This window comes from Impatiens glandulifera, chromosome 3 (genome assembly GCF_907164915.1).
Source record: "Impatiens glandulifera chromosome 3, dImpGla2.1, whole genome shotgun sequence".
Lineage (NCBI taxonomy): Eukaryota > Viridiplantae > Streptophyta > Magnoliopsida > Ericales > Balsaminaceae > Impatiens > Impatiens glandulifera.
This window is the reverse complement of record NC_061864.1, coordinates 29,192,160-29,264,248: the sequence shown is the minus strand read 5'-3', so window position 1 is coordinate 29,264,248 and position 72,089 is coordinate 29,192,160. Positions and strand designations below refer to the sequence as shown.

The window sequence follows — 72,089 nt, the reverse complement described above, 5'->3', positions numbered from 1 at the left end:
TTTTCTATATTTTAAAATAAAACATCTTATTATTTTATCATTTATAAAAGTGTTAACATGTTAAAACGATACGATAATATATAATATATATATATATATATATATATATATTAGTAAGTTAATTTTTGAACGATATTTTTTGTTTCTTGAATTTATAAGTTAAAATTTTTAACCGATATTTTATTTTACTTTTTTAATTTAAAAAGTAATTAACTTATTTACTGAATCGATATTTGTTTTTTTTAATATAAAAGGTAACACGTTGAATCTATATTTTTTTTATTAATAAGATTAAACTAAGACAAAAATTTTAACACTTAAGTTATCTTAATAAGTTATATCAAATTAATATATATTTAAATTATTTTTATTATTTTTTTTTCAAACATAAAAATTGAAATTAAATTACAATTATATAATTTTTCTAGACATAAAAATTGAATTATAATTTAATACCAATTTTATAGAATTAAAATTAAAATTTAATGTTAATTCCAATTCTAATTCTATCAAGTTTTATTAGTTATAGAGTTTACATAAATCAATTTGTATGACTCAACTCAAAATTTGAACAAACCTTGGTTGAGAATAAATTTTAATTTTTTTGGTATGAAAAATCATCTTTTAAGACTAAATATCAATCTCTCAATGTTCATTGTAGAAAGAGCCTTAAAACTATCTAAAATGCATGCCCTACATTTGTATTTTTAATTTAAAATGACTTCTTCCCGTTGGAACATGTAGGGTGCTCATTTCCAAAATTTTTATTTTTATTTTTTTATGGTAAAAATTTAACATTATTTCTTGATCTTTTAAATTTTTTAATATATTTATTTTATTGTCTGTTTATCTAATTATTAAAAATGGTAAAACATACTTTTATTCACTCATTTTATTCAAAATTTTCTCGTTATCTATTTAAGCCCCTAAAATTTTCAAGTCCATCCCAACTCTAAATCTATATCCGTCACTATTCTTCCCCTACATTTGTTCAAATTTTAGTGTACTACAGTCAAACCCAAGTGTCATTCCAGTCATTTGGTTGAAAGTTTTTTTTAATATCATAATTTTCATAACCTAAAATAGTTTTATATACTAAAAACCTTATAGTATATATAAGATTATGATGGTGAATAATCATACTAATTCCTTAAAAAGAATGTATATGTTAATAATTAATAATTTTAAAAATAAAATAGGATATCCTCCATTATTGTAACCCGCGTTTTCTATGGATATAACTAAAATATAAGCTAGGAAAGATCCAAAAGTAGTAAATGGTCTTTCATTAAAATCAATGCAAGTCAATGAATCCATATGCTTAGTTTTGGATTTATTTCTACAAGTCAGCAATAGTTGTTCACAATTGAGTAGCTAGACTGCCAGCTATAGCACAAATAATAATCCACCTTTAATTTTATATGAAAAGAATATTAGATAAAATATTTATTGTTCCCATTTTTACTAGAAGTATCTTCAATTGAATGATTGTGTGTTAGATTTTTAAAATTTAAATAAAAATTATAATTTTATAAACAATGCCATTATTTACATTTTTAAATAAAATAATTAAAAAAAAGAATCGTCAACAGCAGGGTTCGAACCTGCGCGGGTGAAACCCAACAGATTTCAAGTCTGTCTCCTTAACCACTCGGACATATTGACATTTGAATTTTTTTAGAGGTATTATTTTATCAATTTAATTGATATCATGAACTATATATTTTTTTTTTTGAGAACGCTGGGTTCCGCTACTCCTATGGAGTGCGACTAATCCCCGCGGGTTAAGTACATAGCCCGCAAACATACTTAACCAATTAACCAGGCGCAAAACTTGCCGCCTGACGGGCTCGAACCCAGAACCTCATGGAGGCCTTAGGGATATCCACCTTTTGTTGCCACTAAGCTAGAAGAGGGAATAAGTTTAGGGTTTAGGGTTAGTTACGAAAGAAACAAAATTGTTTAAATGAATAATAATAATAATGTTTTTTCATATAAAATAAATATGAAAGTTCCTTAATTTTTCTATTGTTAACTGAAGTAGCAAAGATAAATATATATTACAATTCCAAATTGAAAGCTACAACTATTAAACGACTTGCTACAGTTTTGGAATTCTAGGCCAAATTAATAGGTTTGGAATTTGTTCAATTAATTGAGATTTGACTTTATTTATTTTTATTAAGAAGATTTGACTTTTATTGACTTATTATATATTGTATTCCCTTTTTCTTGCTCTCCCATTTTTCTTGTACTCTATTGACGCAATTAACGTTCACGCAATGAAATAAAATATGTTTAATTGAATTATTATAATCTATATGTGCTTGAAAATTAAAATAATAATTAGTTGATGAAAAAAAGGTTATACTCACTACAACTTTTTCATAGCCATTCCATCATGTCTTAATATTTGTATATAGTTGCCAATGTCAATCATGCACCTTCTACTTTGTCATTTCTAAGGAGTTTTTCTTTATCATTTAATGACATAATTTCTAGCCCATTGAATCATGGTCACCTCATGCTTTTCATATTAGATCACTTCAAATGAAGGGGGTTAGTAGTGTTAATGTGGTGACATTCTATTTGTCTCATTTGATCAAATGAATAATATTTAGTCAAACCATCATGCACCCACTTGCTGCAACATTCTAAGAATTAATGTCTATTTTAAAATTGTGTGGTTAGGTTTGGACTTGGGATGCAATTGCTTAATGCTATTAGCAAGAGGCCAAAGTTGTTGAGTTTGTATGCAAGCTAGTAAGAGACAAGAAATTAGGAAGCAGGTTGGACTTGAATGAGATGATTGGGTGTATTTAGGTTTAGAATTATGAGATCTTTGACAATAGTTAATAAATTAATTAGTATTGGATCTAATAAAAAAAGCAAAACATTGGTGGTATAATTTTGTATTTTGATATTGACAATGTGGAATGTCAAATAATCAAAAGGATTTTAGTTAATAAAAGTTTAAATGTGTTATGTTGTATTTGTTTCTTGTATTTTATATAAATGTATTGTCACAAAGTTTGGGAATTGGATGGTTTCGATACAAGTATTTGAAAGAAAGTGATGAAAAAATGAATACATATGAATCAAGAAATACGATATAATAAATCGTACTAATCTGCTTATTATTTCATGCATAGGAATGTCGATGAGAAAAAAAAACATAATCAATTAGGCTAACATTTCATATGAGAGTTATCCTAATACTTTTTTTTTTAAAATAGTCTCAGTTTGAAAACTCCATCCAAAACCTTAGATACATGATTAGTTTTATAGTTTACAACTAAGCTAATGAGCATATAGAAAATTATCTGAATTAACTATTGAGGTTAACTTTTAAGAGAATTCCCAAGAGTTGGAGGTGTCTTTTCTCCCTTATAGGGCGGAGCCAGGATTTGAAACCTACCCGGACTAATTTTTTATTAAAAAATCTATCCGGGCTAGTTTTATAGTTTGCTGTCACCAATGTTTTTTAGCGACCGAAAATAACCAATAACGACAGTAATTTACCGTCGTTATTGATAAAATACATATAGACTGTTTAAGGCTACCCGGGCTACGGCCCGGGCCGGCTTGTACTTGGCTCCACCCCTGCTCCCTTATCAATAACTCTTTAATTCAATGGTTGTGGATTGAACTATAGAGTTAGAAAGTATATTTTCTTTGGGTGTTTTTTTTTACAATTTCTCACATTTTTATCATACTCTTTAATGTCAAAGTCAACATTAATCGTTAACATATATTTATCTTGCATTTTCATTTTGTCCCACATCAATTTAATGTGATTGTAAAATTAATCTTAACCATATATGAAGGGATGTAATAGTTATTTTTTCAAACATACAATATATATATATATATATATATATATATATATATATATATATATATATATATATATATATATATATATATATATATATATATATATATATATATATATATATATATATATATATATATATATATATATATATATATATATCAAATTAATTAATTTTTTTTTTTTTTTTTTTTTGTATATTTCTTATTTTAATATTATTGGTAAGAATTCATTATTTATGAATTTATCATGGTATCAGAGCCAAGTTAAAATTTTGGCTCTCTATATTGTTCGCTAACTCTCCAAATTGCTTGTTGTTTCTCTGTTCGTGGTCTTATAATTCTGGTTATCTTTACCGCTTTCGCATATGAATGGTTATATTTGCCCTAAATTTTGGATTTTGTTTGTTGAGATTAGTGTTATTTTTTGCTTGCCTTGATCGTTTATTAGTTAGGATTTGAGATCATTACTTGTTATTTTGGATTATTATGTTCAAATTGTTTACAATGACCGGAAGTGTTGATTCATTGCAATCTATTGGTGTCCGTTAGATGGAAAAAATTATCTGTATTGGAGTTATGGGATAACTAATTTTTTGAAAGGCAGAGGAGTTTGGGAATATGTTTCTAGATTAACCAAATGTACTTGGTGTTGAAATTTTTGATGAATTATTTCATACTTGGAGACAAATAATTCAAATATTATCACTTGGATCAACAACTCTGTTGAACAAAGAATTGGTGTTCAATTGGAAAATTTTAAAATTGTAAAAGAAATTTGAGATTATTTGTCAAGATTATTTGTGCAAAATAATTTTGTTGTCAAGTATCAACTACAATTTGAAATTCGTGCATTAATGCAAAATGACTTAAGTATTTTAGGATTTTTTTCTGTGCAATGACTACTCTTTGGGATCGGTTAGCATTGACAAAATCTATTGAATTGCAAGCATGTGATGCGTATATTAAATGTAGAGATGATGATCGCTTTGTTCAACTACTTATGGGTCTTCATCTAGAATTTGAAAATTGTCGTTCAAGCCTTTTACACCGAAAACCTTTATAATTTGTTGAAGATCTAGTAAATGAATTCACGGATGAAGAAACTTGTTTGAAGACTCTAAAAGGGGTGCACAAATTTTAATTATTATTGCAGCCTCTCCATCTACACCGATTATAGCAGCCCATGCACACCAATATAAAATTTTTGTCACAGGTAATTGTAATTATTATAAGAAACTGGCCGGGCACTAGAAAAATCAATGCCCTGAGCTTCAGAAAGAATCGGATAGGAAGTTTCTAAGGCACGAACAAAAGTCTCCGCAACAATATCAAGGTGAGTAACCAAAATCGTATTTTGGGGGCAGTCTCATAATCCTTATCCATTTACTCAGGAAACTTTAGTGCTCTCCTTTAATGACTCAGCTTCAATTTTAGAGTCTTCTGTGAATACTAATACTAATTCTATTGCCGAAAAATTTCAGAAGTTCCCCGCCTTCTAGCATTTCATAGGACCCTCATAATTATGCTCTTTCTGCTCCTTCCAGCTCACCTCCGTCTATTGGATCATGTATCCTTTCATCTTCCTGGATTTTAGACTCTAGAACTGGTAATCACATGTCTCATGATTCTTCTTCCTTTACATATGTGTCTCTTGACCCTTTAGCTATTTCTGTTATGACGGTTGATGGTATACAAATGTCATTGAAATGAATTGATTCTATTCAAACACCCTCTTAATCTTTATCTGATATTTATTTCATCCCTAAATTACATACACTGGTAAAAAGGGGGTTAAAACCGAGAGTATAAACTCTCGGTAATGACCCTATATCTTTCGGTATAGACTTCATACCAGAAGTTTGGGTGACTCTCGTCATTTCTCGGAATTGACACTTTCGGTAAATATAATTGGGCGTTTATTGAGAGATTTTGTAGAGTTTTCGGTTTAGATTTCTGAGAGAAAAACCGAAAGTTAATTGGAAAGCTTTTGGGTTTTTCTTCATAGAGAAAAACCGAGAGATTTACATATAACTCTCGGTTTTTCCCTCTTAAGAAAAACTGAAAGTTTTTCCAATTAACTTTCGGTTTTCCTTTTCAAAAAAACCCGAGAGGTATATGGAAATCTCTCGGTTTTTTCTTTCAAGGAAAACCGAAAGCTTTCCAATTAACTCTCGGTTTTTTCTTTCAAGAAAAACTGAAAGCATTCCATATAACTCTCGGTTTTTCCTTTTCAAATAAACTCGAGAGGTATATGAAAAACTTTCGGTTTTTTCATTTAAAGAAAAACTGAAAGCTTTCCAATTAACTTTCGGTTTTTCCCTTTTAAAAAAACGAAAGCTTTCCATATAACTCTTGGCGTTTCCTTTTCAAATAAACCCGAGAGATATATGTAAAACTCTCGGTTTTTCCATTTCAAGAAAAAACGAAAGCTTTCCATTTAACTTTCGGTATTTCCCTACAAAATTTATAAATTAGACCGATTGTTTTTTGCGCAACCAAAACCTGTTCAGCCAAACCAATATATCAATTCATAAAGCAAATGACATTCATAAAAAAATGACCCAAAATTCTCAACAAAACCAATCGTCCAAACAACTTGTTATAATTCTAATTAAAACGTACTCAATTAATTTATAAACTTGTTCTAAGTCGAAACAAGCAATCTAAACGTACTAGAATTAGCTGGTGGGGAGGGGGTGGTTGATATTGCCTCATAAACATTTCAAAACTCTCCATTCTTGTATTCATTTCTATCTTTTCCATCTCCATTCTTGTCATCAATTCTAGCTTTTCCGCTTGTATTTCATTAATCGTTCGAGTTCTTTCTTCATCCCTTTTTTTCCAATTCCTCCACTTTCATCGCCAATCTTTGATTCTCCTCAAACAATCGATCAGTGGATCGTTGTGAACTGTTGTCACTTTGACGATCCTCACGAAAGTGTGTGGGTCGGATGCCTGATCCCATACCGATCACTCCCCCATGCTTTTGGCGTCCGAACACCCTCTCCGTCAACTCAAAGTCAGATATTTCTAGTTCGTTACTTCTTACTTTCTCCATCTCAACCTGCATATTTAAAATAAATTTTCATTTATATAATAAATAAACTAGCTATATGTAATTTATTTAAATTCAATTAACTTACAATTTTCTCTTGCACTCGTTCGTCCGGGATGGGGGTTGGGTTTTCTTTCGTACGTAGGTTTTGGGGTACGGGTCCTCTTGAATACTTCAACTACAGAAGGGGTCTGTCCCATTTCAAACGCATGTTGAAATAAATGATTTATAAAATTAATAACAATCTTTATATTAAGTTATTAGAAATAATGTACATACCAACTCTTCATCCACTTGAGAAAACGGTCTACTTCTAGTATGATGTGAGAATTTTAGCTTATTTATGTTAACAACATTGGTACGACTATTGTGCTTTATTTGAAATAAAAAATGAAGTTAGAATAATTAATATCATATTTTATTTGAATTATGAAACCGTACCTTAAATTTTTCCGTGAAGTAATGGTTTCGACACACGAACTCCCAATCATCTCGATCGTAGTCTCGTGGAGGATTGGCCAGTACCGCCGCCTCGTCTCCTTGATGAATGCGGATATAATCACTGTTCAAATTCGAGCGTCATCTATCCTATATCTGTTTGGCGTGTGCCAATCCAGACCTTCGATATTGATCAAAAGAACCATCAGTACACTCGAACGGATCCTAGAAAATAAATCATTCAAATGTTATAAAAAAGTATTAAATGATTAATGTAAAATTACCGTCATAGAAATCCAAAGTGAATCCAATTGGTCAGCACTTAATGCCTTCCACTTCAACAGACGGTGTGAGACGGTTGAAGGGTCCCGCACAACCGACCCCAAATGTCTAGATCACATTGTTCTTCCATCACCGACACCACCGGGCCTCCCATCTACCGCTCTAAAAGTCAGAGCAATCTTTTTCCCCGGTGGCCTCCTAGATAGCGCGATATTCTTGTTCTTCCCCCATCTCTTGCGGACGGAAGATTTTTCAAAATTATCAAATTAATAATTAGATGTAAATCAATACAAAACAAGAACTAAGTGTAAACATGTAATTACCTGTCGATGATGGGTCGGGAGTGGAACCGTGCTCCTCCTCGTCATCCTCCTCGTCATCCTCCTCGTCATCCCCCATTGAGGCAAACGTACTCTCAACAAACTCTTCAGCCTCAGCATCAATATTCTCGTCATGTGTATCTGCTGGGGGACCAGTAGCTAACGGGTCCACAGCTAATGGTGTATGATCTCTAGAAGACTCTTCTCGGAGCCTTAGGTTTTCTGATTGTACAAGTAGGTTTTGGTATGACCTAGATAGTTTGCTGGGTGTTTTCCTCATACTCTTCCAAGTTTCTTTACGACTTTGAGACATTCTTAGTGAATATCATTAATAAATGGGAGAATAATTGAAATAAAGTAGTAATAAGAATGAATATAAAGTAAAAAAAACATAAATCTACCTAATTAATCTCAACTATATATTGGTAAACCGCGAATTTATTTTTGTCATGATCTTGCAACTAGGTTGGGCTGACATATCATGAGCGTAGAATACTTGTTTTTCTTGACTCTCCAATATATACGGGTCCTGACTTTGGGTTTTTAAAATTCGGTTTACATTTATACTTACGAAGCCATATTTATCCACTTTCACTCCTAGTTCCCCCGAGTGTGTATCAAATCACTTACACTTGAATAAGACAACCCGTTTGTGAGAAAAGTATTGTACTTCGATTATATCCGTTAAAATTTCGTAGTATGACATAGTATCTGACCCGTTGTACCCTTCAACAACCACCCCACTATTTTGAGTGGTCAAACCTTCGTCGTATTTTTCTGTACAGAATTTGTATCCGTTTACTTTACACCAAACATACATACATGAGTACATACTTGGACCTTTGCCTAAGATCTTGAGGTCTCTTGATATGTCATTATTTTCTACTAATTGAGCGACCTATATATATACATTCCCGAAATTTAGTCGTTAAAATAAATTTAAAGTTATTAGATATGGTTTTGAATATACTCACACTATGCTTGAAATAGATGTCATACATTTCTCCACGGGACTCATTGTTATTACAATACTGCATTTAATAACTGTAAATAGATCGAATATTAAATAGCATACTCTTTAATGTTAATTAATAAGACGTACTATAACAGCAAAATATTGAATCTTACATGTAAAAAAGTTCTTCTTCGTGACAATTTTTGAAAATGTATGAATGAGTTGTTACTCGATCGCAATAATCCAAGTTGTATATTTTTCCGTTGAATAGGTCTTCCAACGATGAAAATATTGAAATGCCCGAGATTTTAGTTTGTGCATTTTTAGGGGTGCAAACGAACCGAATCGAACCGAATAATACAAAAAAAATGATATTCGAGCTCGAGCTCGAAAATTATGAATGGTATTCGAATTCGATTCGAAGTTTGAAAATTCAATAAAATTTGGCTCGAGCTCGATTCGAAATAAAGTTCGAACTCGAGTTCGATTCGAATTGTTCGAACCTTGATTCGAACAATTTCGAATCATAGCTCGAAATAATTCAAATTCGAGTTCGATTCGAAATATGTGAACATATTAATTCGAGTTCGATTCGAAATATGTGAACATATTCAAATTCGAGTTCGATTCGATTCGAAAAAAATAAAAATAAAAAATATATAAATATTAAATGAAAGTTCGCGAGCGGCTCGTGAATAATCGAACAAAATAATTTGGGTTCGAGTTCGGCTCGAAACATTATCGAACATATTCGAATTCGGCTCGAATTCGATAGATTCGAACTCGAATCAAATATATATAGAGCCGGCTCGAAAAGCTCGTGAGACAGCTCGGTTCGTTTGCACCTCTATGCATTTTCTTGGTCTTTTTCCTCCATATACCTAGCACATAAACTAATACTCTCATTTACAATATAGCTCTCGCTTATTGAGGCTTTGGGGTGTTTTTTATTCCGCAAATATCTTTTCATTATACCCATGTAATGTTCAAATGGATACATCCATCAATACTGGACAGGTCCCCAAAGCAAAGCCTCAAATGACAAGTGAACCAGGAGATGCATCAAGATATCGAAGATTGACGGTGGAAAAATCATTTCAAATTTGCAAAGTGTCAATATAATATCAGTGTACAATTGTTCGAGGTCCGTTGTAATCAACTCTTTGAAGCACAACAACCGAAAGAACTGAGACAAATTTACTAAAGCATCATACACATTATCTGGAAATAATCCACGGGTTGCTAAAGGAATAAGATATTCCAATAAAATGTGGCAATCATGACTCTTTAATCCCGTAATCTTTTTATCTTCCAAATTTACACAACCCCCGATATTTGAGAAAAAAACCATCAGGCAACTTAAGATCTTTTAAGAATTTACAAAGACATTTTTTTATGATCAGAGGTCAAAGTGAAAGGCGCTTCTGGATAATGAACCACTCCTTCATCATTTATAGGATGTAACCATTGTTTTATGCCTAATATTTATAAGTATTTGCGGACTTTAGGATCATCCTTAGTCTTCTCTTTCACATTTATTATTGTTCCCAACACGCTATCACAAATATTTTTCTCAATATGCATCACATCCAAATTATGTCTCAATAATAGTGATTTCCAATAAGGCATATAGAAGAAAATGCTAAGTTTGTTTCAATTGTCTCCCCGCGTTTCATGATATATCTTGGTTTTCTTGCTCAGATCCGTAGTAATAATTGTGTCTTCTAGGTCTCGTGCTTTCTCATAACTTTTTTGCCCCGTTAACAATTTAGAGGGCTCTCTATAATTTGTTCGACCATCAAACGACTATTTATCCCTTCTGTATTTGTATTTATCCCTTCTGTATTTGTGCTTTGGTGGAAGGAAGTGTCTATGACCCATGTAACATTGTTTGGAACCATTAACTAATCGAAGAGATACTGTGTCGTTGTTAAAATAAGGATACACAAATTTCCCTTTTCGTATTCCAGCCTGACAAATCCGCGTACGCAGGAAAGTCGTTAATGATCCACATTAACGCTGCTCGCATGTTAAAGTATTGCGAGGTGTGTGCATCAAACGCTCGCACACCAGTTTTCCACAATTCAGTCAACTCGTCGATTAATGACTGGATAAATATGTCAATTGCATCTCCCAGACTCTTTGGACCTGGAATTAACATAGATAGAATGAAATTGCTAGAATCAATGCAAGTAGTGAGTGATACATTATAAGGAACGAGAATAACCGACCAAACACTGTATGACTTTTTCCCATTTGCAAATGGTTGAAACCCATCGCTTAATCAACCCAGTCTCACGTTTCAAGAGTCCGACACGAAATATTTATAATTTTCATCAAACGTTTTCCAAGTTAATGAATCAGTCGGATGTCTCAACGTATCACTATCAACTCCTTCTTCCTTATGTCATCTCATCATCGATGCCATTTTTGAGGACATGTATAGTCTTTGTAGTCTTGGTGTTAGGGGAAATATCTTATCACCTTAGTTGGAATGAATTTCCCATTTTGCTTCTTTCGAACTGTCCCACTTGTTTGGTCAACTTTCCATCTTGAAAGGCCGCAAACTCTACAAGACTCTACATTTTTGTCGTCTTTCCAAAATAACATACAATTGTTCTTACATGCGTTTATCTTCTCATACTTAAGCCGTATATTTATAATGAATTTTTTTGATTCGTAGTAGGAGTTTGGAAATTGAGCGTCCATCGGTAATATGTCATCTTTAAGTAGACGCAACAACATATCGAACGAAGCATTTGTCCATTGACCGACATTCTTTATGTGAAGAAGTTTCAGTAGTGCTGATGATTTCGTTATTCGAGCACCTTCATACAATTGTCGTTTGGAATCATCAAGTAATTTATAAAATCTCTGCGCATCTTCGACTGGTTCATGGTTGTTCGGGCCATCATTAACGTTGGAGAACATATCTTTTATAAAATCGTGCATATAACGTTCCTCATTGACCTCTTCATTAACTGTATTATTCATCTCCGTTCTAGGATCGTTGAATTCCGGCACGACATCCTCTGATTGACCATCATCATCATCATCCAAGTCATCGACATCATCATCATTATTTACCACGTTAGTAGTAACTCTCTTTTCTCCATGACAATACCAGAACTCATAATGAATATTTATTACATAAATGATGAGGTGAGTCTTCACATCGTTTATTTCCATAAACGTCGTGTTCAAGCATTTCACGCAAAGACATTTCACTGTTTGTCGGCTTGTACTACTAACTGCAAACTCGAGGAATTTGTCAACACCTTTCTCGTAATCTGGATGATCTTGACGTAAGCTCATCCAAGTTTTATTGGGAACTTCCATCTTTCTAATAAGATGGAAAACAACAAGCATTATTATTTATTTAACTTTATCTAAATTAGGCTAAATTACATTTCTCTTATCTTCATAATTTATGATCTAAAAGGAATACATTATTCAAACTTATGTACTTGAACAATCCAATTCTAACCTAAAATCAAATCTAATCCAACATTATTTCAATCATACATAATTCAAACAATTCAATTTATACCTATAATCTAATTCATTCAAACATAATTCAATTCTAACATAAAATCAAATCTAATCCAATATTATTTCAATCATACATAATTCAAACAATTCAATTTATACCTAAAATCCAATTCATTCAAACATAATTCAATTCTAACCTAAAATCTAATATAATCCAACATTATTTCAATCATACATAATTCAAACAATTCAATTCAAACCTAAAATCCAATTCATTCAAACAATTCAATTTATACATATAATCCAATTTTAACCTAAAATCTAATATAATCCAACATTATTTCAATCATACATAATTCAAACAATCCAAATCATACCTAAAATCCAATTCATTCAAACATAATTCAATTCTAACCTAAAATCCTATTCATTCAAACATAATCCAATTCTAGTAATCTAATTCATTCATACAAAATTCAAATCTAACCTAAAATCTAATTCATTCATACAAAATCCAAATCTAACCTAAAATCCAACCTAATTCAACATAATACTAACCCAAAATTAATTAACTGATATTATTAATAATATAATTCTAATAATATAAAAAACCTAAAAAAATTACCTTTTTTAGCTGTTGTATGCGGCGACGGTGGAGGAGGCGCAGCGAGAAGCTGCGGCTGCAGGTGGAGGAGGCGCGATGATCTTCACTAGACGGAGGGGCACTTCAGGTGGAGGAGCGATGGCGAAACAGATCTGGATCTTCAACAGAGGAACGACGACATCTTCGTCTGAAAAGGAGGAGCGACAACGTCTTGAACGGAGGACCGATGGCGTCTTGAATGGAGGACCGACGACGTCGTTTTGAATCGTTGAAAGAAGAAGAGAAGAACGGGCTGGAGGCGGCGCGGGCGGAAGGGGAGAGAAGAAATCGGGGAAAGAAGAAGAGAAGAAGGGGAAAAGAAATCGCGCTTTTTTATTTTAATAAGTCATTACTGAAAGTTATATGAAAACTTTCGGTTTTGACTTGATTAATTCCAAGAGTTTTCACATAACTCTCAGTTTTTGATCATTTCTTTAATTCCAAGACATTTATACATATCTCTCGGTTTTGATTATTTTAGATTCCGAGAGATTTGTCTAAATCTCTCGGTTTTAGATAAATTTCACATAGAGAAAACTGAGAGATTTATGTATATCTCTCGGTTTTGAATATTATTATCGAAAGTTATACCATTAACTTTCGGTATTATCACTTCATATTTGTTAAATTAATTAGTTTCTCAATTTCTAATAACCTTTAACAATATTAATTTAACACATTTGATATCCTTAAAATATTACACAATCCATATGATTAAACATTACACACATTCATAGGATAACCAAACATAAACATACAAATACACTTCTTTATATAATCAAAAACAATCATATACATTTTCACATTAAACACAATCTGAATTTTTAAAACCTTAAACACACTTAATTAGCTTAGTTAGGAGTTTAGATTAGAAAGTGAAATGACAATTAAATTAACAAATTATGTAGTGTCAATACCGAAAGTTATACCATTAACTTTCAGTTTTGATGATTATTTTCGAAAGTTATACCATTAACTTTCAGTAATTATACCATTTACTTTCGGTATTACCACTTCATTATTTGTTAAATTAATTGGTTTCTCAATTTCTAATAACCTTTAACAACATTAATTTAACACATTTGATATCTTTAAAATATTTACACAATCCCAATAAATCATTACAATCAAACTTTACACATAACCTTATTATCATCAAACACAAACATACATATACACTTCTTTATATTATAAAACACAATCATATACATTTATAATATTAAACACAATATTCATTCTTACAAAATAACACACTTGATGTGATTAAATAGTTTAGACCAAAAATTGCAAAAAATCAAATAAAATAGTGAATGAATACCGAAAGTTAATTATATAACTTTCAATACTTACATTCAAAACCGAGAGAATATCAAATATCTCTCGGTCCCGACCTTAATAATAATGTTTTTAAGGAAGAGTCAAAAGCGAAAGTTTATTAGAAAACTTTCGCAATTACCCCTTCCCAACACTTAGAATTTTTTCAGGTTTTTTTAAGGAATGGTCAAAAGCGAAAGTTTATTAGAAAACTTTCGCAATTACCCTTTCCCAACACTTAGAATTTTTTCAAATTTTTTTAAAGAATGGTCTAAAGCGAAAGTTTATTGGAAAACTTTCGCAATTACCCTTCCCAACACTTAAAATATTTTCAGATTTTTTAAGAAAGGGTGAAAAGCGAAAGTTTATTGGAAAACTTTCGCGATTACCCTTCCCAACACTTAGAATTGTTTTCAGATTTTTTTTAAGGAAGGGTCAAAAGCGAAAATTTATTAGAAAACTTTTGCAATTACCCTTCCCAAAACTTAGAATTTTTTCAAATTTTTTTAAGGAAGGGTCAAAAGTAGGGGTGTTCAATATTTGGTCTGAACCGAATATCCGACCGAATTCGAATTCACCGAATTCGAATTTCATTTTCGGTTTTCGAATCGAATTTCAAACAAATTCGAATTCAAATACAATTTTCGAATTGGTTTTCGAGTTTGAGTTTCAACTCGAAAACCAAACCGAAAACCGAATTCATTTTTTATTATTTATTCTTCCAAACTTAGCTTAAGAATAAGTTCAAATAATCAAATTAGAATATTTTGAACTCAAGATTTAATAATATTAAAAAAATAACAAAATTGCCAATGGTTTAGTGGTAGAATAGCACCTTGCCATGGTATAGACCCGGGTTCAATTCCCGGATGGTACAATTTATTTTGAGTTATGCTAGTTTCAAAAAATAAAAATAAAAAGAATTCGGTTTGAATTCGAAATTCGAAGCGAATATCAAATTCGGTTCGGTTTAATTAATATTTATCGAATTTGGTTCGATTTTTCGAATTGGCTAAAAAAATAAAAATTCGAATAAACCGAATTGAGGAACTCGAATAATCCGAAAACCGAACCGATGAATCAAAAACGAAAGTTTATTGGAAAACTTTCGTAATTACCCTTCCCAACATTTAGAATTTTTTCAAATTCTTTTAACGAAGAGTCAAAAGCAAAAGTTTATTGGAAAACTTTCGCAATTACCCTTTTTCCAACACTTTGAATTTTTTCAGATTTTTTTAAGGAAGGGTCAAAAGCGAATGTTTATTGGAAAACTTTCGCAATTATCTTCCCAACACTTAGAATTTTTTCATATTTTTTTAAGGAATGGTCAAAAACGAAAGTTTATTGGAAAACTTTTGCAATTATCCTTCCCAACACTTAGAATTTTTTCAGATTTTTTTAAGGAAGGGTCAAAAGTGAAAGTTTATTGGAAAACTTTCGCAATTACCCCTTCCCCAACACTTAGAATTTTTCAGGTTTTTTTAAAGAAGGGTCAAAAGCGAAAGTTTATTGTAAAACTTTTGTAATTACCCCTTCCCAACACTTAGAAATTTTTCAGATTTTTTTAAGGAAGGGTCAAAAGCGAAATTTTATTGGAGAACTTTCGCAATTATCCCTTCGTCAAAAGTGAGAGTTTTCAAATAAACTTTCGCAATTACCAATTCTGGAAAGTTAAAACCGAGTGTTCTTTAAATAACCTTCGCAATTACCCTATTTTCGTCATTTTTTTTACAATGATCTAATCGAAAATGTTCAATGAAATTCTCAAATAAAGGAAACATATCAATAGACAAACATTCATAAAAGACATTAATAAACCAAAACATAATTATAATTCTTAAAACATAAACAAAAGTCAAAACGTAAACATGTTATCAGTCGAACGAAAACGATTACAAATAATTATTCAAAGACTTAAATCTACTTAGTAGATGAGGGGAGGAGGGGGTGGTTGATTCTGCCTCCTGAAGAAATCAATTTGTTGTTCAAGATTCTCTAACTTTTTGCCATTTGCTCCCTGTCCGCTTTAATTTTAGTAAGCAATTTAGCTCTTTCCGCATCCCTCAATTGAATTTGCTCCAATCCTGACGCTATGTCTCTCGCATCCTCCTCCCGTTTAACATTCGCAGTAGTCATTGGGTCTGCCGCGACAGACCCTGGGTCAGAACTTGATTGTGCTAGTAAGTACTAGAATGACGGTGGGAGTTTCTCTGGTGTTTTCCGAAGACACATCCAAGTACTCATCCTGAAACCATTTTGTTAATAAATTTATTTAAAATCTTATAAATTATAAATTTGTAAGATCAAAAGTTTATTTGAATAACATTAACCCTACACAGTCATCAAGATCTCCAGTTTCAACTTAGAAAATTAATTAAATGAATAAATAATATATACAAATATACTAACCATAGAAATTATATTTCAATCATTTTTCATATCAACATATGAAGTATACTAAGCCATAAACACTAATTAATTGAAAAAACAAGCATAGCACATTATTTTTAATCCAAAAAATTACAAATCCATTAAGATAACTCACATATGAAAAATAATCTTTTGAATTCTCATGTTCAAATCCTATTAAAAATACTCGAGTTGAAGTGAAAACAATGACTGTAAAAGTCAGGATAACTTCCTAAATTAAAACAAATACAAATATTTAAAATGAGACAAATAAATATAAGGGACTATGCAAACAAACTCTCAGATTCTCCAAAATGTCAATAATATACCCAAATGAGTTGCAAGGTGACCCAAATCAAACCTAAAAAAAATAAAAATGGAGTTCAAGACATCCGAGTTTGCACTTTTTGTTCAGCTCAAGCCAAATACTCCACGTAAAACCAAATAGCTCAAAAAACCTCAGGATCTATTTTTTAATAACGACAGATTTGCGAATCCATTTAACCAAAACCACCATGTAAAAAAATCAACCTATGGACATTAAGCTAACAAACTTAAAAGGTATGCAGTTTCCAATATTTAGCTAATCCATAATTATAAAATAACTAAAGGTGTAAATCCAGAAAACAATCTCTACTGAAAAAAAAGAAAAAAAAACATCTAACCTTGAATTGGCGGCGGCGAAGGCGAGATGGTGTTTCCGTCGAGGGTGTCGGTGCGGGCGGAAGGAGAAGAGAAGGAGAATAGAGGAAGAAGAGAAGAAGAAGAGGTGGAGGCGGCGTTGAAGAAAAATCAGGGAGAGAGAGAGAGGAAAAGAGAAACGGCAGAAAGAAGAAGAAAAGAAGTAGGGTTTTTAATTTCAAAAGCTCATTACCAAAAGTTATATGAAAACTTTCGGTTTTGATCATACACCGAAAGTTTTCATATAACTTTTGGTTTTGAATCTGAGTCAAAACCGAAAATTTATAAAAAAAACCTTCGGATTTAATCATTCACAACACTTAGAATTATTTTAAAAGTTTTGGAATGAGTCAAAACCGAAGGTTTATTGGAAAACCTTCGCAATTAATCATTCCCAAATTTAAATTTATATTTCATTTTTTTGGGGATGAGTCAAAACCGAAGGTTTATTGGAAAACCTTCACAATTATTAATTTCATGAAAGGTAAACCCGACGGTTCTTTGAATAACCTTCGCAATTACCCCATTTCTAACACTTAGAATTATTTTGGTTTTTTGGGAAGGGTAAAACCGAAAGTTTATTGTAAACCTTTCGGTAACAAGTTTTAAAACCAAAGGTTTTACACGACTTTCGGAATCTATTTTTAATAATGAAAGTTTTATTCCTCTCTGGATCATTTCCAAAGGTTTTATAAAACCTTCGGTAAATTCCATCGGTAAAGATAATTTTTTTACTAGTGATATGAACCTTGTTTATGTTTGTCAATTATGTGACTCTAGGTGTTTTGTTGGTTTTTTCTTCCAAAATTTTGTTATGTGTATGATCTAAAATCCGAAAGAATGACTGGAATAAGAATAGAAAAGATAAAGGTTTTTATGTTTTGAATGAACTGTATCTTCTCACTCACATAGCAGATATGCCTATTAATTTGTCTTCTTTTTATTTGACACATTCTTCTTAAAAAACTATTTGTGGCATTCTAGACTTGGTTATTTATTAGGTTATGGATTATGTTTTATGTGTATTTCTGATGTATTTGGTGATTTACCACCTGATGATATTTATGATTCCAGTGGTTGTAAACTAGGAAATTTTATGTTTTACCCTTTAATTTAAGTACTTCCACTTCTTTAGTATTTTTGATTTAGTTCATTCTGATGTTTGGGGACCAACACCTATTTATACTAAGGGATACTCTAGATATTATATTTTATTTATTGATGATCACACTTATTATTTTTGGATTTATTAAATGAAACGTCATTATGATCTCATTCATATTTATGTTGAGTTTAAGACCTACGTAAAAACTTAACCTTATGCCACTATCAAGTGTTTTCGAGCTAATTTGGGAGAGAGTGTACTGGTGGAGATATTATTGGTTTTTTCAAAGTTGATGGTACAATACATCAGTCCTCTTGTACTGATACCCCACAACATAATGGAGTAGTTGAGAGAAATCATATGCATATTGTTGAGACCGCTAGATCTATGCTTTTATCCGTTAGTATTTCTAATGAATTTTGGGGAGAATTTGTCATTACATCTGTTTTTTTTTATTAATATGATCTCTACCTCTCTAATTTTAAGATTTATCCATATGCTAGATTATTTGGTCACACCCTATTATATTCTCATTTAAGGTTTTTGGCTATACATGTTTTGTTCTTCGTCCACATGCAAAATGTTATAAGTTATCATCTCATGTGGTCATTTGTGTTTTTCTTGGATATGTCATTGTGCAGATAAAGGATATCGTTGTTATGATCCAGCTTCTGGAAATTGTATGTTTCTGAACATATTTCTTTCTTCACTATCCCACTTACCTCCCATGACATGTTGAAATCTGACCTCATTCAAATTGATCATTTTACTACTAATTATCCATCTGAAAATGATAACCCTCATGAAACTATATAGAATGTTCAGTTTTATCCTTCTTGTAGAACAAATGATGCTGAGATCCATCCTCTTTCTACGACTACTTCAGAACCTTCTATAATTGCAGATCCAAATTTACCTCAATATCCTACACGCACTCATCGATCTACTCAGATATCTGATTTTGATTATTTTTGTTATATTTCACTTCCTTTATAATTTCCATCAATTATCTTTATGAGCCCACCGCTTACTCTGAAGCATCTTATGATCCTCTTTGGCAAGAGGCTATGAATAAGGAATTGCCTGTATTGGACAAAATTGGTACTTGAGATTTGGTTTCTCCACCGGTTAGTAAGAAAATTATTGGTTCCTTATGGGTATATAAGATTAAAACCAAGTTAGATGGCTCTATTGAGCGATATAAAGCTCGTTTGGTTGCATAAGGCTATGCTCAAGAGTATGACATGGATTATGAGGAGACTTTTGCAACTGTTGCAAAAATGACATATGTTCGAGTTCTTATTGCAGTAGTTTTTGTTCGTCGTTGATGTATTTTACAAATGGACATTAATAATACTTTTTTGAATAGGTATCTTTAAGAGAAAGTCTAATGGTTCCTCCACCTGGTGTTTCTCATCGGCTAGGACAAGTGTGTAGGCTTAAGAAGGCCTTGTATGGTCTTAAACAAGTCCCGAGAGCTTGGATCGACAAGTTCTCCTTTATAGTATCTTCACTTGATTTTATTTCTAGCTCTCATGATTTGGCATTATTTGTTAAATCGTCTCATGTATGTCATATTTTGCTCTTGTTGTATGTTAATGATATAATTATTATAGAAGATGATACTGACGATATCTCAGATCTAAAAGCTACTTTGTCTCATCGTTTTGAGATTAAGAATTTAGGTAATCTATGTTACTTTCTAGGTATTGAGGTAGCTTATTCTGAAAAGAATATATTCTCTCTTAGTCTAAGTACACTTCAGATATTCTTGAGCGGTCTCGTATTGTTGATTGTCCTCTTGAGGTCAATATTCGTTATAACCCTACTAATGGGGATCCTCTTGCTGATCAAATTATATATCGATCAATCGTGGGTAGTCTAGTGTACTTCACTCTCACTATTACTCGACTTAATTTTCATATGTCGTTCATATTGTCAGTCAGTTCGTTTGCTCATCTATATTTGTTCATTGGGATGCAATTATGCATATTCTGCGTTATCTTCGAGGAACGCTATATTAGAGTCTCTTGTTTCCATCGACCTCATCTTTATAGATTTGCACTTTTTCTAATGCCGATTGTGCAACTGACCAAACTGATCGAAAATCGACTACTAGTTATTATATATTTTTTAGGTAATTCATTTATTTCATAGAAAAGTAAGAAACAAGATGTTGTTTCTCGCTCTTCAACTAAGGTAGAGTATCGCGCTATGACTTCTACTAAATGTGAGATTATATGGTACGTTGGTTATTGACTGATATGGGCGTCTCTCTTAGTGGTTCGACACCGATGTACTGCGATAATAAGAGTGTCATTCTGACTGCGCACAACACAGTCTTTCATGAACATACAAGCATATTAAGATCGTTTGTCACCTTACTCGGCACCATTTCGAGCGAGGAACCATATCCTTACCTTTTGTCTCATCTTCGATGTAGTTTGCATATTTTCTCACAAAGGCACACACCATCAAGCGTCACTGATTCTTTCTTGACAAACTCTCAATGTTTCTCACTACACCATCACGAGTTTGAGAGAGGTTGCTAACGTATATTTATATTGAATTTGCATTTTGTCCCACATTAGTTTGATGTGTATTATAAAATTAATCTTAGCTCTATATAATGGGATGTAATAGCTCATTTTCCAAACATATAATATATCACATTAAACTTTCTCTTTTGATATATTTCTATACTTTTAATATTATTTGTAAGAATTATATTAAGAGAGAGAGATGGTACCCTAATTAGATATTTATGATGGGGGACATGCATGTCATCTTCAGGGTACAAAACATACTACCTTTGATGCACGAATATCTTGAGTTAAAACTATTACAATCCCAAACTAAGGTTATAATGGTAAAAGTGGAGGTAGTTTTCAATCAATATGGTGACAGGGTGCAACTCGTGGGCTTGACTCAAGAGGAGGTGCCTTGTGTAATGGAGGTGGTGATCAAAATCCCGAGTCGAAATGTTGCTTTTGAGCCATCCTTTGAGCAAGTGGTTCCGGATTCCGAATATGATGGCCCTCTAGGTGCTTCTAAGAGTTCGATGAAAGAATGTAGTATTGGTTGTATATATAGAGAATGTTGAATTCTACTAACGAGGAATATGTTAAAGAAACTTTGTAACTATACAGATATGGACAAGACAATGCTTAACAAGATTGAGAAAGTCAATGAAACTTTTTAAAGGAATAATTAGAAAATGAATGCAAGAAGGAAACGAAAGAAACACAATTTTTATAGTGATGTGAACTATGATCTAGTAATGATGAAAAAAATATGTTAACAAAAACCTACATATTTTATAGTGGTTAACAAGATTTCAAGTGGATCATGTAAAATGCAATACGAGTTATTGTTGGTCAACCACCACCTCCGCAACAAATTGTTGCCACACAATCTAATAAAACCTATGGATTCGTTTTTTTGGGATATTTGATTTGGTTGAAGATTTTTTTATCTCTTAAAGTTGGTTGAATAATGAGTTGTGGCTTGGAGAACTCAAGTTGGTTGAAACATGACTTCAAATAGATAATTTTTAAAAGTAAAACAATAGCGATGTTGTCGTTCATCCTCAAGCTCGAAGATCATCCAACTTCTTGAAAAGCTGTGAGACTTGTTGTTAGAACAGAACATTGACTAAATTAGTATTTTAAAAGTATTCTTCAAAACATAATTAGTTAATTGTGGCTAAAATAAGATCATATTGAAAAAAACTAAGCAAAGTGTTTTGTTTTATTCGTGGGGATGTGGGGAGAACATTGTATTATTACAAATTTATTTTGCATGTTAACCTACTTTCCTTTCACTTGTGTGGTCTATCTTTGTTAACCGGGATGAGTTGCTATCATCTATAGCTGCCTCTCTGGAAGGGTTGTTAGAATTCAAAATACATTAATTGTTATAAATTGATAATGAATGTGTTACGGGCTGCTCATAAAAAACCTCGGTCCTAAAATATTTTATGCATCCGTCTCTCGGCCCAAGTGTCCGTATGGGCCAGCTTTATGTTTCCGTTTATTAATTCATCTTTTATCTTCTCTTTTATTTATTTAAAACCGAATTCTGTTATTTTGTAAGTTGTTATAACAAATTTGTAACCGACTCTTGGGTACTTCAACCTCTTTAAATGGTGATGCCCACCCCACTTTTTGGGGCTATGAATTGATATTTTGGGAACTTGGTGTTTAAGTTATCTCTCGGCCCTCCTCCCCTTCTTGGACCGCTAGGTGTAAACTAGTGGTATTTCTCCCCTCCCCTTCCGCTCTTCTCTCCCTAACCTTGAATTCACCTCTAATTCTATGTCCGCTGCGCTAGAGTGTTGAATTCCATCATCAAGAACCCGTTTCTTGAATTAAAGAACTTGAAAGGCTCGGCCATAATTAAAAATCCTAACATCTTGGTATCAGAGCTGGCCGATTCTCGACATGGTAGAAACTCGCCAGCAATCGGAAATGGATGCGCTTAAGGCCCTGATTGAAAACTTGTCCCAGCAAACAGCAGCAATGCAAGCTGCCATAGACCGTAGATTTGATGTTGCTGAAGAAAGAATGGCGGCCCTTGAAAGCGGGGCATCTGGAAACGTGCAAGAACCCCGCTACAGACCCTATGATGATAATTCTTGCCACGGTCCTTCACCATTTAGGCCCCCGCACCCTGGCCAGAACCGCGATCAACACTATGCTCCTCCTACTCGGCTAACCAAGGTCGATTTTCCTCGGTTTGATGGGTCGGATGTCGAGGGCTGGCTAATTTCTGCGGAGCAATTTTTCAGAGTGGACAAAACTAAGGATGCCACTAAATTAGAAATTGCCCCCATTCATTTTTCTAGCGAAGCAAGAATGTGGTACGGGTCATATCTTCAAAACCGAAATCATATGGAGGCCCTATCTTGGGCCGTGTTCAAGAGAGACCTTATGACTCAATTCGGGCCATCTATACATGATACACCAATGAGACAGCTAATGAATTTAAAACAGGTTGGGTCGGTTCAAGAATATATATAACCTCCGGTACATGTCGATCTCTCAAAAGTTATTACATATGCCAAGGGACTACGTCATTGATTGTTATTTGTCCGGTTTAAGGGAAGAGATTGCGAACTGCATCAGGTTGCGATTTCCAGATTCTTTAAACGAAGCAATGGCCATGGCTAAAGTCCAAGAAGCAACATATCGGTCCTTAATGAGCAGTGGTAACTTGTACAGCGCTGAAGCATCATTGCTGCCCACGCCATCCAATATCAACTCAGTCGGGCCGAGCACCAATACTGAACTCAAGAATTCATCATATGGGTCCTCTTCAAATGCAAACCAGGGCCATGTTAAGCAATTAGACTCAGCCTCAATGGATGAAAAGCGAAGGAAAGGTCTATGCTATTCTTGCAATGAAAAATGGCAACCAAACCATAGGTGTAAATCCAAGTTATTCATGGTTTCGGCCAATCAAGAAGATCAAGAACCTGACCAAGAACCTGTTTTGGATGATTTACCTTCATTGCTCGGCTCAAGGTATGAACCAGCCATATCCTTACATGCCCTGACCGGGTCTAAAGCCTTCCAAATGCTCCAGATTCTTGGCAAAATTGGGAACCTGCCGGTGGTGATCTTGATCGATACAGGCAGCACCCATAATTTTATCAATAGCAGGATTTTGGAGAAAATAGACCACAAAAGCATAGCAACCCAGGTACAATCGGTTAGAGTGGTTGATGGATCTAATGTTTTATGTTCTAGTATTTGCAAGGACTTGAAGTGGTCGATGGAAGGCAATGAATACCAAACAGAAATGAAGGTAATTTCCATGGACGGATATGATATTGTATTGGGAATTGAATGACTGATTACTCTAGGCCCGTCTTCTTGGGACTTTGAAAAGTTGACCCTATCCTATGATAAGCAAGACAGAACCACGGTCCTTAAAGGGATTCCTCGGTCGCAGGCCAGTTTGATGCATGGAAACCAGTTGGAAAAGACCTTAGATGAATATATTGTTGCTGCCAAAATGCAAGTAAAGAGTAAGGCCGAAGGCCAAACTGTTTCACTAGCTGCAATGACCTTGGAAGATATTCCTAACGATCTAATTAGAAACTATGGCTCATTCGATGCTGCTGTTATGCTGGTTCGGGAGAAAGACTTGGCCTGGATTTTTGAGCCAAGTATGGAGTTTAATCGAAGTTGGAAGAAATTATTTTTGCACCAGGCGCTGGGGACATTGCAGCAACCAAGGCCAGCTCTAAACACTGAAAAATTCGACCTTGGGTGCACAGAAATTCCAGAAAGGGGCGGAGTGGCAAGCGACCCGGCAACGCAAAGGACCGCAAGGACCCGGCCAGTTCCACTACTGAAGCGATTCTGCCGAAAGTTTTTTGTGAAAATACGGTCTTTTGCTGCGACCTTTGCTGAATGTGCCGAAGCCCGACCGAAGCAATAGTTTTGAAGTTGAAGATGCATATTAGAGGCTGACCAGTCTGCGTTCTTTTCGTCGAGGGCGACGAACTTCGAAGGGGGGGATAATGTTACGGGCTGCTCATAAAAAACCTCGGTCCTAAAATATTTTATGCATCCGTCTCTCGGCCCAAATGTCCGTATGGGCCAGCTTTATGTTTCCGTTTATTAATTCATCTTTTATCTTCTCTTTTATTTCTTTAAAACCGAATTCTGTTATTTTGTAAGTTGTTATAACAAATTTGTAACCGACTCTTGGGTACTTCAGCCTCTTTAAATGGTGATGCCCACCCCACTTTTGGGGGCTATGAATTGATATTTTGGGAACTTGGTGTTTAAGTTATCTCTCGGCCCTCCTCCCCTTCTTGGACCGCTAGATGTAAACTAGTGGTATTTTTCCCCTCCCCTTCGGCTCTTCTCTCCCTAACCTCGAATTCACCTCTAATTCTATGTCCGCTGCGCTAGAGTGTTGAATTCCATCATCAAGAACTCGTTTCTTGAATTAAAGAACTTGAAAGGCTCGGCCATAATTAAAAATCCTAACAGAATGTTACAATTGTTAAATTCAATCTACCTACTAATCTTACTTGACTTAGTTAGATGATCGGTTTATCTTGTGAGTTATGAGAGTAATAAGGCGAAGCCTATTTGATCAACTTGATTTGGAATATCCTCATCTATGTGACTTGAGATATCTTTAATAAATAAGACAAGAAAACATTATAATGTTATACTATCAATTGTTGTCAAAAGAAAAGATTAATTCATTTAGAGAATAGAGCACTAGCTAGTATCAAAAGAAATATTGGGTTGTGTGTACTCATCTTCAACTTAGTTGGTCTCATTCATTTTTTTAGAGGGTCTATACAATAGAGAAAGAAAGACTTTTAAGCAAAATAACAAAAGTTCACAAGAAGAAAAAAAACTAAAAGAAACAACAATACAAAAAGTAAATAAAAACCAAGATAATGAACACGGAGATTCTGCATACATACAATGAGTTCCTCGATCAACTCAACATGACTTTTGGATCGAACCTTCGTTGGCGTCATGATAATAACATTGTGATAATCTGCATCTAACAACTATGATTATTAATTAAACCTTCTATAGTTTCTATCTAATCAAATAATTCACCGGAAGATAACCAAAATGAAAGAAAAAGTGCTTAATACATTTTCATTCATGGCCAAGATAGCATCTTAAGCCTTTCTATACATTTTTATAAACTTGCCAAATCTCAATTCACAAATTAGCTAAAATAATATTGAATGTCAAGTAACTATGGTAAAAAAGAAAGACACAAATATCTACAAAATACAAAATTTAAATTCTTGGTAGTGCACATCTACATCTAGATGTAGTGGTCACACATTGCAACATGTGGAGAAAGAACAGTAGTGACTTACTGTGGAACTTATATATGGTCCAGGGAGTCTAGGAAAGTGTACATCGCTTCATAATTATATTGATGATGATAACTAGAAACCCTAGCTGTTGGTGCAACATTATTATTATTATTATCCACATTGGTTGTTTCCAATAAATTTCCAACTATGCATGAAAGCTAAGTGAAAAATAAAGTACATGTAAGATATCTTTACTCAACTTGTCATTTTATTGGATAAGAGGAAGGTCTAAATCACAAATAAAACACAATTATTATAGGATAAATGTCAGATTTAAGATTTGTTGACGTTTGTGTCGATTTAGAGCCCTCCTCAATTTTTGTCATAAGAACTCTCGATATTTCAATACCTTATTATATTTAGTACTTCCTCCCAATTACATTTATTTTTGTACCGTGATCTAGATGTTAACGTCAAATAACTATTATTCAATAAAATATAACATCTTATATGCAAATTAGATATTGGATTTCTACCCTATTTAGTAGACTGTTGTGGAATTAGTATGACCCATTATCTTTTAAATGTCAAACCTAATCTTCTTCCATATACTTGGATGCTTTCCATTTTGTTCCTTTTATTTCACCAATAACTCATCTTCTTTCTTTTTAAATGATAAAACATGCTATATAAATAACAAAATTTATGTGAAAATTGCATGAATATATCCATAACAAATACACTTTAAACATGATCCCAAAAAATGGATTAGGGAAAAACAAAGAACAAATAATTGAGGAGGCTGCATATATCCACATATATTCATGTTTGGTTTTCTCCCTTCATGATTTCTTGAATATAGACTCCACTTGTTTTAACTTTTGTGTTTAAAGATCTTATTTGCAACTAACTGTTATTATGTATTTTATTAATAACAAAAATTATTATGGTTTGATTTTTACAGTTTATACACCGAAAAAACACAATAAAAAAAATATTGAAATCGATTTGAGAAAATCTCAACATACCAGTTAGAAAATTCAGTTAAGTTGTTTTATTCTTTGCCAAAACTTATTGCTAAATAAAAAAAAAATCTTCATAAATCAAATACTACCCATGTTTTAAAAAACAAATAATAATTATCTTATATTACAATTTAATGATTAGAAAACTTAAATATTACAAGAATGTTTGATCTATCAACTATATATAAATTAACAAAATTAAATATTTTTAAAATCTTAAACAATGATAATTTGGTTCGACCATAATTAAATTTAATTTTGCGAATTCAAAAACAATTATTATCCAATATGATTAAACCACTTCATTTCATTTTACATGGTTGGATCAATTTTGGCTATACCCATAAATCTACTTTTATGTTAATCTAAAAATAACATTTAAACATAAAATAGAATCATAATAAATCTTTATATAGTAAATAATAACTTAAATATGTAGAAAGAAAAATTTCATCAAATAAAGTGATGAGTGTTAAGGCCCACACTGGTTCTCTAGCCCCTCTCCATCCATCCCCATCTCTTCTTTTTCTTCCTTCCATACTTGTCCATCAAAAAGGGCAGCTGATTGAAACGTGGTACAGAGAATATTATAATTAGTCTAGTTGAAAACAAATTAAAGAAATCTTCCTTTTATCATAGGTTATAAAAAGATCATCACGGATGGAACTCTAGTCTTAATTACATAATTATATAGTCTCCAAATTCCAATTATTGCTAAACCCTTTTCCAAACTATTTAAATTAAACTTCCAAACTTTCTCAACCATACCATGGAATCAACTTATCACGCAAAACCCAGAACCCGTTCATCTTCAAAGTGATCTTCGCCACCAATCCTCAAATGGGTTTCCTCAAAATCCTATTCTTTCTTGTTCTTCTTCTTTCTGTTTCATCAGCAGCCGATGATGTTTCCTCGGATTCGGATTCAAACTTGCTGTTAAGTATAAAATCACATCTCAATGATCCTGCCGGAGCTCTACAGAACTGGTCACCAGCCACCGCCATTTGTAAATGGAATGGCATAACATGTTCTTCAGATGGAACCCATGTAGTAGGAATAAACCTTTCGGGTTTCGGCCTTATGGGTTCAATTTCGCCACGATTCTCGGAGCTGGAACTGCTTCAAGTTCTTGATTTATCGCAGAATTCTCTCATCGGCTCCATTCCATCAGAGCTCGGCCAGCTTCAGAATCTAACGCAGCTACTACTTTATTCGAACGATTTATCGGGTTTTATTCCAACAGAGATCTGTCAATTGAAGAACTTGCAAGTTCTTAGAATTGGAGATAATAACATGTTGACAGGCAAAATCCCGCTGGAAATTGGTAACTTGACTGAATTGACAGTTTTGGGTTTAGCTTACTGTCAGTTTAATGGAACAGTTCCGACCGAAATAGGCCGATTGAAGAACCTCCGGTCTCTAGATTTGCAGATGAATAGGTTCGATGGGCGGTTACCAGATTCGATAGGAGACTGCTTAGAGCTGAGGAATCTCGCTGCTTCAAACAATATGTTTGATGGAACGATTCCTTCTTCCATGGGCAATCTTCAATCTTTAAGAATCTTGAATTTAGTTAACAACAGTCTGTCCGGTTCAATACCAGTCGAGCTGAGTCGACTAGCAAACTTGGAGTATCTCAACATGTTCGGAAATCAAATCGATGGGGAAATCCCGCCGGAGCTCGGCCGGTTAAGCCAGCTCAAGACGTTGGATTTATCTGGTAATAAACTCTCCGGAGCGGTTAATTTTGGCGGGTATTGGTTTAAGAATCTCGAGATTCTCGACCTGTCGGATAATTCTCTGACGGGTTCCTTTCCTGATGGAATCTGCATGACGAATAAGAACTTGAGCTGCGTTTATCTGTCGCAGAATAAGCTTTCGGGTGGTTTTCCATTGGAAATTCTGAATTGTTCGTCGCTCAGGGAATTAGATCTTTCAGACAACGAATTCGAAGGAGAATTGCCGCGAAACATAGGCCGGTTAGTGAATCTAACCGATCTTTTACTCAATAACAACAGTTTCACGGGTTCTATTCCAACAGAAATTGGAAATTTGACCGGTTTGGTCACCTTGTTTCTCTTCGGTAACAAGATCAATGGCCAAATCCCAATTGAAATCGGGAAATTGGAGAAACTGAGAGTTATTTATCTCTACGACAACCAGATGGAGGGTGTGATACCCAACGAGCTAACGAACTGCACCGGCTTGACTGAGATTGATTTCTTTGGAAACCGATTTTCGGGTTCTATTCCGAATACAATTGGGAGGCTAAAAAATCTTTCTTTTCTTCAGCTCAGGCAGAATGAGTTGTCGGGTGTAATCCCCAACAGTTTGGGTAATTGTCGGTTTCTTGAGAAACTTGTATTGGCTGATAACAAGCTGACCGGAACTCTACCTCCAACGTTTCGATTTCTTTCAGAATTAACCCTCATTACTCTTTACAACAACTCATTCGAAGGCCCTATTCATGAATCCATCTTTCTTCTAAAGAAACTTAGAATTGTCAATTTTTCGCATAACAGATTCACCGGAAGCATCCTTCCTCTGTTGGGTTCTACCGATCTGACTGTTTTCGACTTGACAAACAATAGCTTTTCCGGCCCAATTCCTTCCACAATCTTCCTCTCCACAAACATGACCCGTCTCCGGTTATCCTGTAACCGTCTCTCTGGTTCAATCCCTCCTGGGATAAACAAACTGACTCGACTCAATTTTCTCGACTTATCATTCAATGATCTCGTTGGAGAGATTCCTGAGGTTTCAAATTCGAAAGGGTTAGCTCATTTGCTTCTCAATAATAACAAACTGTCAAGGATAATTCCTTCTTGGTTAGGTTCATTACAGGAACTAGGTGAGCTAGACATTTCATCGAACACCTTAACTGCGTCAATACCAGTAGAACTCGGGAATTGTTCGAGATTACTGAAACTCTCGCTTCATTTAAACAATCTTTCTGGTGAAATCCCACAGGAAATTGGAAACCTCGAATCACTGAATGTTCTAAACCTGCAAAGCAACAGTTTATCTGGAACTATTCCATCAACAATCCAGAAATGCAAGAAGCTTTACGAATTAAGATTATCGGAGAATCAATTGACCGGAGTTATTCCACCGGAGATGGGAACTCTCACGGAATTGCAAGTAATATTAGACCTAAGCAAGAACAAGTTAAGAGGAGAAATACCAGCATCATTAGGAAATCTCATGAAATTAGAGAGATTAAATCTTTCTCAAAATGATTTCCACGGAGATGTCCCATCTTCACTTGGGAAATTAACAAGTCTCCACATGCTTAACCTATCAAATAATCATCTTTCCGGCCAAATTCCCAACACTTTCTCAAAATTCCCACTAACTTCATTCATGGACAATGATCAACTCTGCGGCCCACCATTACAATCCTGTATAGAGACGAACAGGACAGAGAAAACGACACTTTCAAACAATGCCGTCGCGGGAATCATAGTGGCGATCGTTTTCACTTCGACGATAATTTGTTTGGTAATGATCTATATTATGCTGAGGATGTGGTGTAATTGGAGAAAGGTATCGATTTCGAGCTCTGAAAATGGCGGTGGGATTGAGAACAGGGTGGTGGGAGAGAAGGAGAAATGGGTTTATGGAGAAAACGGGATTACGAACAGCAATTTTGACTATTTGAAGGTGAATTCCATGGCGTTGATTCCTTCTCAAGATGAGAAACAACGAAGGTCTGCAAATTCTTGTATTTTCAAACTCAAAATGGAATCAGATTCTATGGATCATTCATTTTGAGATTTTTCTCCTATTCTGCAATACAAATTTCCATTTTTTTTTTCCATTTTCTTCCATAGTTGTTCTTTTTAATATTTTAAACAATTAAACTAAAAATAGTTATAAATACAATTTCTAAATTTAAATAACTAAACTACAAGTTTATGGATAAACTAAAATTAATTTAATTTTGATATAGTGTTAACATGGGTCAAAATGGGAAATTTGATCAAATGTACCTAAAATGCCTTAAATACTAAAAGTGCAGCGCTAAAAAAAAAAACGCTGGCGACACATTTTACTCTTTTGGACGATTTTGCCTATGTCGCGCGCATTAAAATTAATGCGCTGCCACTTTCCGCATTTAAGGCCTTTTAAGGGCCCTTTCATCAAATTTCCCGTCAAAATAGCATTATTTTAGCAAGCATGGAACTTGTTAGCTGATATCTGATATGTAAAGATATAAATAAAATTGACCATTACATTTAAACTAAATTAAACTAGTACAAATCGAATTTGAAATTAATTGAACCGAAGACCAAACCGCTCAATTGAACTCGAAATTTTGTTTGATTGGATTATTAGAAAATATGAGTTATGAATTCAAAATTCTGTTTGAAAAAAAAAAAGAAATATTTAAGATTATTTGAGTTAATATATTTTTTTTAAATTTATATTTTATAAATTATTATAAAAGTATTTTATAATTTCAATTAATAAATTAAATAATTTAACAGTTTGAAATAACTAATGTAAGGCCCGGAAAAGATTAAATCTAAAATAAGGTGTGATACTAGTTTCCTTAATTCAAATGTAAATAATAAATATTGTGATAAATGTTTTTTTTAAAAATAATCAAATAAGGATCAATCAAACTCTAACTAAACATGGGATAAGGAATAAGATAACCCCTTCTTATATTACAAGATACAAATAAGCTTATATATTTCAATAATTTATTCTAATCATTTCAACTATTATATGGTTTCAAAATTAAATTGATATAATTTTGATTTTATGAAAATATTTAACTAGGCAAAATTATTTAACAATTGATGGCTTCTATAAATTTAAAATTATTTAAAATTTGCAAAATTTTGATGTTTAGTACTCATTTATGTATAGGATGATAACCCAATACTTACGAGTAGAAATGACAATAGTGTAGTTCGGAAAGAATGATGCATTTATTATTCATACCTTTTTTTTTGGGACTTTATTTAACACTATCACATTCCGTTCGGTTTCGAAAAATTCCTGCGGGACACGTTTATAAAATATTTTTTAAAAAATAAAAAATTAAACAATAAAATTATATAAACGAATTTTTTAAAATTTTATATTATTATAAAAAAAATAAATTACAACTCTTATAAAATATAATGAATAAATAAATATATTTATAATTTTATAGATTTAATTGTATTTATAGTGTTCGAGACAGAATCGGTGTGATATCAGAGCGAGGTAAATATATATACAAATATCATCCTTGCCCCTATCCCGTTCGATTTCGAGGAACAACCGTCCCAAAGGTAATTATTCTGTTCGGTTGGACAATTTCATCCTTACTCATAAATAAACTAGTAGCCGGGATGACATATATTTATTAATTAAAGATATTTTTTCTTTTTCTTTTATGACATGTTTGAAGTTGAGAGTTACTTGATTAACTTTAATAATTTCTCTTCTTTAAGGTCTCACATTAATTTACTTTGAGATCTTATTGTATTTGTGTATGTTATAACTCTTAAAATAAAATGGAGGTTCTTATCTTAAATAAGCTCAAATAAAAATAAAATTAGTGTTCTAATAGTTGTTGCATCAATCCTTCTCCACTGCTTATTTGAGTTTGTATTTTAAAACTTTTTTGCATTCATTCTCAATATATGAAAAAATAATCTTGCTTATCATTTCATTCTTCGATCACAATTGTTCGTCTAATGCCCCTGAGAAGGATCGACGATTTGCAAAGTCATTCCTTGTACTTTAGAATTTGTTCAAATTATTTGAGATTAAAATAAGAATAATTCACTTTTAAATTATTGTATTAAATGAAATAAACTATTATAACTATTAAATTATTAAATTATGCTGGAACTTATTATAATTTATATATGTTTGACAATTAAAGAATAATAAGTTGAGGGAAAAAGGTTATACTCATTACACTTTTTCCATAGCCATTCCATCATGTCTTAATATTGTATATTATATAGTTGCCAATTATATATTATATATATATATATCAATCATGCACCTTCTACTTTGTCATTTCTTAGGGTTTTTTCTTCATAGTTTAATGACATTTTTAGACCTTTGAATCATGGTCACCTCCTTCTTTTCATATTAGAATTTCAATTGAAGGGTCAAGGGGTTAGTAGTATTAATATGGTGACATTCTATTTGTCTCATTTGATCAAGTGAATAATATTTAGTCAAACCATCATGCACCCACTTGCTACAACATTCTAATTAGAATTAATGTCTATTTTAAATTGTGGGGATGCAATTTCTTAATGATATTTGCAAGAAGCCAAAGTTGTTGGGTTATATATTCTTTGACAATAAATAAATAAATAATAAGTATTTGATTTAAATTCTATGAGATCAACCCTCCCAACTGCTTCTCACTCAATTACAAAATAAGAATATAATTTTGGCAATATTTGAACCTCTACCCCAATTAAAGATAACTCAATTAAAATTTTTGAATTTTGATGTTATGATATTCCCTTTGTATGTATTTTATATGTATGAAGTCACATAAATAATTTTTTTTAAATGTATTATTAATTGACATACATTTAGTGCACAATAACATAAAACACAATTCTACATTGATATTATTTAAAATAAAATAAAATAAAAGTCAAAATAGTTAATATAATACAATGACAAAATGAAAAAAATAAACCATAAAAAAGCGTTACATAACCTAAAATAACAATTAATTAACATAGGTAGATGTTGAATTTATGTACAACAATTAAAAACTAAATTACATGAACATATTTAAATGTATATCATTCTCCTTCATTTACACCATATTGATTCAAACTATAGTGTATGCTCTACCTCCAACGTATATAATTATCTTATATAGCATCATTGTTCCCCATATAAATTAAGACTTTTGTCTAAAAAGTTTAAATCTGGTCACATCTTCAAAGTGAAATTTGATTCTTTATAAAACAAAATTGAATGAAAATAAGTATTCGTATTTTCAAGGTTTCGACTTTCGCGGTATCCACAATTACTACATTTTATATAAAACTTAGTTGGGAATCAAGTTTAGATATGTCGAGAGAAATAATACCGACATTCAGCCTCGGGGTCGAGAATGAGGAGTGAATGAAACCTTTTTTCCCATATACGAAACTCAATTTCATATTTTTCTTTTTGATTTAGAATATGAAAATGAGTATATATATATATATATATATATATATATATATATATATATATATATATATATATATATATATATATATATGATGTGATCTAGACAGTTTTAGTTTTAGAGTCGTTACATTTTGGTTCAACATTAATTTTCTTTATATAAGAGTAGGTGGATGCAAATTTGATTAGAAATAAATTCATTGATTTACTAGCTAGAGGAATAGAATAGTGATAATTGAAATGTAAATTTTTGTATTTAAATAATTAATTTAATTAAATATTTAAAATTTAGAATAATATTAGATAAAGATTACTAAAAACTAAATATAAAATATAAATATACTCAAATATTTACCGTGCAAATTTATGAAAATCTCAAAATTTTACCGTAACTTCTTACTCTAAGCCAAGTATAAATAAGTTTTTCTTAATCTGAATAATTTAAATGAATATAGGTTGTATATACTCATATTTTATTTATGTTCAAGATAGTGATTTTTCCTCTCTATACATCTTCAATCTTCAATTCATAAACTAGCTTAATTCCCTAGATTATTTAAGCGATAAAAATTGATATTTAATTTAAACACTTTAAATTGAGTGAAAATCATGACTTTCGAGATAACACTAACTTTCGACATTCATAAACAAAATTTAATCACTAGTTTAATAACATTGAAGGTCAAGAGACCTAGCTAATGTTAATGTTAAAAATACACATACACAAATATCTACAAATTAAAATAAACAATTTGAATTATTGATAGTGCACATCTAATCTATGAATATAGTGGTCACAAATTGAAACATGTGGAGAGAGGGAGAGGAACATAACTTATGGTCCATGGTGTCTAGAAAAGTTTACAAATTATATTGGTTAAATATTTTTATGGTAGGAAACCCTAGTTATTGGGTGCATCATTGTTATTATTATATATCAACATTGGTTTTTTTTTCTTACCTTTTTTCTTGCTAAGATATCCACGTTGGTTTTCTCCAATGAATTAGTGAAAAATAAAGTACACAATATCCTTACTCAACTTGATCACTTCTTTCCTTGTTGTAGACCACTTTCATTCTATAGGATAAGGACAAGGTCTAAAATACAAATAAGCATATAACTTTAATCAAATATTTAAATTAACACCTAATATTTAGTCATTACAAAGATAATTTTTTATTCTTCCCTACATGAGTTTTGGATTAAAAGACTTACAACCAGGTCGGCCGAGGATTGGATTGCAATAGTTCAGTTTCCAAAAAAAACATACAAATGAATGACTTATATATTCTCAAACTTGATGCATAAGATCAGCAACTTTAAAAACTAAAATTTTAAAATTAAATGAAAAATATATGCTAACCAAACCATTTAAATTTGGTGGTCCCTAAAATTATAAATAAACTTTATTTTATTTTTAAATTCAATTTTTTAAGGAAATAATAAATTATATATTTAATATAAAATTGAAAAAAATAATACTAATACTATAATATATAATTAATTAAACTATTATATTTAAAACTTTGGAGGCCACATATGCAACTGCATATCTTTCCTTACTACATGCCGACCTGCATGTATTAATAATAATAATAATAATGTTTAATTTCAAAGTGTTCAAATGGTAAGATTGAAAGTTGTGGTCAATTTGGATATATATGTGAGAGTAAATAGATATTTGGGTCGGATTGTAGGTTGATCCACCTATAAACTTAAAACAGTTAAAAATAAAAATAGAAATGTTATATGTATATTTCGAACTTACAACCTAACAAAAACAAGTACATTCATTAAACTAATTAGACAAATAAGACTTTATATTTTAAATTTAACACCATATTTGATAAACGTGGGATATTCTTAATAATATAAGTTTAACTTTTTAACTAACTAATCAATATATATAATAATGTTTAATTTCAAAGTATCTAGATTGTCGGGATCGAGAGTTGTGGTTAATTTGGATATATATGTTAGAGTAAATGGATACTTGAGTTAGATTATGGGTTGACCCACTCATAAACTTAAAACTGTTAAAAATAAAATTAAAAATATTATATGTATGTTTCGAACTTTCAACCTAACAAAACAAGTACAACCATTTAACCAAATAGACTAATAATACTCAACACCAAATTTGATGAACGTGAGACATTCTTAACAATAAAAGTTCAACTTTTTAACTAACTAATATATATATATAATAATAATGCTTAATTTCAAAGTGTCCGGATTGTCGGGTCGAGAGTTGTGGTTAATTTGGATATAAATGTGAGAGTAAATGAATACTTGGGTCGGATTGTGGGTTGACCTGCCCATAAACTTATAACTATTAAAAATAAAAATATTATATGTATGTTTCAAACTTGCAACCTAGAAAAAACAAGTGCAACCATTTAACCAATATATAAAAATAATAATGCTTAATTTTAAAGTATCAAGATTGACGGGTCGAGAGCTATGGTTAATTTGGATATATATGTGAGAGTAAATGGATAATTGGGTAGGACTGTGGATTGACTCGCCGATAAACTAAAAATTTTATATGTAAGTTTCAAACTTACCACATAACAAAATAAGTATAACCATTTAACCAACTAGGTTAATAACATTTTATATTTTAAATTCAATTCCAAATTTGATGAACGTAGGATATTCTTAACCATATAAGTTCAATTTTTAACTAACTACTATATATATATAATAATAATAATTCTTAATTTCAAAGTATTTGAATTGTCGGACTAAGAGTTGTGATTAATTTGAAATATATATGAGAGTAAATGGATATTTAAGTCGAATCGTGGGTTGAGCCGTCCTTAAACTTAAAACAGTTAATATATATATATATATATATATATATATAATAATGCTTAATTTCAAAGTATTCGGATTGCCAAGTTGAAAGTTGTGGTTAGTTTGAATATATATTTGAAAATAAATGAATACTTGAGTCGGATTGTGGGTTGACCCGCCCATAAAATTAAAACGGTTAAAAATAATTAAAAATGTTATATGTATATTTCAAACTTGCAACTTAACAAAAGAAGTACAACCCTTTAACCAAATGTGATTGAAGTGTGGTTTGCTGAGGGATAATAGAGCAGTAATAATTGAAAGTTGTTAAAAATATGAATCAAATATTTGATTGACCAGAGTGTGAAGTCACGATACTAAATGTCAGTTGAGATTAGTGGTTTGTTTTCTTAGAGATACGAGACGTGTTAAAGTGTGATTGTGATATGATTTGTTGAGAGAAAAGAGGTTGGTAACAAAGGATCGTGATGTCACGAGATTAGAGGTCGATTGAGATTGGTGCTTAGTTTGCTGAAAAATACGAGGCGTCTGAAACCGTGATTGAGATTGGTGCTTGATTTTCCGAAAAATATATATAAAAGAGAGTTTAGTTAATTAGGAAAAAAATTAACATAATTCTTTAATTTTTATTTTAATAATAAATGTAAATTAATAAAATTTAAAATTTATTTAAAATAATATTATAAAATCAACATTAATATATATATATATATATATATATATATATATTTATATTTATTGAAAAGAGAAAGAGAATTTAGTTAATTATTACAGAAATTAATACATATCTTTATTTTTTATTTTAATAATAAATCTAAACAAATAAAATTAATAATTCAAATTTTATTTAAAACAATTAAAAAATCAAATATAATAATAATTCATTCATATATTAAAATATATAAGTTTTTATTAAATATTTAAAAAATACAAATATTATATATATATATATATATATATATAAATAATTTGAGTTCGATTTGGATGGATGTTTAAAATATGCGATGAAATTGGTGGGTGAGTAAATGACTTTCATGAATGCTATATGTATGTTTCGAATAGGTAACCTAGCAAAAATAAGTACAACCATTTAATCAACTAGGTTAATAAGACTTTATATTTTAAATTCAACACCAAGTTTGATGAACGTGAGACATTTTTAACAATATAAGTTTAATTTTTTAACTAACTAATCTATATATAATAATGCTTAATTTCAAAGTGTCTGGATTATCGGGTCGAGAGTTGTGGTTAATTTGGATATATATGTAAGAGTAAATAAATATTTGGGTCGGATTCTAGGTTGACCCATCCATTTACTTAAAACGGGTAATATATATATATATATATATATATATATATATATATATAAACTGGTAATATATATATATATATATATATATATATATATATGTGAATAAATGGATATTTAGGTCGAAGTTGTGGGTTGACCCGCTCATAAATTGATATTGGTGCTTAAACTATGCGAGAAAATTAGTTGTTTGACCGAAGTGAAAGATAAGGTCACGAGATGAGAAGTTCGATTTGAATTGGTAGATAAATGTGGAATCAGATGGTTGGTCATTTTGAGTGCTTTAAGGTCACGAGATGAGAGGTCGATTGAGCGTTAAAGTGAGGATAAAAAATAGATTGGTAATGTTTGAGATTTTTTATTTAACCAAAGTGAACGTGTATGTTCACGAGATGAGATGTTCATCGAGAAAAAAATATGTTATGAGATATGTAAGAAGATGAGTTATTTTACTAAAGTTAATAAAATGTGGAATGGGAGTATTTTATTTTTTATTTTAATATTGTAAGCACGGAAATTAGACATACCCTAATTTATAAATAATATTATTAATTTATAGTAACATTAAAATAATATTTTGAATTTTTAAACTTAAAATAACCCAAAAAGATATTAAAAACTAAATTAGGATTAATTATTGTGATAATTAAACCCTAATTAAAAAATTAAATAAAATATCTAAAATTAATTTAAGATTAAAATATTATATTTATTTTACCCAAATTAAACCCAAAAAGGGGTTGAAATTATTTAATTATGATTTTAAACATAAATTATGTATAATTTATGTCTTAAAACAATTAAATAAATATCTCAAAATATCAAAAAATAAAAATAATGAAAATAATTTTTATTATGTTTCCAAAAATATTCTTTTATGAAATTTTTGATGAACAAAAATGAAAATATGGTTAAAAATTCGATTTAAAATAATCATTTTATAAAAATTAAACACTAATGATTTGGTGTGGCTGAAACCTGGAGAATTAATTGCAGTAGGAGCCACGTCCATCAGATGAACGCCATGTCTTTATCCAATGCACCAGAATCATCCGTGTAGTCGGTTGTAACCAAGCGAACGCGCGCCCGGGGCCTTAGGAGATCAACTAACGAGTGTTAACCCCATTAGCCGAAAACGCCAAGACGCGACAAAAAGTGAAGGAACGCCTAAATGCCGCATTTCGGTCCTTCTTCTTCGCCAAGGGGATCCCCGTAAACGCGATCAATGTCGGCGTTTCTTCCAGAAACCTTATCTCCGCCTACAACTCTAAATTTCAACCACGAGCACATCTCTACCTATCCATCCTTTCCCATAAGTCTAGAAGTCAAATCCTATACTAACCTAGGTTGCTAAGGACAAAAGAGAAACGGGGAAGAAGAGCTTCGATAGCCAAATCGAAGTTGAATTTGACCTCAATTAACCGACCTTGTTGTGTATAAATACTCTCTAAGTGTTAAGCTTTCAATCCATCAAACAATCATCAAACATTACATCCTAAATCGAAGAATCACAAAGAACTTTGGTGACTGAATTTTGTAAAATCTTCTTTAGTGAGCTAAACTTCAATTCAGGGATCGGAAAAGCTTTCTACACATTATTGGAGTGTTCTTCAATCATTGGTAAGCTTCCATATCCACTATAATTCAATTTATGATTTGAAATTGGAGTTTTCCAAGTTTGATCCGGTAGATCATTTCCAGGGTTCAGTTTTGTGTTTCCTTTGTTTGAAATCACTCTCTAGATGATTTATAAGCTTTCTCTCGAAAGAGATTTGATCAATTCAACCTAAATCTAAAATATCAAAATTTGATTTGAAAATATAGAAAAATTGAATTTTGTGTTCTTGAGCTTTTATGCTTGAATTTTGATTCAAATAGTTACTAAACATGTTTGTAAACATGTTAGGATAATTTCCAAATGATAATATCAACATCCCGATCATGTTTGATCAAACTGAAATTAAAAAAAATGATTTGAATTTAGATTTTAAAAATGGTTACAGAGCTTGATTGATGTTCTTGTTTTGGCTGTGTTCGACTATAAACATTATTTAAAAACTGCTAGAACAAGAATTAGGTCATGAGATGGCCTAAATCAAAAGTTCATAATGTTTGCCTTAAAAATGATATTGAAAATTCAATTGTTATTGACTTTTTTTTTTGAGAACGCAATTGTTATTGACTTTGATTGATCATGTTTAGGGTCAGTTAGGGGTTATGATCCCTGCATTCATATGAGTTGGAGTTGTTTGCAACTTATAGTTCATGATTTTATGATATGTATCAAAAGATACAAACTTGCAATTCTTCATACCAAATGAAGAACACTCGGTCCCCGACGACCGAGTCTTGCAGGATCGGGACCGAGAAGTAGACCGATAATCCTCGGTCTTGACAAAGACCGAGGACCGAGAAAATTGACCTAGGGCCGATGTTCTTGAGTCAAGACTGAGACCAAGGACCGATGTTCTTGAGCTAGGATCGAGGAACTTGACCGAGAGTTTTAACTTAGAACTAAGAGGTTTGACATAGGACCAAGACTCCTAGGTCCCACAACCGAGAAAGCTAAACCTGGACCGAGCCTCCTAGACATAGGACCGAGCAATCCGAATTCAGGACCGAGCCCTCCGGTCCCTTGACTGAGTGACTCGAGCCTTGATCCAGACCACCCAGGTCTACACCGAGCCCGTTCGAGCCCACATCGAGTAATACCGAACCCAAGTCCTAGGACTCCGGTTCAAAGGCATGTTTGGTTCCACTTTTCAAAATCTAAAATTATTTTTGTAATTTTTGAATCCCAATCCATTTTTAAATAATCCTGAAAGGTTAGAAAATGAATTTTAAATATTTTCAAGATATTTTCTAAACAAATATTTTGACTAACCCCGTTTGGAATTTATTTTTAAATTCTAATACTTTCTCTAATATTTTTTAGGGTTTTACTTAGTCTTATATCAATGCAATAGAAGGTACACCCTTTTAAATAATTATGTATAATTATTTACGTAATCTAAACTTCTCATTGTTTAGGACCCCGGACTACTAATTAAATTAAATAAATGTTATAAATAAAACTTTTAATAGCCATAATTTAAAAAAAAAATATTCCTTTGACAGACGCGAAGGACATAGTGCGAAAGCCCTATCCCTAGCGTAACTAAAAAAATGAACCCTTTATTGAAACTTTGGTATAAAGTACTTTTATACACATACATTTTACTGATTTTTCTAAAATCATTTGGCGACTCTATTTAAAAAAATAATCTTTTAAATTAATTATGTTTGATAAATTTAAACCGAGCTTTAATCAAATTATTATTTGATCCCCAGATTATTAAAATTTGAATAAAATTAATTATTTTTATATGATTAATTTCAAAAGCAGTCATGCATTGTCAAAATCTTTAAAAAAATACCTGACACACAAACTAAGGTTGAAACACATCGAACCTCGAGCCTCCTTGTGATATTCCCCGTATTACCACATGTCATCGAGACACGTGTTAAACTACGAGGGGAACCGATTCTGGGGTTACAAATATATTATTCGTGATTTATTAAAAATTTTAAATATTGAATACATATATTTTTTTTTGTTAATTTTTTTATATTTTTATCTGTGTGTATAGGACGAAAATTTTTATAGTTTTCAAGCTCAAATTAAAACATAACCTAGCTAATCTTTTTAAACTGTTAATATATGTTAAAATATGGATTACAATTATTATTTGCATTGTGGAGATTGAACCCAATGCAAGATATGCATTGTTTATCATACTAGCTCAATATTAGATCACTAATGCAAGATTATTTTTATTTTTAAAAAGATTGACATATATAAAATTTTAATAGGTAATAATTATTTTGTTAGCCTTAAGCCGATGCTTTATAGATCCGTCATTGGTTGAAGTATTTCAATTAGACCATGACAACAGCAAACAACAAATCGTATGTATATATCATTTTTTTAAATGGAATTTTTTATTTGTTTCCTTAGTAACATTATTAATTTCCATTATTTTTTGTGGAGAAAACAAATTAAATACAAACCCATTTAGGCAATATCGTAAATTGAATGAAGATAGACGCGATCATCAATCCCAACATTTAAACATTAAAGACATAATAATAATAATAAAAAAATAAAAAGAAGAATGTCAAGTTTGTAAAGAATTTAACTCAAACATTAATCTACATGGTCTTGATCTGATCTTATTTTAAGACTTTTGGTTTGCAAATCATAATTGACATCCCTCCCCGTCATCTATTATATTTTTCTTAAGTTGAGATTTTAATTTTCTAGTTGGTTTTGGTCAAGCAAGTCAATGATCTTTAGTATTTTTTCGACCATCTTCGATTATCAGTCATCTTTGAAACTTTGTCGGTGTTGTCTTATCCATAAATACATGATATAACATCTTCAACTGGGACGAGGGACAACAATCCCCGATTTCGCAACCATTTGATGGAGGTTTGACAAGATTTGATATATTTTTGAACTAGAGATTAGAGATAGCAATGGGTGGAGAATGCGTTTACCATTCACGTCCCGTTTTATTTTGGAGATTTTTTAATACCATCCCGTCCCGTTCGGTTTCGGGGAATCCCCGCATACACCGTTTATAAAATACTTTTTAAAAAACAAAAAATTATAAAATAAAATTATATAAAATAATTTTTTAATATAATATATATTGTAATATATTAAAATTTTATATTATTATAAAAAAATAAACTTAAAACTTAGAATATAATGAATAAATAAATATATTTGTGATTTTATATATTTAATTGTGTTTATAGTGTTCGGTTAGAATATGGGTAAGATCGAAACGGATCAGGACGATGACACAAATATCATCCCCGTCCTAACCTTGTTTGATTTCGGGAAAAAACCATCTCAAACGGGACAATTCGATTCGATTACCGCATATCAGTTTCAAATTGTAATCCTTACTGGCATCATCAAAACCTTTGTTATCATCATAAAATGTCTCTAAAATTTACATCAAACACATTATTTTACTAATAAGTTTATTTGTTTCATAATGATATTGTAATCTCAACTATAGAATTAATAATACTTTTATTATTTCTAATAAAAATATATCTGTCTCACAAAATAAATTGATTTAAACTAATTATTTTTTTAAAATAAGTCAATTATAATAAAATACAATTATTATTATAAAAAATGTATTAGCTAGATACAAGACCATTAACAAAAGATATTGGATTTCTGCCGTATCAGTAGACTATTGTGGAAACCCATCTCTCTTAAATGTCAAACATAATCTTTTGTAACCATACATTTGGATCCATTGCATTTGGTTCCTTTTATGTCACTCCAACTCTTTTTTTTTAACCAAAAAGCATGTTATATAAGTTTGTTTGATAAGTTCAAATTATTCATTATTATATTATTTTTAAGTATTAAATATATCTCTAATATTTTTTAATAACATAAATTTCACTTTTCAATAAAAAAATATTAATCATTTGATTTAGACCTTTGTGGATAAAACAAGCAAAACAATTTCTTTTGAAAATTACAAGGAGTGTCATGTACACTTAAAAATAGTCATAGTTGCGTCTTCTAAATCATCTTTCTCACGTCTATCTAGTTAGGACAAGAATCACGAAGGTTTGGATTTTCGATACCCATATGCTTTTAAGAACCATTTTCATGATTGGTGTGGTCGGATTTTGTTACGAATCTTTATGCTCTTATGATTAGGAGTGAGTACATGATTGATGGTTCCCTACAAAATTCATTTGCCTTGTGGAATTTAGCGTATGTAGTATTGGTATCATTATGTAAAAAGTTACGAGAAACATTCTTATTTTACTAGGTGATGGTTCATCGATCCATTTAAAGAAGGATGCATGGTGGGTGTGGGGATGAGTACTTCTTTGTTGTTTACCGTGGAAGATAATACATCAATCCGTTTTTGGGAGGCATAGTGTGGGAATGAGTGCTTTGCGATTTTATTTCACGTGCTTACCTCTACTGCTATATGTAGAGATATACAATCAATGAGATGTAAGAACTCTCGTGATTTTTTATCGTATCGGATATAGAAGTAGGCTATCGCTCAAAGAAAGTTTTCTCACAATAGAGTGTTAGATGGTTAATGTTATTCTTATTAGCCAACAAATGAGCGTCTTAGTTGAATCATGATGCATTGAGACGGAGGAATGTTGATAAGTTTTATGTGAGTCATTGCTATTTTCTTTTTGATAAATATTTTAATGGATGATTTGATAGTTAAAATTATATTGATATGATAAAATAAAATTTTATAAAATTAAATGGTTACATAAAATTAAATAAGATCAAATGAGCACGGAGAGATCATGTCTAAAAAAGAAGCTAGATTATAACCTTGTAACCATACAACCCAATCATTTTAGTTTTTATTTAACCTGTTTATATTAAATGATATTTAATTCTTACATTAATAATTCCATAATAAAAATTAATCAAGTTTTTTAAAATTAAATAAATAAAATAAGCCAAATTTAAGAACTAAATGTCACAAAAATGGTTTAATCAAAATTTTAAACCTATACCCTCATATTAGCATTAGTGGGCATTTAGATTTTGAAGTACTGTCGTGATTGGGACAACTCATTTCTAAAAAATAGTAACAATATAAATTAAAAGAATGTAGAATTTTTTACTTATCAGTTTTTATAATAGTCTATTATTTAATTATTCAATCTTAAAACATGAATTGTTTATGTTATATATAATTTTAAAATTTTCTCTAAACATTAATCTTAAATAATTTTTAAAATAATAAATAAGAAAATTAGTTTTAAAACAAGAGTCCAATAATTATTGCCTTCTAATCCTTTAATATTTAAAATTCTTAACAATTATTTATTAATTTAAGTATTTGTATTTCTTCATTGTCCTTATCACTCTTATTAATTTTTAATTTATATTAGGTCAGATCCATACAGTATATCTCGGAAAATTTTTATCTCGAAAAAACTCGAGATTTAAAAAATTTTAACTTCGGTTTGCGTGTCGAGATATTTTTAAATAAAATATTATTTTAAAAAATTTATAGAAATATGTCTCAATGTTTTTTTGAAATTAATTACAACAATAATTAATTTTTGATAAAATTCAGATAATCTTTTAAATTTAAAATAATTAAATTATTATTGAATTAAATAAATCTATATTTTAAATTAATTAAAAATAATTAACTTAAAAGATTGTTTGTTTGATAAAAGAGTTGTCAATTATTTTTAATATAAAATCAATAAAATTATATGTTTATAAATGTATATTTGATTAGAGTTTCTTTTAGGTTCGGTGTTCTATGATACTCAAGAAGAATTTTCGCGTTATATCTTGCGTACTTGTTAAAGAACGGTCTCTATTTTATAAAGTATTGACTTTTGAAAAAAAATGGTTTTATTATGTTTTTTTTAACAAATTATTCTTTATTTTCTAGACCCACATGTTTTTTTTTTTGCTTTTAAGACTGTAGCATAATATTTAAACACTCATACATGAGATTGATGTCGACGATTGATAAGGAAAATACCTGAAAAAACTAATTTAAGGCATTAAGATTTTAAAATAAATCCCAAACAAGTCCTTTATCAAAAAAAAATGTATGAAATATTTCTAAAAAAAATTTTAAAATTGTTTTCTAATTTTTTATATTTTTAAAAAATAGTTTGGGGTTCCAAAATAAAAAAATATATATATTTTGATGTTTCAGAATTCTAATCAAACGGGCTTTAGGATCGGTCCTTTCGATTTAGGGTGTTGTTTCCCTTAGTGCCAGGCTAAAACCCTCAATCCTAGGTCGAAATCTCTCGGTTGAGGTGCGGTAGCTCTCGGTCGGGTGTAGGAGGCTCCCGGTCGAGGTGTAGGAGCTATAAGTCAGACGTGGGAGGCTCTTAGTCGGGTGTGGGAGGCTCTCAGTTGAGGTGCGTGAGCTTTCAGCCCCAGTATAGTCCTGGGCTAAGTTTTCTAGGTCGGGCGTAAGGGTGAGTTTGATTTTCTCGGTCATGGGCTAACCCTGGGCTAAGTTTCATCGATCGGAAATCGAACCCAGATCAACCTTTGGTCGGTCACCAAAAACATCAAACTATAGGTTCGATGATTTCGATTGGGGCTTTGATCTATTGATCCAAGGGCATGGGGAGCATTGTATAATCTCTAGAATCATTTATAACATCATCCCGATCAATTGTTCCATTTAACTCAAATAATTTTGATGGAAAAACGTGTTTATGAGTTTTAAGATTTGATGAAGTATAAGGAGCTTGTCAATAGTTTCCTTATGCTTCATATGGTTGAATGAAATCAAAACATGAATACCGTCTGTTCGTTTTAATCATGTCAAGAACTGAAATTTTCATTAAAAAAAAATAGTTTTTGATCAAACATGATCGGGATGACCTGAAATTGGTTTGAATATGTTCCTAACATCCTTAGAAACGTATTAAAAGGGTTTATGGGTTGTTGTTTTTGAGTAATAACTTAAGAACATAAACTCAATTTTGGAAAATGTCAAAATCAAATTTGGAAATTTCTGATTTAGGTAGATTGGTTATGTTTTGTTTCGATAAAATGTTTACAAATAATTTTAGGATCATTTTCCAATCAAGAAATCAAACAACTAAATAGTATATGAAACTGGTCGAACTAAAATGTAAAAATTTCAATTTAAACTTTATGAATGGAAGTTTACTTGAGTTGGAGAACACTCATGAACTTCGAATTAGTCTTTCAAGAGCTGAACTGAATTCGTTTAGAAGCTTTCTAAATCTCTGGATCCGAACTTTACAACCTTACACATAATTTCCAAAATTTCAAAAAACTCTTGAAGATCTTTAATGCCAAATTTCTTTTGGGCGTGATTCAGGCCTTGGGATTAGATTCTTTGCATTTATTGTGTCTAGAAGGAGGTTATTTATAGCCTCCCAATGTTGGTTGATTGATCAAGTGGCTTCAACTTAGTTAAAAGTCCATCAATGGTCTTTTGTTTAATCTTCGACTAGTTGCTCGTATAGACAATGATGTTGCCTTGGGTTGTAGGTGAAATGATCACTAGAGTAGGCTGATCATTTCTCCTTTTGAGCAGAGTCAAATGGTGGAGAAACGACAAAGTTCCATCTTTGAAAAATCAAAGATAAAACTTTTTTATCCAGTTTGTCGTCACGAGGAAGAAGACAATTACGAATAAAATGATTTCAGAGTTCTGTCTCTCCAATAGTTGGAGACAACTATATATAGATAAGAAACCTTAAACCCTAATGCGGGCCTTAATGTACATGGACCTTAATATATACTTAACACATACTAAGCATCCTAAAATATAAATACTATACAATATTGACCCATTATTCATAACACTCCCCCTCAAGTTGGAGCAAATATATTTATCATGTCTAACTTGCTTATAATGTGAACAAAATCTCTACTATTAAGATCCTTAGTTAAGACATCGGCAAGTTGATCGCCAGTCTTTACATAAGGGGTACAAAGGAGACCGCTAGAAATCTTTTCCTTGATGAAGTACCGATGAATCTCAATATGCTTGGTTCGATCATGTTGAACCGAATCTTGAGCAATAAAGATAGAAGCCTTATTATCACAAAATAGCTTCATAGGACTAATTAGTATAAAACCAAGTTCTACAAGAAGAGACCGAGTCCACAAGAGCTCACTAACGCGGAAAGTCATAGCTCTATACTCCGCCTCAACACTAGACCTTACTACCACCATTTGTTTCTTGTTGCGCCAAGTTACCATGTAACATAGGCACAATAGCCTGAAGTGGAACATCTATCATCCAAGGATCCAACCCAATCTAAATCGGTATATTCTTGAACATCTAGGTGACTGTGAGGTTTAAACAACAAGCCATTACCCGGTGTTGCCTTCAAGTATCTCAGAATGAGATGGAATGCATCCATATGAGTCTCACAAGGATCATGCATGTATTGACTCACAACACCAACACCTTATGCAATGTCGGGCCTAGTATGAGAAAGGTATATAAATCTCCCAACTAACTGTTGATATCTCTCCTTATCTACCTTAGTACCAACACCTCTGGAAAGCTTATGATTAACTTCAAAAGTGAGTCCGCAGGTTTGTATCACAGCATCCAAATATCAGATAGGAGATTAAGGACATACTTCCGTTGGGAGAGAAAGATCCCACAAGATATCTGGCTATCTCAATCCCAAGAAAGTATTGTAACGAACCCAAGTCTTTAACTTTAAACTCAGTCGCCAACTGTTGCTTGATTGAGTTAATCTCATCTTCATCATCACTCGTCACAATGATGTCATCGACATACATAATCAATACTGTAATCTTGCCTCCTTTTCTCTTAACAAACATTGTATGGTCTGAGTTGGTCTACTTGAACCCAAATTTTATTATAGCATTTTGAAATCTCTCAATCCATGATCTAGGAGATTGTTTTAGCCCATACAAAGTTTTCTTGAGATTATAAACTTCCCCTTCTATAATGTGAGATGAGAAGCCATGAGTAACATCCATATAAACTTCTTCCTCTATGTTGCCATGCAAAAATGCATTCTTCACATCAAGCTTCTAAAGATTCCATCCTAGATTGGCATCACAAGAAATTAGGATTCGAATGGAGTTCATCTTGGCGACGAGAGCAAACGTTTTGTGATGGTCAATCACAAGTGTTTGTGTGTACCCCTTCACAACTAGTCTTGCCTTGTACTTTTCAATTGTTCCACCTGGATTGTATTATACTGTGAACACCCATTTGCATCCAACTATTTTCTTGGCAAAAGGAGGAGTCACAAGATCCCATGTACCGCTCTTCTTAAGAGAATTCATATCTTTACCCATAACACTTGTCTACTTTAGTTCAAGTGTAGCATACTGCCAACACTGAGGAATAGGAAGATAAGACAAAGTGGAAACAAATGCACAGTAGGAAGGAGATAAAGAATCATAAGAAACGAAGTTAGAAATAGGATGTTAAGTACATTTTCTAGAACCCTTTCTAGTAACTATGGAAAGATCAATGTTAGAAAGTGAAGGATTATCGTTTGTATAGGAGGAAGAAGCAATCGTGAGACTAACTTTTGGATCAGACAATTAAGGGGGGTAATATAGCATCTCCATGTTATCTAGGTGAGTATGTCAACAAATTCGGTCCATCAAGTCTATCGAGTGTCAAACCTGATTCTCCACTAAAAGTTGCTTCCCTCTTCTCTTGTCTTGGAAAAGGAAGAGGGTCTGACTCTTTATAATCCCCCTGAGTGACAAAGATGGGAATCGAAGAAGGCTCCATGCTTATTTCTTCTTTTTCTAAACTCTCCCCTAAAGGGATAAATATGATTTGAAGGTGTAATAAGGAGTCGACTCCCAAAAAGTGATGTCATGACTAACAAACACCCGTTTTGTGGGAGGATGATAACATTTGCACCCTTTTTGAGTTGGAGAATAACTGATAAAGAAATATTTGAGAGCTCGGAGATCTAACATTCCACACGATGTAGGAGAGTTATGAACAAAGTAGACACATCCAAATACACTAAGTGGGAAAGAATGTTTTAAGGTACTTGGGAGAAATGATATTGGAGTCTTGAACTTGAGAATAGTAGAGGGGAAGATGGTTAATTAAGTATGATGTAGTCAAAACTGCATCTCCCCATAGAAAACTAGGATCATGCATAATAAACATAACAAACCTAGCAATCTCTAAAAGATGACCATTCTTTATCTCTCTAAAAGTTTTGACACATGTAATAAGATCCATAATTTCATGAGAGGATAAGTAAGACTTAAAACCCCTTTTAGTATACTTTGTACCATTGTCGGTCCATATGATCTGTAACAACTTGGAATTGTGTATGAATCTTAGCATGAAATAATTTAAAGAATTTAAATACTTTATTTTTGTGATGAAGTAAGTAAATCCAAGTGAGGCGAGTACATTAATCAATAAATGTAACAAACCATATATAACTGGAACGACCAGTAACCCGAGATGGCCCCAAACATCAGAATGTATAACAAAAAATGGAGTCACACTCCTCTAATTACTAATAAGATAACTAGAACTGTTATGTTTTGCAAGTTCACATGGTTCACTAGTTAACGGAACAACAAATTCCATGAATGGAAAGACTCTAACGAGGAGCTAGTTGATACTTGGTGGACCATCGGTGAAAAAGTAGGCACATTCTTTAATACATAAAAGTAATTGCAGACTTTACTCCCACCAATCGTCTAACTGGTTGCCATGTCCTGAAAAACACAGTGAGAAGGGAAGAATGTTACCGAACAATTGAAAGACTCTATAATACGTTTAACAGATAACAAATTTGAAGTGACTAATGAAACATGTAAGATAGAGTTCAAAGGTAATTTGAAAGAAAGCTGAATAGACCTTTTTATTAGAATAGGTACAAAGGATCCATCTACAATCTGAACAATATTTTGTTGAGACAAATTAGAGCTAAACAAGCTAGAAGAATTTTTTATATAATTAGAGGCTCTTGAATTATTGACCCAAGAGTTAGAAGAAGATTATGTGAATGTAAAGGCAGAAGCCATACCGGAATGGGAAAAATGAGAGGATGTGAAAGGAGTAGAAGAGTTGGTTAGAAAGCTGCGAAGAGCACTCGTCCTAGAAGCCATCAAAGAAGCCTCTACTACAGGTGAAGGAGCATCCATACCAGAAGTCTGTGTCTCCATTGATAGGTGAGCACTATATTGACGATGTTCTCCAAAGTCATGACTTTGGCCGCGACTACGACCACAACCAAGGCCATGCAGGTGAGGGTGTAGGAGGAAGAACCTATCACGAGTATGCCATGTCTTCTAGTAGTGACCACACATAAATGGACTCTTATCAATCAAGGAAAGTGATATTGATGGGGAGGTAGCATGAACAAGGGTAACAACAAGATAGAGTATTACGATTGAAAAGTCATACTATGTCGTCTAGTCTCCTCCCCTAAATACGAGCATGGAAGTCGGAACATTAGGGAGTGGAACTTTCCCGATCAAGTCTTCCTTAATAAGATTATAGTAGCTATCTAGGTCAACTAAGAAGTCAATTAAATGGTCTTCTTCTATAATCCTTTAATAGGCCTCTACATCTTTTGTACATTCTTCTCTAAAGATGCGATAATGATCTAGCTCCATTCATAACCCTATCAACTCATAATAGTACTCCGATAGTGTCTTGTTACCCTATACTGTCTCTTGAACTCTCTTTTGAATCTCATAAACCTTCGAACAATTTCCAGAATGGGAGTATGTCATAGTTATAAACCTCTAAATTTCTTGAGCATTGGAAATAAATAAATAACTCTTCCGAATATTTGGTTCCATAGAATTAAAGATCCATGTTTTCACCATGGAATTATCCGATTCCCAATCATCCAATTTCGGATCATTATCCTTGGGTTTCTTAGACTGTCCATTAATGAAATTATGTATTCTATTGGCTTGAACCGAAAGTAAACATGTTTGCAACCATGCAAGATAATTCGACCCATCCAATTTCATGGGGCTAAGAACGAAGGATGAGTTTAAATGATATTCCTGACTAGCAACACCATCACTATCTTTGAAACTGGGTTGACCTCCTTCAGACATGAAAAATTAGTGCAAGAAACCTCAAGAACAATCCTAATAACAATTAGAGAGGAAAGAAAAAATAGAAAAGAAATCATAACCTTAATTTCATGGCTCTGATACCAAGTTATGAATAAAAAGATTTCAGAAGTTTTGTATCTCCAATAGTCTGAGACAACTATATATAGATAAGAAAACCTAAACACTAATTTGGGCCTTAATATATACTTAACACTAGAAAATGTTAGAAATTCTGTCTCGGGTTGGGCTATGAAAAAACTGTCTTATGTAGGTAAAATCGAGCTCATTAAAAGAATCATCTTTAGAATTATTGGCTATTGGGCACAACAAATAGTCATCCCAAAGAAAGTAATGGCTGAACTGGATAGAATCATGAGAGATTACGCCTGGGGAACACAAGACAAATGAGGTAAAAAGGTCAAATGGGAGGATGTTTGCACTCCCATATATGAAGGCGGACTATGAATAAAAATTTGTGGTGAGTGGAACAAATCCCTCACCATCAGGAACCTATGGGCGTTGGAGCAGAAAGTGGACTCCCTATGGGTCAAATGGTTGCATACAAGATTTTTTATGAAAGAAGAGTAGAGTATTTGAACACGAAGCATCAATGAAAGAATGACATGATCATTGAAGAAGATCCTAAAAACAAGAAAAGATGCATTTCAAATGGTGCAAACCACAATTGGAAATGGAAGAGGGTACTATTTTGGCATGATCCTTGGCTGGATAATATTTCTATTATGTTCAAAGAAGAAATACAAGGAAGTAGAGTTAGAAGAGAATGCATTAAGTACTCATTTAGAGACGTCTATGAAGGTAAATGTAATTCACGTTTGAGACGTATTTTAGAAGGTGATAGAATCATAAACCTAATGAGGTAGAAGTAATTAATGAAAGAAATGATGAAATATGCTGGAAAACAGAAAACAACGAGAAGTTCATTAGAAGAAAGTCATGGAAAATGGTTAGAACAAGAGGACATGAGGTAGATTGACATAATGTGGTATGGTCTCCAAATATTATTCCTCGTCACAAATTTATTCTCTGGCTGTTATACAAAAAAATGTTGACAACAAAAGACAGAATTCGAAAATACAAAAAATTCATGATATCAATTGTGTCCTATGTTCAGAAGTTGAGGAAAACATAAACCATTTATTTGGGAAAATCTCTTTTGTAATAAAAATCTGGAGGAAGTATGCTGCAAACATGAACATCATCAATTTTCCCAGAACATAGGAATAAATCCAAGAGTGGATGAAGAATAAAGAAAAAAGAAGATACTTCTATGTAAATATACTGAAATGCTACTTTGGAGCAGTATTCTACAATATCTGAAAAGAAATAAATTCAAGAACTCATAGTGGAAGAAGTAGAACTGCTGAAAATATTTGGGGAGATATAACTTCACATGAAAATGCACTCATTCAATCTTGGAGAGGAATCGAAAGTAATGAAAAAAATAAAAAGTTTTGCCAGATATGGGATAATTCGTTTGAGAAAGTCAAAAGTATAATGAAAATAAAAACGCTATAAGCGTTAATTGATTGTTGTTGATGTCTGTAAATCAGTTTTTGTTTCACTGTCAAATCTAGAAATTGTCTAGATCTGATGTTAAACTTTTGTATTTTTTTCCTTCTTTTAGGTTTTTTTAATGAAATGGCACTAAGTTGTTTTCCTAAAAAATAAAAAAATAAAATAAAAAAGTATATATATACTCAAGATTGTAGTAATCGGTAATTGAACATTAATCGACACATACGGATTAATCGGGATTAATCGAAATTAATCGAATTAATCGTTTTTAGCCTAAACACATTATTTTTGAAGAATAATACTAAATTGAAAAGTAAATTTCATTCATAAAAAGTTAAAAACACATCCAAATTCATACAGAGTCGCATTGAATACTAAAATTATAGTCCAAAAGCATATAAAGTTATAAACTAAAGTCTAAAACACATCCACAAGTACATCAATCTTCATCCCATCTACACTCATCATCATTATTTTCATCAATGTCTTCTTGTTCCGATACAAAATCTTCTTCTTCGCAAGGATCAATAATATTTTCGTAGTTCAAACCAACATCGTTAGAATCACGTTTGAAAGGATTAGAGCCACTCACACTTGAGTTGAAAATCGTTGATGATGATTCAACACCACTTTGAGTCATTTCATCAAACACTTTGAGTGCACAATGAGTACAAAAGCAACACATAATTCTAAGCAACACATGTAGGTTTCTAATTCACCGTAAATAACTATCTAGAATAATAGAAAACTTGTGATATCTTTGTGTGAACTTTTTCACAAGAATAAAGAAGCAACCACGAAGATGTTTCGTTATATAGCGGATCCTATAAACATGTCTATCTGAAACCTTAATATCTACGATTGATGTATTAACATGATCTAAAGAAATAAAGCGGTAAAGGAGAAAATAGTGTCAAGAGTAGGCGTTAAAGACTTACGAGAGAAATATTTGCTAGTGAGAACATGATTTGGAATGGAAGATCAACAATGGCGACGCCGATTTCAAGCTCCCTGGACAAGATGACCGACGACTTGAGTAAGAGAGAGGGTAATAAGAACAGAAGTGAGAAAATAAAATTGGGAGAAAATTATTTATATTCTTTAAAATATAATTTTTACATTTTAATAAAAAATTAGACTGAGTTTGACCCGAGTTAACCGGGTTCGACACGGGTTGACCGTTGACCAAACCTAGTTGACCGTTGACCGATTTTTGGGTATTGATTAGCAAAAAACGGGACATTTTTCCGATTTTCGATTAATTGCGTTTTTTACAACCTTGTATACTTAACACATACTAAGCATCATAAATTATAAATACTATACAATATTGACTCATTATTCTTAACAAAGACAAAACAAATGAGAAACAACATTGTTTTCTTCTTTCACGTTTGAGCACTAAGGAAGGGCCGAAACATTGTCGTTTTGAGCTTAAACGAGGATGTTAAGAGTTCTGTTAGCGCTCCGTTGGCGATGGGCGATCCGCGCACGTCTAGGTTGACGTCGTTGGAGGCGTCTATCTACTGATCCCCTACTATGCAAAAGCGTCACGCTTTCGTTGTAGCGGGCTACGCGACTGAATGTTGGGCGTTGGATGACAATCTAGCGCTCATCTGATGAGTGTGAGGACTACTGCACTAATCTCTTTTGATTTCAACTACATCAGATTCCGGTCCTTTTTCGGCCTTAGAGCTTGTTTGAAATTGATTTGTTTTCATTTCCTTTTCAAAAGTGGTTCCTAAAGAGGAGATCAAGAAGAAGAGTAAAACCTAATTAATGGCATGGGGTAGGGTATTTATAGGATAAAAAAAAAACATTCTAACTACCTTGACCCATTCTATTCTTGGCATGGGTTGTTGAAAAATTCTTCCAACTCTTTGGCAAGTATTGGAGCTCTTGGTCGACAACTCCAATGACCCTTGCTATTTTGAAATCAAATTTGAATTAAAAATGCTACATATCATTCCACCTCACCTGGCCAATAGAATTTGAGTCCACCTCACTTTGGCCAATATGATTCGAATTAGAGGGAGGGAAATATCATCAATGTTGACCAAGTCTTGGTGAATTAAAACGAACCAAAGAAGCAATCCACCATTTAGATTAACGGTCAAACTCTCGGTCGAATCCTTTCACCCATCGTTTCCATACTAAATTGCAAAATATTAATCAATAACATTAATTAAATATAACTAACAAACTAACTAATTAATTAAATAATAATTAAAAAAAAAGAGAAAATAGTTAATCTTATACCCTAGTGATTATAATTTTCCCAAGAATCTATATTGACTAACAATTAACTCTTCAAATAAATTATTTAATCTTAAATGATAAACATCTAGTCAAAATTAGTCATATAAGTCAATTTATTAAAATTAACTCATAATAACGATTTTAATTTGTTTTTTATTTAATTTCTAAGATAATTTTTAATTAAATCTAATTAAAAAAAATCTTAAATAAATTAAGTATAATAATAGTCAAAACTATTTTAATTTAGACTATTATCACCTTAACTAATTAAGAATCTGAAATAAACTCTTTTAAGAATCCAATTGACACCTCAAATACTCTAAAAATAAATAGTTGTTCATTTAGCAATTCATGTAATTAGCCCGTATATGGATTTTGTAAGAGAATAGGCTCGGGATTTATCAAAAATATATACCATAAATTGGGGAGTAAAAAATAAGTGTCTAGTGACGACTTTCGAAGTTAATTAGACTATTACATTCCAGTATCTACTAATCTAAAACTTGTAATGGTAGAATGGGAAAATCGAATGATTAAGACAGATTATTTCTTAACAAATAAACGAAAAACTTTTTGAAAATCCCGGAACCATAGGAAATGGCTACAGAAAGCTAGAGACTCTATTGAGGACTAACTTAGATGTTTAGCTCAAAACCCTAAATATGAGGATTTTACACTCCTTAATCTCACAAGAATATTTTCTTGAGGTCACAAAACCCGCAAACGGAAAATGAACTTTGTTTTCACAATCGCTCGCTTGCTTGATTACATGGGATTTTAGCCCGACAAAGAAAATTGTCTTCTATGTGTTGAATATGTGGGGACTGAAGTTTGGGATAAACTCTTCTCACACACAAAGATTCATAGCCTCTTTATGTCGAAATTGTGTAGACGAAAATGTCGACCAGACACTACCTACACTCTAAAGACCATGTTTTCTTGTGATGTATCATTAAACATTTCATACATCCACTAAAGGGTTCAATTATGTTCTTAGTTTCTTTGCAAATAAAATAAATAATAGTTTTATAAATAGGTTGAATTTTAAGTTATTTAATTTATTATTATAAGATGTTATTTTATTTTATATGCTAAAATAAATAAATAAATAGGCTAATATATATATATATATATATATATATATATATATATATATATATATTAATATTAGTTTATTTTTGCAAATAAATATGATAAATTAAATTAATAAATTTTAATTTTGATTTATTTATTTTTATAGGGATTAAGGAAAATGACTATAGAAAAAAAGTCTTAAAAGATCAGATAAAATTAGTAGTGGTGCAAAATTCTTTCCGCAAATTACATCGGGGCAAGAGATCACTATAAATTTATTTTTCTTTTCATTTTCGTGTGTGAGGTTGTGTAAGAATTTCTTACATATTCAAGAATCTTTTAGCACTTTAGGTGACATTTAAAACTCATTGTAAGCTCTTATTTTGTCTTAATTTCATTTATAAATTTTAATTTGATAAATTTGAGTTTGGTATATTTCATTTACTATTTAATTTCTTTAAATTTAAATGGTTGATTGAGAATCCTAATAACATAATTTAAAAGTTGTTTTCTTGTTGAATTTTAAATTGTGAAATTGGAAAAACGGGTTTGTCGTGCTCAAGTTCTTGAGCACGACAACTCAAAAGATGATATCACATGAAACTGATGTTTGTTTCTGTTTTATTTTATTTTCTAATTTGTTTCATTTAAATGCGTATTTAAATGCGTTTGGACCATTTTATAAAAAAAATAATAAATAAATAAACACAATACTTTTAATAAAAATAAATTTTGAATTTATTTTATTTTTGTTTCTCCAATATAAAACTCCAAAAATCATGGGCCGATTTATTTCAATCATAAAATTAATTTATGACTATAATAAATTTTAATTTCCTTTATTTTCTCATATTTATATATTTGTGAATAATTATTAATATTATTATTTAATATGTATTACCTTTAGATTTAGTATTAATGTATTTACTTGATATTTTAGATCGAATAGGAATGGACAAATAAACGGATTAATAAGTGTAAAATATTTTCTAAAAATGACCAAAATATTATAAATAAAGACTATTTCTAACAGGCATGTGAGACATAAGTCATAGTCCTCTTTCATTTGAGACCAAACACCAACCCTAAATATTCTCTTTTCCAAATACGTTATTGTTTTACATGTCAAACATTTATTTATTTTTCTACTTTTTTTAAGAAAATTTAGGTGGTCACTCTTTAGTCACAAACTAATTTTTAAACAATTTCCCGATTTGATTTAGTTTAATTTCAAAAAAAAAATTAAAGAGATATTTATATTTATTTCTTAAAAGTCGAAAAAATCAATTTTATGGGACATATGGTTTTTTAAACGCGTACAAGTTTCTTCTTCGGTGACATTTTTTAATTCGACATTGCCGATTGAGAGCTTATGGTCAAGGCTAGTCTTGACCTAGCCTCTTACTAATCTATACCCAATATAAACTAAACTCTAGTAGCTAAGGATAACGAATCAATTCAATTAGTTTAACCAAATAATTCAAAACATACAATGTTCTTAATTTGAATAATTTATTTAGATGAGCTATAAATTAACTCAACATCGATGTACATAATCGACAATGGATCATGTTATGCTAATGAAATAAGAAGCCTACCTTAAGAGTAGAGGATCAAGAAGAACAATCGATGGAGCAGAACTCGTCGTAGAAGATGACTTTCTCACCGGAAACGTCTTAGAAGTGTTCTTGCTTTGGTGACTTAACTCTCAAGTCAGGTTCTCTTTCTAAGTATGCTTAGAAATCTTGTAAATGACAAAAGTTGCCTCAAATAAATGATGAGGGATCCTTATATACCCTTGCTCAAGGGTAACTTATGAATAAATTAGTTTAGCAATTGGTAACTCGGTAATTGAGTTGAACCGACATATTCATTCACTCAACCAAGTCTTGGTAGTTCCGGTGGCATCATGTCTTCGAACTTTTTCATAAGTTCTGCCACTTCGTCCAGAATCTCCTGTAAACATCGGATGAGATGCTTCTTGTAAGTAATCGGTCATGCTACACTTTCATCTTTGAAACAAGTCAAATGGTCTAGTGTATACCGAGTTATGCCTTTTTTAAGTTAAGCATTTTCTCGTCTCAATGTTAGTCTTCTTCTTCAAACTAAAACTTCACATGGTTATAACTTTTGACTTAGATCACCATTGAGGCTGAGCTAGAGTGCATTGGAAAATTATTGAGGTAAGATAAATATTTTGTCTTGCCCACGAAGTTCTAGAAAGAAAGCATGTTCATGCAATTTACGATGAAACATCATTGGCCCTAAAATGAACAGTTTGGTTTATGAGCGACCTAACATTGGTTGTAGTTCAAACCATGAGTGATACTTTTTATCAATAGAAATTCAACTCAAAGATCTTTTCAGTGGTACATTACTTGCACCAAATGGTCAAATGAGTCGAAGTATATTAATTTATGAAGTCACACTTAGCTTTAGTTCGCTCCAGAATCAAAGTTAGTGTACATACATCATGTTGTTGGGCTGCATAGACCACCTTAGTCGTCAAATAAAGACTCGGGATTAATGTCATTCGATCGGATTTTGTTTTAGCTTTCCAACCATAGATAGCAATGGTCCAGCTTATGAATTTCTAATTATAAGCATGCACGGTTTGGTCCTATTCTAGTATCATCGTCTTAAACTGCCAATTTATCAGGGTTAAAAGCTTTGATTCAAATCAGGTTTCAAACGATCCTTGTAAAGAACTCTTCAAGATTTCCAAAATATATAAGATCATCCAAAATCATCGAATTTAGTGATCTAGATAAATTTTTAAAGTTGAAGGTCCTTGTTGATCTTTCTTTAACTAAATAATGCCAAATAAGAGATATTAGGGCATTTTTCAAATAAAGTGCACATTGGACATCAAGATGATATCACACATTCATTTGAATAATATGGACACACGAGAGATTTTGTGTTGACTTTCGTTGACCCAACCTTGAACTGTCTAGTTTAACTCGGTTTTGTCCTTTTAAAAGCCTTCTACATAAAATTACAAACAACAATATTATACTCACAATTCATAATTTTTCAAATCGGTTAAACTAAACATATTAAGTCGCTCAAATTCAGACTTTTTATGAAAGTGATATTTGGGTGCAAGAACAAGCCTAAAAATGGTTGTTCTGTACATTTTGCTGAATAGCAATATTATACTTAAAGTTCATGATTTTCCAAACCGGCCAATCTGAAAATATTGAATTATCTGAAGTGAGTATATTTGACAATTGGCGTTTAGACCGCTCTCCAATGGTCATTTTTAGTGGGTTTTAAAAATTGACTTCTAATTTTTGTTCTCCCTGTCCAATATTAAGTATGATCATCAGACTAGACTAAACATATTTGTTTTAATTTTGGAGTATAAAAATGGGGTGTCTATAGAATGCCCTTCTTAGACAAAGTTTGGAGAAAAGGATTCTTGATTTATAAAACGTGTGTTCAAGATTGATCAAATAGACACTAATTTTGTGGACCCAAAATATAAAATGTCAAACTAAAGAAGGAAAGAGACAACCTAGATTCATGCATTTTTCATTCTACTTTACCTTACTTGGAAACAAGTTCTTGAAGAATCATGCGTAACATTAGCAAAACTCTTGTAATGTACATTTAATAAGTAATAACACATGCAAACATAATATCAACATATTCAAAGCATAAGTTTTGTTTTGATCATGTAGGGTCATAACAAGCTATCCTTCAACCATGTATTTGCACGTTTAGATTTTGTGAACATTTGCAAAGCCATTTTTTTCCATAAATTCTACTCAATGGATGAATTTGTGGGGTACCTCTTGAATACTAACACCTACAAAGACAATTCATAATAAACCAGCAACAATGAGTTGTGGTGCATTTTGTGCTTCGTCGAGTACCACGATTGAGAAATTATATCGACAATAGAGGTGAAGGTCGGGTCATGCTAATCGGGATTCACACTAAGATGAGAAGTTGATCTTGGCTATCAAGGTTTCAATTATTTTTAAATATTAAAAGCCTACCAATGACCACAATATTTCAATTTAAGAATAATGAGTCCTCATATCTATAAGATGATGACAGACTATTGAAGAGTATTGAGTTCTCATATCAAAGAGATGATAAGGAACTAGTAGAAAATATTGAGTTCTCATATCAAATAAATGATGAAGAACTATTGGGGACCATGACTTCTCATATCAATCGGATGATGAGGAACTGCTAGAAAACATTGAGTTCTCATATCACAAAGATGATGAGGAACTGTCGAGGATAATGACTTCTCATATCGATCAGATGATGAGGAACTGCTGGAAAATATTGAGTTCTCATATTGATGTGATGATAAAAGAATATTTAGGAAACAATAAGTTATCATATCGATGCAATGATGAGAGACTAAAAACACTGAGTTCTCATATCAATGCGATGATGAGAGACTATTGGGAAACATTGAGTTCTCATATCGATGCGATGATGAAAGACTAATAGAAAATAATGAGATCTTATATTGATGCGACGATGAGAGATTATTGGGGAACCCTGAGTTATCATATCAATGTGATGATGAGAGACTTCTAGGGAATACTGAGTTCTCATATCAACGTAATGATGAGAGACTGTTGAGAAAATACTGAGTTCTCATATCGATGTGATGACGAGAGACTGCTAGAATGCACCGATTTTTCATATTGATGCGATGATGATAGATTGATGGTTGTTTTTCTGATCCTACTATTGGGATCAATACATAAGCCTAACTGATGAACATCCATTTGATGATATTCATGATAAAATAAGACGGTACAAACACATTATCCCTTTCCATGGAGAATTTCTAATGTTCAAGAACATGTAATCTAATATTGTTTTCTAAAACTTCATTTAAGGCTCAACAAAGACCCTACATTGTCTTAGAAAAAAAGATAAATCTAACATGCAAAGACTATAGATCCATTCAATTATGACTTGGTAACCGAACTAAGTGCATCTAGAGAGCAATATCATTTCTCCTTGTTTCACTATTACATCTCGAAAGATGGTTCTTAAGACGTCGTCTCAGATCTTGGAAAAGATCTATCATTATCCTAGAGAAAAGCATAGATGAATCTAGCATGCAAAGTCTATAGATCCATTTAATCGTGACCTGGCTAATCAAACTAGGTGCATTTAGAGAGTAATATCATGTCACTTTGTTCCATTATGACATCTTAAAAGATGGTTCTAAGAGTCATCGATGTTCAACAACCAGTTTTACACTACAAAGATTCAAATGAGAAAGTTTTGTATGTAGATGTCTACACTCCATAGGAAGATTCCAAATATGTACCTAGTTTAAACTAGGTGATCAATATAAACGCTACCTTAGGAATCCTCTCTCAAAGATAGTTCAAGGATTATCCCGGTTTGTTATGAGGGTGTCTAATATGAACTAGGAAGATATGAGCATGGATCTAGTGGTGTTTTAATGATTTTATGCATGCTTTAAAATAAACACTCCTATGATAACTAGACAGTTTTGATTTCATGATACATAAATGCATGTTTTGAAATTTGATACTCTTAGTGTAGAATTTTGAGAGAGGAAAAATAATATTTTTATTGCTTACATTTGCTTCCTAATTACATAAGAAGTCTAGTGCTTAAATAGTAAAAATTAAATAAAATCAAAATATCAATAAAATCAAAATATCAATAAAATCAAAACTATAAATAAAATAAAAATAAAATCAATTATAATTGATTTGACAATCAGTAATAAATCTTCAATGAAGTATCAAATCAATTATTTTCATTGATTTGCTCCTAATAACATTCCATTAATGGAATTTCCATTTTTGAAATTGTTTCCTTCCAAAATAATTCTACACTCCCTCACAAGTTGAGTAGTAGATGTTGAGACTGCCCAACTTGCCACATACTTTCTCGAATCGCCTTGGTGAGTATGTCAACCACCTGATTGCGGGATGTAACGTTGAGGGGTGCAATAGAGCCTTGGGCATAGATTAAAGATGGTGATGTCGATGAGATGAAATGACAATGAAAAAACTTTGAATTGCCGAAGTTTCACTGGATGTTGATGACAGTGGGCGACGTTCGAATCATCGGAGTGTCGCTGAATGGCAGTGAAAAGGCTTTGAATTGCCGAAGTTTCACTGGAATTTGATGACATCGAGTGATGTTTGAATCGTCGGAGTGTCGCTGGATGACAGTGAAAAGGCTTTGAATTGCCGAAGTTTCACTGGAATTTGATGATAGTGAATTGGTTTGAAGCACCGGAGTATCGCTAGATGACAGTGAAAAGGTTTTGAATTGCCGAAGTTTCACTGGAATTTGATAATAAATAAAATATTCTCTCAAAAAAATAAAAATAAAATAATAATAATTAATAGAGAATTATCAAAAAAATATAATAATAATAATAATAATAATAATAATAATAATTAGAGCTCTCCATCAATGGCTCTAAGGTAACCATTGATGGAGGCAACGGAAGACTAAATTTGTAGCTCAAGAACAAAAGTTTGGCTCTGATACTATGTAGAATTTTGAGAGAGGGAAAATAATATTTTTAGTGCTTATATTTTCTTCCTAATTAAATAAGAAGTCTAGTGCTTAAATAGTAAAAATTATATAAAATCAAATATTAATAAAATAAAAATTAAATAAATAAATAAAATAAAAATCGAATCAATTATTTGATAATTAGTAGCAAATCTTCAATCAATTATTATGATTTGCTACTGATAATATTCCATTTTTGGAATTTCCATTCTTGTAATTGTTTCCTTCCAAAATAATTCTACACTTAGTATGAACTAGATTGTTTCAGAATTTTCATGATGCAAAATATATTATTAGCTCTAGGATAAATGGATGCAAGCTTGAAAATTTCCTTGTGGAAGACCAATATGTTTTACTTTCTTGACCTCATCGTCGCGTGGTTAGATTTGAATCGAAACATCTTCGGCCTTTTAAAACTCGTGAAAGGTGTCAAACCGCTTTAGAGGAGATTTGATTGCAACTCACTTTTTTTCTCAATACGAAAGGAATTACCTAGAGTAAGTTCTTAATTGTATGTTAGTAGTCGCTTTCAGAAATGGTTATTTGATAACTGTAATTTGACTTTCAACAAAGATTTTGATTCTATATGCTCTTTTCTTCTCTTTTTTTAGAGAAAACTCCATGAAAAATCTGAACTTGAGCGGGCATATACTTGGGGTGTTTAATTGAATCAATATGTCTAACGAAATTGTCCAATGGTGATTTCAAAATCTTGACCACTATGAGTATGTTATTTTTCTTATAAATGAGGTGTATTTGGCGAAATCGACACACTTAGCGTGATTGTCTAGTAGTGATTTCAAAACCTCAATCTTCACATAAGTATTCATTGCCATCTTTTTATATTATATTTTTTAGTTGAAGTATTATCGGTATATCTAGAAGATCAACATACCTAACGAGATTTCTTAGTCATATTTTCACTTCCTCAACCCTATGATGAATAGTTTGCGTATTTACTCTTTTTACTCAGTTGCTTAGAGTTTCAAGTCAATCCCTCTTATTATCTATTTTCTAGAAGTTAGACAATTTTCCACTTCTTTATGGATCTTGTAATGGAGGACCATTGTATTCTCTCGTTGGTATGTTTCTCATGTGTTCTTTAGACCAAAAGACATGACACGATAGGAGAACGTGCCTACCTCTATAATGAATGTGATCTTTTTTAGGGATGTCAATGCGTACTCGTATACCCGATATCCATAGGTACCCGATGATTGAGTATTTTAAATCGGATTCGAGATTAGGGAAGGGAGAAGGTTACCCAATCGAGTTTAGGGTCGGGGATGGAGAGTTCGCAAAACCCAAACTCGAAACCCGACTATATTAATATTTAAAAAATAAAAGATAAAAGATAAAGCTTAAGGTGTCTTTTCAAATATATATATATATATATATATATATATAATGCTTAATTTCAAAATGTCCAGATTGTCTAGTCGAGAGTTGTGGTTAATTTGGATATATATATATATATGTGAGAGTATAAATGATAACTTGGGTCAGATTGTGGGTTGACCCGTCCATAATCTTAAAACGGTTGAAAATAAAATTAAAATGTTATATGTATGTTTGAACTTGCAACCTAACAAAACAAGTACAATCATTTAACTAACTAAGCTAATAAAACTTTATATTTTAAATTCAACACAAAATTTGATAAACGTGAGACATTCTTAACAATATAAGTTCAACATTTTAACTAACTAGTATATATATATATATTTAATAATAATGCTTAATTTCAAAGTGTCCAGACTATCGATCGAGAGTTGTGGTTAATTTGGATATATATGTGAGAGTAAATGGAGACTTGGGTCGGATTTTGGGTTAACCCGCCCATAAACTTAAAACGGTTAAAAATAAATTTTAAAATGATATATATATGTTTCAAACTCACGACCTAACAAAACAAGTACAACCCTTTAACCAAGTTTGATTGAGATATAGTTTATGGAGGGATAATAGGCCGATAACAATTAAAGGTGGTTAAAAAATATGAATCAAATATTTGATTGACCAAAATGTGATATCACGATGTTAAATGTTAGATGTCAATTGAGATTGGTGATTTGTTTTGTTAGGCATAAAAGACGCGTTAAAGTGTGATTGTGATGTGGTTTGTCGAGAGATAATAGATAGATAACAAAGGATCGTGAGGTCACGAGATTAGAGCTCGATTGAGATGGTGGTTGGTTTTCAGATATATATTTTTATATATATATATATATATATATTGTTCATATATATTATTCATCATAGAAAGCCTATTTATAAAGATGGAGGGTTACATGCATATTGCCACATATATAGAGAATAATTAGCATCCACTTGTTAATATGTTGTTTTAATAATGACACATTATTATACACTTGTAAGATACATTCGTATGTGTCATAATTAAAACATCACACTTATAAATATTATTAACATCCACATGATGAATAATATATAGATATCTCAACTTTCTCTCTTAATCTTTCTACAGTGTGTTTGTGTTTGAATAATATTCTATATAAATTAACTATTTTTATTAACTAATATTCCTTTGTTTTATAAATATATATATATATATATATATATATATATAAAATAAACCTTAAGAGTGAAAATGAAAAAGAGAGTTTAGTTCATTTCGAAAAAAATGTCACATTTTTTATATTTTATATTTTAATAATAAATATAAATTAATAAAATTAATAATTCAAAATTTATTTAAAATAATAATTAAAATCATGAATAGTATAATAATAATTCATATATATATAATAAATCTTAGTGAAAAAATCAATAAATTTAAAAAATAAAGAATTAATTTAAATATTAAAATAATAAGTATTTATTAAATATTTTAAAAATACAAATATTATATATAAGTATTTTTTAATTGTTAGTCATATAAATTATATATAAATACACAAAATTATAAATATAAATCAACAATATTAAGTGGTCGAAGTGTTAATGTTATATAACGGAGATCATGGTTCAAATGTGGTTAGGCATAATTTTTAAACTATTAAAAAAATTTATGGTTAATATGTGAAATAAAAATGTTAGTTTATCGAAGTGAGGAGTAGGGGTATTCAATCGGCCGGTTAAACGGTTTCGGTTAAGACCGATTTTGCCTTTTATTTTATAACTCAGTTAATCGGTCGTTAATGGTATCCGTTTTATAGGTTCTGGTTCTACCGATTTTGGTCGGTTCTTGTTGTTAACCGAGTTTAACTAAGAACCGATAATTCAATTTTTAAATTAAGTAATAAATTTAAAAAATGATTTTTAAAAAATTATTATTTGCACTTTCCTATTATATTATTCTCTATCATTTCTTGTTTATATTATATTATATCTTGTCTCTATTATATTATATTATTATAATATATTTTATTGATATATTTAGGAATATATTATAATATATAATTTTATTGTAACAATATAATATATTTTATAGCTATTGAATTATCTTTTTATATATTTCTCGAAAAAATTCAAATTCATGAGGTTGATTAGTCTTTGACCAACCAAGTATAGGTGAATATGATTAATCTCCTTCTCCGGGAGGTGGAATCGATAAGTTATAATAAAATAATAATGATTATCTGAATATATTATTTCAGTTTATTTTTAATTTATTTTTATAAAATTCTATATAAATTATAATGTTTTTTAAAAATAATACTATAAAAATTATAATTTATAAATAAATAAGATTTATAGATTATTAGATATTATTTATAATATATCTATTATTTATAAAATAATTAATACAAATTATAAAATATATAATTAAATTATTACTAGTTTATCGGTTAAACCGTTAAAAAAATAGGTAAACCGAAAACCGAACCGTTTAACTAGTAAAAACTGGTTGACCGGAACCGCTAAAACAAGTTAACCAATAAATCATTAAAATGAAACCGGTTAACTATCGGTTAGGTTAGGTTATCGGTTTATCAATTTTTTTGTACAGCCATAGTGAGGAGATAGCTTAAATCTATTTTTATTATCTTTTTGGCGGAGAAAACAATTTTATTTTCGTTTTCTAATAAGCGCTTCATTTCGAAGTTCATATTTCAATTAAACGATAGGTAATAATTATTTATTATATTTGGAAACATTTTCTTTTTCGATTCGATTGCATAATTATTTTTATTCTTATTAGTTATATTTCACGATTCCTTATATAGAAAAGGAATGTTGTCTTATTTGGCATCTAAGTCCGTCCGTATGATTAGTCTAAACATATTTGAAGTTTAAGATATATGTTGTTTATTTAAGAATTTTTTATCATTCCACTAATCATCATACTTTTAATCATATAAATTAAATTAAAGTAAAAAGTAAAACATTTAATATTTAAAATTTAAAAATATATCATATAATCAACATAATATTTTTTTTTTTCAAATTATTCACTATGAAACAATGTTACTAATTTGAAAAGCCGGGCAACAGTCATCCTTTGACCCACTGGGCCTCCCTTGCCCATTGGGCCTAGGGCAGCACAAGTACACTACCTGCAACTGAAACACTCCACTTTACATTATAAATAGAACCCTTTTCTCTTAAACCTAAATCACCCACTTCAATAAACAGCTTTCATCACCGCCTCCTTCCATGGACGATTTTTAATCTTCATCTTCTTCGTGAGTTATTTGATCTTTGTTCTTCATCTTATAAATTTGTCTTTAGAAAGTGTTTGAATTCTTTAAATCTTGAATCTTGTTGTAAAAAATGTGCAAATTACTTCCATCCGCGTGTGATTCTTTTTTATGAGCAATGCGGCCATAGTTTTGCACAAATTAAATTTATGAGCAATTGATTCTGTATGCTTTGTGTTTATTGAAGAGGTCATAATTGCAGTAAAGATCTAATCTTTATTGATTATTCTCTTGAATATTCTTCGATTGCACATATATTTGATTCTATCTCATATTTTTTTCTTGATTTATATATAGATGGTTTTTATTGTAATGAATATTTGCAAATTACTTCCATCCGCTTGCGATTCTTGAATGATGAGCAATGCGGCCATAGTTTTGCATAAATTGATTATTGAATTATGTGCTTTACTTGAAGATTTGGGTCATGTAAAGATTTCTCTTTTACATTGTCCGTCCTTCATCTCGTAAATCATACAATCTTTTTTATATAAACTTTTTAGAATTAATCATTATTTTTATATTTGTTATTTAAATTTTATTATGTGACCAAATATGACAATCTTGTACAGTATCTCCTTTTAAAACTCTTAAAATAAACCTTATTTTTTAATCTCAAATTTTCTCGCCCTTTAATGTTTCAAAAAAGCAAAAGATTGTTTCAAGTGAGTTTGTTTGTAAAGGAGATGAGATATGCTTTCCCATATACAAAATAGTGACATTTAAAAATTAATGATCCAACCAAAAGAATATTGCTAATCTATTTCATATCACTCATTTTTTTTCTATCTCATCAAGTATCCATATTTATGGACAATACCGTCATATCGTAATCCTTACTTTATCTCTTTTGTATATTTGAAGGAAGAGAGATAAAATAGGGTTTACGATAGACGGAATTGTCTGAAAATGATATAGAGAAGAGAGTGATGAGTGATGTGATATAGTTTTCATTTGTGTTAAGGATGGATTTCATAAATTGAAAACCTGGGATATCAGATCCAACTCTTTGTAAAGTGTGTACAAGAAATAGTAACATATGCTATTTTTATTCATTTTAACTATTCTTTTATTTATTTACTTTACTTGATTGAATATTTAAATTTGAAAAAACTTTTTTAAATATTTATTTATGAATGTTTATGATCAAATTATTTTAATTTTATTATGTAATGTAATATAATTTTAATAATTATTATGACCAATTTTTTAAGAATGAATGTAGTCAACACCATGTTATATTATCTATAGCCTTAATGCTAAATGGTTATTTTTATAATTTATCATTTAATTAGTTTAATAAAAAATGTGTAATTTATATTGAATGAAAAATATAATTTTGATTAAATTCATTAAAATTTAGCATTAAAATATTATATATTTTAAAAGAATGAAAGAGTGTAGGAAAAAATATATAAAGAAGTGACTGAATAATGAATTAAAGACAGGTGATTAGGTTATTTGAAAAATATAAAGAGGATAATAATATTATTTTGGTAAAATGTTATATGATATTCATTTGTCATGTGGAAATAACTCATTATTTATATGAATTTATTAAAAATATTTATAATGATAGAATGTGGATTTTAGAAAAACAAAAAATTAAAATATATTAATTAAATTATAAAGTTAACTCAAAATGTTCTTACCATTTTGAATAATAAAACATGTAAAAAAAAAAGTAGGTCAATCCAATAAGGTTAGAGTGAATTTTTTTTAAAAAAAAATACTAAATAGCACAAAAAATTAAACATATTTCGTTTTCTTATCTTGTCACATCTGTTTTCGGTCTTTCTCACGTCACGCTTGGCTAAAGTTTTGTAGGCATGCTCACTATGGTAAAAAAGATAACATATAAAAAAATAAGATAATTTCAAGAGATTTTGATTGAAAAATTAAATAAAATCAAAATTTTGACTCAACTTGCATGTTCTTCAGTGTGCTTAATGTGTTGTTATTTGATTTCAATTTAATGATGTTATGATCTGATGGTATAATATTAATGTCTTGTTTTAGATTACTTTTTGTCGATTTTTTTATTTTAGGGTCATACAACCAAGAAAACTAGTCGTGGCTACTTTTTTCAGCGACGGTTGATCGAGTCTTCGTTCATCAGCAATTGAAGAACTGTAGCAATCTCCACTACCCTATCGATACTTTGACCGCTTCCTTTAACAGCCTTCCTGGTCCAATCTCACATCTTCAGTTTTTAGCAACTGATTTTGGCCTTTTTGACAAAGATTTCTCATATTTTGTTGTTTTTTTTATATGTTTTCTTTATTTTATCATTTTTATATAAATATCTGTAACAAAAGATACTCACAAATGTTGACAAATCACTTTTAGTTATAGGTTAAATAAAAATGGAAAACTAAAAAGTAAAGCTTAAAATATATTTTAAAGGCAAAAATTGATTTAATATAGACCTATGGGACGTTGTAGGACAATGATGTCATTCCTTTGTCATTTCTCACACATAACTAATCTCCGAATTCGAAAATAATATCTAATTGTGGAATAAATAGAACCCTTTTCTCTAAACCTAAATCACACACTTCAATAAACAGTTTTCATCACCGCCTCCTTCCATGGACGTTTCTTCATCTTCTTCGTGAGTTATTTGATCTTTGTTCTTCATCTTATAAATTTGTCTTTAGAAAGTGTTTGAATTCTTTAAATCTTGAATCTTGTTGTAAAAAATGTGCAAATTACTTCCATCCGCGTGTGATTCTTTTTTATGAGCAATGCGGCCATAGTTTTGCACAAATTAAATTTATGAGCAATTGATTCTGTATGCTTTGTGTTTATTGAAGAGGTCATAATTGCAGTAAAGATCTAATCTTTATTGAATATTCTCTTGGATATTCTTCGATTGCGCATACATTTGATTCTCTTTCATTATTTTTTCTTGATTTATATATAGATGGGTTTTATTGTAATGATTATTTGCAAATTACTTCCATCCGCATGCGATTCTTGAATCATGAACAATGCGGCCATAGTTGTGCATAAATTGATTATTGCATTATGTGCTTTACTTGAAGATTTGGGTCATGTAAAGATTTCTCTTTTACATTGTTCTTCACCTTGTAAAGCATACCATCTTTTTTATATTAACTTTTTAGAATTATTCATTATTTTTATATTTGTTATTTAAATTTTATTATATGTGACCAAATATGACAATCTTACCAGTATCCTCCTTTTAAGACTCTTAAAAATAAACCTTATTTTTAATTACTAAAGATTGTTTCAAGTGAGTTTGTTTGTAAAGGAGATGAGATATGCTTTTCCATATACAAAACATTGACGTTTAAAAATTCATGATCCAACCAAAAGAATATTGCTAATCTATTTCATATCACTCATTTTTTTCCTCTCAGAAAGTATCAATATATTTATGGACAATACCATCATATCGCAATCCTACTTTATCTCTTTTGTATATTTGAAGGAGTAGAGATAAAATGGGGTTACGATATGATAGAATTGTCTAAAAATGATATAGAGAAGAGAGGGATGAGTGATATGATATCGTAATCCTACTTTTCATTTGTGTGAAGGATGAATTTTATAAATTGAAAACCGTTTTATACATCACCCGTTTTATACATCGGACAACAATGGGATATCAGATCCAACTCTTTGTAAGGAGTGTACATGAAATAGTAACATATGCCATTTTTATTCATTTTAACTTTTCTCATTTTT

The 72,089-nt window shown here is 31.2% G+C and overlaps 1 protein-coding gene and 1 non-coding gene across 2 annotated transcripts; one reads left to right on the top strand and one right to left on the bottom strand.

Annotated features, from left to right (window-relative positions):
* Positions 1-1,583: 1,583 nt before the first annotated feature.
* Positions 1,584-1,665, bottom strand: TRNAS-UGA. The gene has a single exon. It is a non-coding gene; the product is annotated as a tRNA-Ser (tRNA).
* A 26,366-nt stretch (positions 1,666-28,031) lies between these two features.
* On the top strand, positions 28,032-31,165 carry LOC124931768 (LRR receptor-like serine/threonine-protein kinase GSO1). Its single transcript, XM_047472320.1, has one exon. It carries the CDS (start codon positions 28,207-28,209, stop codon positions 31,138-31,140), a length of 2,934 nt encoding a protein of 977 aa, XP_047328276.1. The 5' UTR covers positions 28,032-28,206; the 3' UTR covers positions 31,141-31,165.
* The last annotated feature ends 40,924 nt before the right edge of the window (positions 31,166-72,089 follow it).

Bases quoted from the DNA above. Each gene is read 5' to 3' on its own strand.
- LOC124931768 (XM_047472320.1), top strand. From the start codon at position 28,207: ATGGGTTTCCTCAAAATCCTATTCTTTCTTGTTCTTCTTCTTTCTGTT.